The sequence below is a fragment of the Silene latifolia genome, chromosome 7 (genome assembly GCF_048544455.1).
Source record: "Silene latifolia isolate original U9 population chromosome 7, ASM4854445v1, whole genome shotgun sequence".
In the NCBI taxonomy this organism is placed as follows: domain Eukaryota; kingdom Viridiplantae; phylum Streptophyta; class Magnoliopsida; order Caryophyllales; family Caryophyllaceae; genus Silene; species Silene latifolia.
In genome coordinates this window covers 108,167,564-108,239,652 of record NC_133532.1, presented here as the reverse complement: position 1 = coordinate 108,239,652, position 72,089 = coordinate 108,167,564, and the positions used below count along the sequence as shown (strand labels likewise).

At 37.2% G+C, this 72,089-nt stretch overlaps 2 protein-coding genes across 3 annotated transcripts; one reads left to right on the top strand and one right to left on the bottom strand.

Annotated features, from left to right (window-relative positions):
• Positions 1-24,849: 24,849 nt before the first annotated feature.
• Positions 24,850-28,609, top strand: LOC141592500 (protein trichome birefringence-like 16). 2 transcript variants are annotated; one of them, XM_074413203.1, is made up of 4 exons: positions 24,850-24,967; positions 25,814-26,032; positions 26,699-26,894; positions 27,305-28,609. In XM_074413203.1, exons 2-4 carry the CDS (start codon positions 25,882-25,884, stop codon positions 28,155-28,157), a joined length of 1,200 nt encoding a protein of 399 aa, XP_074269304.1. In that variant the 5' UTR covers positions 24,850-24,967; positions 25,814-25,881; the 3' UTR covers positions 28,158-28,609. The 2 variants fall into 2 exon arrangements, with proteins under 2 accessions (XP_074269304.1, XP_074269305.1); XM_074413204.1 differs by lacking the exon at positions 24,850-24,967 and adding an exon at positions 25,181-25,261.
• Positions 28,610-29,020: 411 nt separating this feature from the next.
• LOC141592501 (uncharacterized) lies at positions 29,021-32,011 on the bottom strand. The gene is made up of 3 exons (XM_074413205.1): positions 31,790-32,011; positions 30,268-30,389; positions 29,021-29,585 (listed from the first exon to the last, which is right to left on the bottom strand). The coding sequence occupies exons 1-3, from the start codon at positions 31,911-31,913 to the stop codon at positions 29,265-29,267; spliced, it is 567 nt and encodes a 188-aa protein (XP_074269306.1). The 5' UTR covers positions 31,914-32,011; the 3' UTR covers positions 29,021-29,264.
• Between the last annotated feature and the right edge of the window lie 40,078 nt (positions 32,012-72,089).

The window sequence follows — 72,089 nt, the reverse complement described above, 5'->3', positions numbered from 1 at the left end:
GCACTTGGAGTATGGGGGTGTTACAATTATATTAATAAGTTATTGTATTAGACCTATTATTATTATTATTATTATCATATTTTTTTAGTTATTATTATTAATATATTATATTATTATTAATAATGTAATCATTATTATTATTATTATATTACTATTTTATTTTTATATATCTTATTAGATTATTATTATTAGATTATATTAATATATTATTATTATTAATGAATAATATTATTATAATATTTATTACTCCCTCCGTTCCGGTGAATTGTTATCTATTTCCATTTTGAGGTGTATCATTCATTTGTTATCTATTTCCTTTTTGGGTAAATAGTGAGCAAGTGGCTAGTGTAAGCAAGTGGGCAATAATTCCTTTATTTTATTGGTTTGTTTCACATGCATTGGTCTTTGTGTAAAAAGCAATAGATAACAATTCACTGAGACAGATGAAGTATTATTGTTATTAGAATATCTATTATTATTATTAGTGGTGGTGGTGGTGGTAGTAGTAGTAGTAGTAGTAGTAGTAGTAGTAGTAGTAGTAGTAGTAGTAGTAGTAGTATAATCTTTTTATTATTATTTCAGTTCAGTTCATCTCAATTAAATTCAGTTCAGTTCAGCTCAGCTTCATTAAGTTCAGTTCAGTTCAGTTCAGACAATTTCAGTTCAAAAGAACAAGGTCTTAGACTTATAGTCATTTGTTATCTAAGTTGTTGTACGGCGCGCTTCGCCTATTAAAATTAGTATCGCCTATTAAAATTAGTATCGCCTATTAAAGTTGTCAGTACCCCAAGATAGTGTGACTCGCCTATTAAAATTATTAGTATCGTACTATTGTTTGTTGTACCGTCAGAGTTGGCTATTATCTTCGCTTAATTAGTATCGCACTCGCCTATATCGACATAGCTAATTATGATTGTTCCATAGAAATTTTTGCTGTGAAAGTACATTACACAATTGCTTCCGGTACTGCGGCATTTCACTTGATTATTGTTTTATAAAAATAGTCTCTCACTACATCAGTTCACCAAAAATAGAACTAACTAGATTTCGTGCCCGTGCGTTGCACTGGTTCTAATTTGTTTTTCCTCTAATTTTCTGGTCCTTTTCATATTCTTTTAAATGATACCTAAAAGTTGTGTTTCACTTACTTAAATAAGGTACTTTGTACCGTTTATTTTAGTCCTAACTTTAATTATATTTTTAATCAAATAACTAACCCATTTGCGTAATTGTACATAAATTTAAATTCGTCTTTGTATGCGTAGTTTGAGTAATCTATCGCGTTACGTTGTGACACATTATCATTATATAAATAGACCCTTTTTTATTAAGCGCTTAAACGAATCCGGTTGACACGTGTTTTTATATGTGAGTAATTCTTGTGTAAGAGGTTGTATGCCTATTCCAATCTTGTTGCAATCTAATTATACGGAAAAGTCCAGATGTGATACTTGTTCACAATCCCATATAATTGCATCATACCTAAAATAAATTATGTTTATCTTAGTCATTTCATTTTCATTTCACCTACCACCCCCATAACTTACCATCGTCACCCACTCACCCTCATGCCGAACCGCGCACCACCAGCCATTTACCCCAATCGAACACCACAACTATCACATCAACCACCACCAATCGCTTCCCCAACCTCAGATCTGTTTATTACCCATATGATATTTACTCGTTTCCGATTTCTATTGATTCCGCATCTATCTTAATCCTACATTATGACTCATTATCATGGGCGATTGAATTTTACTTGTCATTTGCGGTCTTTTTATTTCATTTAATTCTTGGAATGGCATGCAAAATCCCAAATCTTTAATCTTCAATTCATCTGATGAGGTTGTTGTATAGAGTCTCTGCTGGATTCATTGCTTAATAACTACATCAACAACTATTAAATGGTGATGAGTTGAAATTGATGGAATATACTATTGTTCCTGATTCAGTGGTTTCGGATTACCCCCCAAAGGTCCGTGTTTTCCCTTTTCGTTTAACAGTCAATAGTATTTTTTTTTTTAATTTTAAATTAGCATATGACAGGATGAATACCGTTTCAAGGCAACACTCCCACTGTTTTAGACTTAATTTCTATTATCTTATACTCTTTTTCATATTTATTATTTTTTATTATGCTTTTATTTAATAGTTTTGTAGTAGATGTCAGGCACAGGTGGGATGTTCAGTGAACGTAACCCTAATCCCCACAGACAGAAAACTTATATGATTAAAAATGGGGGCTTGGTGATTAATGTTGAATCCGATAATACATTGGTGATTATTTAAGCCATGAAGCGATCCTCACCTACTGCCTAATTGTTTTGCAGGTTTGTGCATCCCATGGAGGGATACCTAAGGGGTCAGTCGAACGTTTTTATATTACCATGAGGTATGTTATCTGTCTTTGATGACGTCATTGTTGTGTATTCACCTGGAAATTATAATTTCTGCAAGCCCAGTCCTTGAATTGAATCTAAATTGGGGTAATCTTCAACCTGTTGATGTAAGATTATGGGATGTTCTAAAATTGAAGAACTTTTCTCATGTACTGAAAGTACTTGTCGAATTAGATTTTATTGCAAAAGTTGCAGATGCAGGGATTCGAAATTTACTCGGGAGATTTGATGTAGCAGGCCCGTCTTCTCAACCGGAAGCTGATACCATTTTTCTAGCCCCAGAGTATGATCCCTACTTTTACAAACAAAAACTATATTACCACAATGTCGCAAAGGCTCTTGTCTACGGTATAGGACTATAGGAGGTCAGATGTCAACACAGTGCGGTTGCTTCCAGAATAACAAATTGCCTCACATATTCTCATATGTGGCAGCAACATAATAAATATATCAAGAGTCTGACATATAATCACGAACTTCACACGGTTCGTCAGTCTCGATTAAAATAAAGAGAGACCGTCGTCTAAATTGAATTACTTGACCTTGTAGGGTGAAGGAGTTCAGACAGTTTTCTGAAAGAAGTGACGTGTACAGTTTCGGAGTTTTTCTGCTGGAGTTGGTTTGTGGTCAGGAGGCAACAGAATCATATTCACCAGAGTCCGACCAAAATTTGGTTGAATGGGTAAGAATCTAAATCTCTGCTGGTATTTATTCTTTATTACTCTATATGAAATGTATGTAATATCTAATGATAATACATCAATTATTGGCAAAGTAAATGAAAGTAACAACTAATAATATGTAGCTATGCCACATACATCACACTGTAGCTAGAAATTTAAATTATAACAACTAATATTATGTTTTGAATCCTATAAGCTATTAAGTAGTAGTTTAGAACTATTTAGTCTTCCTTGAGATCTATCAAGTCCACCTCCTCGTGTCTTGTCTTTTTGTTGCATGACATGTTGCTCGATTCCTCATCATCTGATCCGTCCACAATCACTACTACAATTATTCTCAAGGAGGACGGTTCAAAACCGTCCTTAACTGTTAATCCAACCGTCCTAAATTCACCCGTCCTCGTTGCCTAAGAGGACGGTTAACTCTAAGTCAAACCGTCTTGTTTGGTGGTTAAAAGCAGGACGGTTGTCTTGTTGAACCGTCTTCTTTTTAATTTCTAAGAAGACGGTTGCTAATCTGAACCGTCTTGTTTTTGATATATGGCTCGCACAATTTTTGTGCCAACTTTATGACGCTTTATCAAGGAACCGTCTTCTACACATTTTTGCGCCAATTTTTGAAATCATATTCGCACCAATTTTTCAAATCAAATTCACGCAAATTTTTCAAATCATTTTACGCCAATTTACGAATATACCCTGCACAATATTGGCACATATCCATTCGCTTTCACACAACCAGATTTTTGAAAAGAAAATTATTTCATTATTCATACCGTATACGACAATAGTCGTATAGCTTAAATATTATATCTGGCTACATTTCCAAAAATCCAGCAAATATTCTTACAATTATACTCTAAAACCCAACCAATCAAAACCCAAAAAGTTTGAAGCTCCAAATAAACACAAGCACTAAAACAAGTTTCTCCATCCACAAACCATCATATAAACTATCCGATCAGCCTAATTACTTTAGACGTTGCCATCAAATACTTCCGCCTTAAAATTCAATGCATATTTAGCCCAAATTTCCCGCACCTCATCAGTTTGCTCAACCGAGTATGTCTTCGGAGCTCTAATCATGAACTGCATACAAAGTAACCAAAATAACACAATTACAATTATTTACTTACCAACATGTTTAGTTTATGTAAAATGAAGTAAATATTAAAACAAAATAAACAAATGAAAAGACGTACATTTGGAATAATATTAATATATCGTCCTCTGATAATCTCCAACATATATCGGCAGACATAATATCCACATAAGACGGTCCCAAAAGGCTGTGTAGGACACTAAAATCAAAATCACGTCAACTCCACAACGTATATAGAATAATCCCACAGCATTAAAACATAAACTATATAATCATGTCAACTACAACGTAATGAAATCATACTTCATATTACTGGTTTTAGCTTATTTAGGCTTAATTATAGTAAAAACCAATGAGTCACACACTATTATCACATAGACCGGCTTGTGTGGGCTGAAAATTGTAGTAAATAATACGGCAAAAGGACTTATACACTACTATCATACCTGACTTAAATTTTTTTGGCATAAATCTAGATGATCACAAGTTACCAAAGAAAACTAACAATGGTACAAGAACAAGACAATTCAGTTGGACCAACAAATGAACAAAAGAACTTTCTTTTTCTCTTATTAATGAGAATACTGACCTCGTCTTACATACAAAAAAATAAAACAGTCAAAAAAGAGATAAAAGCACTATTAGTTGAAGGTACCTTTATTATTTTCCATTCAAGTTGTTTTTCCTGGTGACACCCGAAAAGTGGATCCATAGAGTTTAGCTTCAGTAATTGCCCCCGTGTTAAATATACGTAATAGACTTAGCTTAATTATATTTATTCTACTAAAACAAATGTAGATTTATGAAATAATTGCAATTTCTTAAATCGTATACATGCTGAGCTTACATATTAATTGTATCCTTCAAAAATTTACGAGGCTCTAGAGTTCTAGCTGGATCACACCAATATACTACACTATCTTTCGGATTAATGGCAGCCAACATCCAATGATTACTACCATTTATAAAATAAAACAATCAACATCGCGTATTAATAAATAGCATTGAATAATATAATTAACAGTAGTATGAAGAAAAAGTACATACCCTTCAAAATACGGAGCAAAAACAAGCTTTCGACCACTTTCACAACCCGTACATGTCATAGCCTTAACAATATAGTCTGACCGATTATCTTCATTTTCAAAACTAGCGAACTTGGACAATAATGTGGGGCACAAGAATCCATATGAATTTGTACATTGCATACTCTGTATGCAGTTGATTAAATACCTACCACCAAAAAAGGTAATTGGTCGACTCGGCGTATATTAATGGTTATATGGTTTAAAAATGCAAAGATAGAAGCGATATTTGCTAGAAAACTATCTCGCTTTACACACTTATGCACACAGTTTTATATACTAGTGGATACAAGCATATTTACGGAAGGACATTAATTACAAATTATATGCAACATGCAGCTAAAGAATAAAGTAAATAAGGCAAGGATGATTGTTGCGCTTGTGGGATGACCGGCTGGCTGGGATGCTTTGGCTATGGGCCTCTCGTAAAATATAGAGCTTAGTTGTGTACTCTATGTAACTATTAAAGCGTACTAACTAATTTCAAAAAAAAATTAAGAAAATTGTATAAAACATTTTCGAAGATTAAAAATCAAACCTGATGAATACAACAATGTGAGAGGCACTTATCTCTTCTTCGTCACACCAATGAATAAGGTCTTCATAGGTAAGCATGCATTTCTGTTCTTGGTGTAGTATATGCTCTTCTATATCCACGTTGATCATCGTTGCACTTGTCTTTAACACACGAGCCTCAATCATTAACTTCTTTAATGACATGGTTCTCCATTTTTGCCTGAACTCGGGACTAACTTTTACGCCAAGAAATAAGGCTGATGTTGGGTCTAAAGGCTTAGACCTTGGTTGTGTAGAATTGGTTGATTTGGGTGTCTCATCATCTCTTGTATTTTTCTGCATGGTTATCAAAAACATTATTATTAAGAAGGATGAAAAGAAAAATCAATAGGAATGTTCCACGATTGTTTGACACGGAGAGCTGAAGACAAAGGAGATTAATGCAATTCTACAGGATTTTTAAGGTAGAGGTTTATGCGTACATGCCTCTCTATTAGGAGAGGCAATTGAAATTACCTCATTAGGACTATGAATATTACTTTCTGGCCATTGAACAAATGAGCCCTTAACATCATTTAATATCTCCATGTGGCCAGCGGGTACCGGCAACAAAGCGTTTTCGGATCCACCATAGACTTCCTTGATTGTGACTTTTTTAAAACCATTACCTAGGGAGGCACCGTGAATGGAAACAAACTCCCCATTACGTGACATGTACACCAATCCTGAAGCCACCATTTTTATCGGTTTTCCTGGCAATGATAATACACAATTTTTCCAAGCCTACACAATTCAAATTAATCATAATTACTTAAATGTTCTACATTCATACTGAAATCTAAATGTAGCATTCCCAATAGCATATAAAATAAATTTGAATTATACGACTTATAATTACAGTGTAGTTCTAAGATGCATATTCAGTGTAAAGTAATGGTTATGTTCAATAAGCAGTATCCATGTTCTTCAACGTATTCAAAGTATCAATGATCTCACATTCATACTCTATAGTATTCAAAGCCTTTTTTAAAAATGCACCATATAAATATATGATTGACAATCTGTAAAACAATGTGAGAAATTATCCATTGTTATGTTCAGATCTATCATCTAAGATACCATGGATATGTTGAAACTAAACCAAAGATTACTGGAGGTTAAATTGCAAAGTATCAGATTGGGAAACATTGTCAATGCAAATAAGAAAGTACTACAAATTAGTAAGGTTAATATATTTATGCTAGCCTGTGAAATTGAACAGAGTGACATGAAGAGCTTCCATTGAAGAAGGTTAGAGATGCCATTGTTGAGGTATGAAAGCTTAAGGAAGAAGAAACAGGAGAACTATATTGTGTAGGAGAAAATATGATATAAGGGAGAGAATATAATTTGACTACCTCTAGTGTTGAGATAGAAAACTTCGGAATGCTGGCCACTGGAGTACGGAAAACCTCATCAGATAGTGGCTCCTCACTAGATCGCCCAACTAATTTCTCCTTATCAGATGGCTCGTCATCGGGCGACTCCTCTCCAGACTCCTCTCTAGTAGCTGTTCCAGCTTCTTACTCCTCTCTAGCTTCTGATTGAGATCCCTCCATAGATGCAGAGTTTCCTTGTGTATTCTTAATCATCGCGTCCATGAAACGAGCTAATACTTCTTCACTTGGTCGCTCACCCGTTTGCCAGAACTTCAACATCATCATTTGAGTTTCCTTCAATTGCTCTTCCAAAGTACTTATCTACACATGGAAAAAATTGAATAAGAAATCAGTTTCTTATTGAACACTTTGTTAACTCTTGACTAAAGCCAATGTTCAGTTATAAATTACCCGCTCCTTCAACTCTGTTGGTGTTGGGTTTTTGGGAGCTTTCCCAAAATATTCTTTTATGCCTATGCCATTAGGAACTCCTCGAACACGACCAGGATGTTCGGCCTTGCCAAGCGCCTTAGCGAGTATATCATCGCGTCCCTTGGGAATAAATACACCTGCCTTCACGTCTTTTTTTATTGCTTCCTACACACACATATAAAATAAAATAGTTGTGTACAAAATTAGCTACACATATATTAGTTTCAACGTACATTATTTCAAATGTCATACTAACTTACAATTTTTTTTTCCACTTCCTTAACATAATCGGTCATATCTCCATTCTCAGACTTGTGAGCCCTTAGCCAAATTAAATATCGATCAACTTTTTCCACTGGGCATCCCTTCGCGACAAAATCTGCTTTCTAAAAAAGGCATTTAACTTAAGTTGGCTAAATATTCCATAAGTATGAATGCATAAAGTTAAACAATTAAAAGTTAACTTACGACTTTCTTTTCAACTTCCCGATATCCTCCTCGAGAACCATGGTATTGTGCTTGCCTTTGAGCCGCATTCTTCTTATTTTTCTCACTAATGGCCTGTTTTTCATCCCAAAATATCATTTTACATTGTAGAATGATTAATTTGTAGCCACAAAAACAGTAACTCTTATGAGAATACAATGTTAGTGTGTTGAAATTTGCCTGTGACCATTCTCAAGGTGTTATAAACTATATCGTGCAGTGGCATCAAAATAGTTTAGAATTTATAAAGGTCTGCCTTTCCTAAAATACCAAATAGTAGTTGCTTGCTTTGCAACATTCAGAAACTTGATCGCCTCAAATTGGTTTCATCATAGAGGTAGGCTGTGCTAGTGGCGGACTTAAATATCCTGTTTTCGGAGTATTAATTTTATGCGCTCAATGACTAGGCAACATGTATAAATGAGTTTATTCTTCCAGTGTTCAGACTAAGCAATATATCTATCCTCTTACCGCACCATAGACGGAAGTTTTGAGTCATTGGCGTAATGTTTTCGGTGTTGACTTGTACAGAAACTGATAGCTGTGTGTTTATAACAGGTGGTGAGTGATCCGAGCTTGACGAAATCTGGGGTTTACTGGAGCTGGAACAATAATTCTAAGTCGTTCGAGAACCAGTTGTCTAAAGAAGCCAGAAAATTGTGGGATGTTAGTGAAATCTGGGGTTTACTGGAGCTATTGAAGCAGTGTTCTCAGTAGACCGATAGTGTTGCGGGTATTGTCTTGCTTAACCAGAGATGTGAAAATATTACAGTACAAAAGTAATGGAAACAAGAGAATATTCTCATTTGTTTTCCAATTACTGTGGTTGAGTGAATAATATCAAAGAATCGGAATTAAAATTTACAAGCACTGGTATGAATGAACTCTCATAAGAGCTGGAAGTATTCATTGTATTCTAGTGAAAGTGGATGCGGCTTCAGATGGCATCCCAACCCATTGTTACCTTTTGTTCGGATAAATAATGGTGAATTTCAGAAATTTACCTTTTGCGCTAATGTTCCTATTAGGAGATTGTATTGAGGTAAAATATATCCCAAAATAATGGTGAATTTCAGAAATTACCTTAAATGCATCAGTAGTATGGGAGGCCACAAATGAATTCCATTCATCCGGTTTTATCTGCTTCCACAAGCTCGGCGGTGTCCACCGGATAACTCCTGTCTCCTCATCGTATAACCACTCACAGACTAACTTACTCTTCCACTTTCTCCATAACTCTCCTGCCTTACTAAGACACCATTCTTCACGTTCCTTACTAACTGTGAATGCCCCCTACATGGTCAAAGTAAAACAAAAATAGATATTGATAAAAACTAACCCTTTGTATAAGAAAACATAAATGATTTTAAAAACCAAGTAATTTTCTACATACTGTGATAACTTCTAACATATCTTTTCTTGTCGGCTGATCCACATCATCCCATTTTTCAACCGTGCAGCTAATGTGTCCCCGAACAGTAATTCCAATCCAACTACTGAACTTCGCAGCCCAAACTACAGTCGGCAGATTCAGCTCACTATCCCATTCTAACTTTATTGGGTCCTCATCTCTAAGAGCTTTTGATGCTAACTTTAAGACCGATCGTCCTCTCTGGGAACGCTTTTCTCTCTTAGTCGTACCATCACCAGATTGCCCGGATCTGTTTTTTCTGTTACTTCTTTTTCTCTTTTGTGGTGTCATCGCTAAACCTGCACATAAATGTATTGAATTAGTATTTTTAATTCACAAAGTCACCACCACTCTTTACAACCTAGACAGTTGGCATAAGAGTAAACTTGTAGCAAAGAAGCAAAGGAACCAAAGAGCTAATGCAGGAGCAAAGGAATAAAAGAACAAATGCAGAACTGACTTAACCATATGGAAAAGGAAGCCCTCAGTTGACAAAAAAACAAATGTTGTCTCTCTGCATGCGAAATGCTTCTCTTATAAATTAAATTACTTTATTAATATACCGTACATTTAATGAAAAAAAAAGTTACAAAATAAATTACTTGAATAAAATAATGAAATAAAAAAGTAAAAATATAAATTTGACCATGTTTACTCAAACATCAGCATCACGGGGACGTTTTTTTGAATTGGTTTCACTCTCAATCCATATGCCCTCATTGTGATCATCACGCGCATATAAACTTGAAGGGTTAACAATATCAACGTCGTCGAACCGTGATAACTGATGGTCAAAGCCCTCAAATACAACATCTTCATCACAAGTATCCAGTGCACGCCTACCCCGTACAGATAAAACAACGGACCAATTTTTGTCCACCGGATCTGTTACATAGAACACTTGTTTTGCTTGAGTGGCTAATATGAAAGGGTCTTCCTTATGACCGACTTTACCGAGATTAACCAACGTGAATCCTAATTCATCCTTGCGAACGCCATTATTACTTTCAATCCACTTGCAACCAAATATAGGAATTTCGAATTCTCTGTAATTCAACTCCCAAATCTCCTCAATAACTCCATAGTAATTCATTTTACCCAAAATAGGATTTTTATCTTTCGAACTAGCAAAGTACATTGCTTCTGCTTCTACACAAACCCCACTATTTTGCATTGTGCTCATGTCATCTTGCTTACGAGTGTAAAACGTACAACCATTAATGGCATAACCATGTGTTCTTCGATGTATGGTTGTACCTCATCCTCGTTGTGAAGGACATATGTGTGTGCAATATGCCACTTCTCTGTTGTCATATCTTGACAAACATGACCTCTAAGCCCTTTTCCCGTCATCCACTCACTATGTCGACTCTTAGGAACCCCAAGTAATTCTCGCATCGGATAAGTGAGTATAACAAAAAGAAAGTGCTTCGTCAATAATTGCACGCTCAAAGAATACACCCTTGAGCCGATATCTATTAGAAGTGTAGGACTTGTACACTTTCATCAATCTTTCAAATGGATATTGATACCTCAAATAAACTGGCCCAAGATATCTAATCTCTCTAACCAAGTGTACAGTTAGATGAACCATGATCGTGAAAAAAGAAGGAGGAAAATACATTTCAAATTGACAAAGAGAAGAAACAATTAGTTTTTGCAAGGAGTCCAACTCTGAGGGATCAATTACTTTGTTGCATATGGCATTGAAGAAAAAGCAGAACCTACTTATAGCAAATCGAACCTTTTTAGGTAAAATGGAACGAATAGCTACAGGTAGTAATTGTTGCATCAATGCATGACAGTCATGAGATTTTAAACCAGTAAGCTTGAGATCTCGCATTGATACAAGGTTGCTTATATTTGAAGAATATTCCTCTGGCACTTTAACACCATGCAAGCACTGACAAAACTCCATTTTCTCCTTTTTTGAAAGCGTATGAGAAGCGTGGGAGGCAAATAAGAACGTGTACCCTTTTCTTGTGGTGCTAGCTCAGGCCTAATTTTCATATCCATCATATCTTTCCTAGCCGCCTTGTTGTCTTTTGACTTATTTGGAACATTGAGAAGAGTGTTGATGATATTATCACATACATTCTTCTCAATATGCATAACATCTAAGCAGTGTCTTATAGAGAGGTCACGCCAATAAGGAAGTTGTTCAAAAAGAGGACTCATCTTCTTATAACCACGAGACGCCAATTTGGAACCTTTCTTCCCATATGTAATCTGAATATCTTTTACCTTTTCATATACTTCATTCCCCGTTAATATCTTAGGAGGTGGACGATGTTCGGGTTTTCCATTGAACGCTTTTTGTTGCCTACGATAAGAATGATCCTCTTCTAAAAACCTACGATATCCTAAGTAGGCTGCTTCGAGAAAATGTCAAATAGCAAGAATCTACATCTTCACCACACAAAGGGCACGCCTCCTTCCCATGTACCGTATGCCCGCAGAGATTGCCATATGCAGGAAAGTCAGATATAGTGCACAATAACATTGCTTTTAAATTGAATACGCTATTCTGATAGGCGTCAAAAACTTCTATCCCTTTATCCCATAATAATTTCAAATCATCAAGAAAAGGAGCCAAATAAACATCTATATCGTTACCAGGTTCTTTAGGCCCAGAAATCAACAAGGACAACATCAAGTATTTGCGTTTCATGCATAAAAATGGAGGTAAGTTGTAAATAGTTAAAAATCTTGGCCAAGTACTATCGACTACTCAAATTTCCATAAGGATTCATCCGTCGGTTGATAATGCAAGACGGAGATTTCTGTTCTTTGCCAAACTCCGGTACTTGAATCAATGTACTTCCACTCTAACCCATCAATGGGTGTCTCAACTTCCCATCATTAGCTTTGGCAGTTTTATGCCATGTCAATAGCTTCGCATCTTCCTTATTCGCAAAAAGGCGTATCAACCTTGGAATTATTGGAAAGTACCACAAAACTTTTGCTGGGATCCCCTCCTTCTTTTTATACCGCCACTCTTTACAAAACCGGACGGTGCGTGCATGTCTCATATTCTTTGCGATACAATATACAATCGTTAGGACATGCATGAATCTTTTCATATTTCATACCAATTCCTCGAAGTATCTTCTTTGCCTCATAGGTGCGATTGGGAAGCACATTATCTTCGGGAAGCATGTCTTTCACCAATTCTAGGAGGTCATTAAAACTCTTGTCGCTCCACCCATTTTTGGCTTTCAAATTATATAGCTTAACAATTGACGCCAATTTTGTGTATTTCTTGCAACTCTTATACAACGGCATCTCAGTATCTTTTAACTTATCTAATACAATACTTATGTCCTCCAAATCATTTTCATTAAGGTCTTCATCATCATCTATAATTTCTTCATCAACATTTATAGACGAGTTCTGTTCTTCCTCATTGTCTCCAAAAAAATCTCCCCATATATTTTCAGAGTTATCATCAGACTCATCAATCGACTCCGAATTCATACCCAAATCCGGATCTTCCAGTGAATTAGAATCCTTTTCAATTAGATTGAAACATGTTTCTTTCTCCATCTCACTAAATTGGAGATTTATACCTTCTCCAATTCCTCCTTTTATGATTCTAGATTCTCCGTGAAAAGTCAAGCGTCTATATTTTGGATTAAAATTTCTCTTTTGTAAATGAATTTTTACATCTGACAAGCTCATATAACTCATATTAAGACACATATCACAAGGGCACGCCATACTAGATGTGTTTGTCACATTCTCTCTAACAAAGGAATAAAATTCAGCTAGCCCGGCATCATATTCTGGGTCACCTCTTTTCGCATCAAACATCCAAGTACGAGCCATAATTATCTATATAATCATATAGATAAAGTCAGATGTGTAAAGACTAACTGATTCTCTACTTCACAGAATCAGTGATACGAACACAGGGACATGGAAACATGAAATCAGATTACTGAATGAGTTAAGTCGTTGTAGGCTGTTATGTTATATAGTTTGTATCTTATCTCTTTATAATTTACTTTATAGAGTTCATCACTTTCCCTAATAAAATTCTTCTTACTTTTTAACAATATTGTTTTTTCTAATGTTATTTTCTATTACTCATTACTATTTTAATAAAATTCTTCTTACATTTTAAGGCTATTATGTCAGCACTTGCTACACCTAACAACCTGAAAGAAAACAATGACAGGAAGAAGCTCAATTGTTTCATTGTAGACCTAGACTACAGTGTGCTTAATCCAAGCCGTAATGGATTCTACACCTAATGCTCAGCACCATTTCCACGAACCCGCCTCTTGGTGACTCCAGCCCATGGATAGGTTCAAGCCTTATGTAGGAATTTCCTATGGAAAGTGGGAGAACGCAATACGAGATGAAACACATCAGAAAATTCCTCGTTTTTTCAGAAATCTATTTGGGTTTATTAACATATGGTGACCACAAACTGAGTAGACGAAGAACTGATGGATACAAAGTCTGAAGTAGGCGAAGAACTGACAGGTGTGGAGTCCGAACTAGATGAGGAAGGTCTTATTATCGAGGTGCCGTATTAGAGAGAGTGATGAAAAGGATGATCAAATGCAATTAGAGGAAAAGAAAGATTGAGCTATTTGTGTTGATGATTTATTTGAGAAGCAACACCATACTTTTTCAAATGTACATGGGACACATGTGAATCAAACAAGGGTTGTAATTGGGCATAAAACTTGATGTCATGGGAAAGCAAACTACTCGCTATATCAAATGGCGAGATGTTAATGGGCACAGAATCAGAGAACCGACGCAGAATGTTAATGCAATTACTACAGTAACTTCACGCGATTTGAAAGAGCGAGAAGTTCCTGAAAATTAGAAAAAAACAACTACTCGTTGTTTGAGATGGCGGGAAGTTACAGAATCTGTAAAAAAAATAAAGTGGTGACGTTGAACCCATTCCGTGTAAATAGTTTGGAATGAGCCCCATTTTTGTATATATTTTGGTTTACAACTTCATTTAAGAAAAAAATTCTATTCCTAAACACTCATTTACCCTTTGGCTCATCAATCATAAAAGACTTCTGACTTTGGACAGACTAATCAAGATGGGCATCACTACTCAAAAGACCTGCTATATTTGTGGTACTCAAGATAAAAATCATCAACATATTTTTCAGAATTGCTGTTATACTCAAACTTGATATGCGCTTCTTTGTGACTAGCTTCAGGTTCAAATTAGGGGACAAATCACTCCTGAAAATCACTCCTGAAAAGCTACTTAGGGGACCATGACTGGTGTAGCACGAGAGGTCTGATTTAGTTAGCAAGAACAAAGGTTATATTAGTTGCAATGTAAAAATGTGTGTGTGGTTCTGGTTTCGTTTTGATGAAACAGAATGAAAGAGTCTGTGTACTGGTGATGAGGCCTTTTGGCATGGTTTTTATAATGTTACTAACATATCCACCAAAAAAGGGTGGGCTATTCTTGTTGTGTCAAAGCAAAGATCGACCGAAGCGACTAATGCTATACAGGATTGTACAAAGGACCAATCAGAAGTTGCAGAAAGTCTCAAGATTTTGAGCTTCACAGAGGAGCAAATTACAGTTAAGCACAAGCAGATTGAGGGGGTAAATAAACGAACTATTAGGAAATAATGGAGCAGCAAAATTGATTTCATTGTTGAATTGATTTATGCAAATAAACGAACTATCGGGAAATAATTATCAGCAAATAAACGAATTGATTTAAGCAAACAAACTAATTGATTTAAGCAATCAAACGAAATCAATTTTGCTGCAAACAAACGAATTGATTTAAGCAAACAGCAAAGAAACGACAAGCGGTAATCGGCAAATAAACAAATAATCAGCAAATAAACAAATTATCAATTGATTTCAGCAAAACGAATTGATTTCATTGTTCAATTTTGGTATTTACGAAACCAATTTGTACTAAATAAACCATTTATCAGGTAACAGATGAAAAATATGACAATTGACACACCTCAGTAATGAGATGAACGACAAAGTGTGATTGGCGGTGAGATGTTGGCGATTAAAGCGATGATCGATGATGAAGGACGGACGAACAACAAAGCGGTGATAAGGTAGCGTTAGGGCGATGATGATGAAGACGGACGATGATTGAGGTTTATGGTTTATTAGGGTATAAAGCTGTGTTTGAATGAGGATTGAGTAACTTAGTGGGGAAGTTGGATAATCACGACTAAAAAGTAAGAAGACGGAGGAAGAAGACGGTCAAGTTAATGACCCGTCTTGTATTTTATTAAGAAGACGGTTTTATTGACCAACCGTCCTTGTTATTTTTACAACGATGACGGATGTTCCAATTAACCGTCCTAAGTATGTATTCATAAATGGCGCCAAAATTAATGGTCGATATAAGACGGTTCCGTCTCCAACCGTACTCTAAAGGGCGTCCTCTTTGAGAGTAATTGTAGTAGTGAATATGCACTTGTCTTGGACGTTTTGGTTCAGTATGCTCTCTGTTGACAGTCTGTATTTGTGGGAGTTGTTAATATCTACGCTTTGTTAAACTGTACCCATGAAACATTTAGTAATATTTACCGCATTGAAGCACTTCTCTGAGATGTTAATAACGTTGAAGCTTTTTCTTCTTTTAAGACCATGGTTGTAATCGGCAACCTTTATTTTAAAACAGAATTCTTTTCCAACGAAGGTGTTGTATAGCAGATCCGGAATGTGGTTGTAGTCTTCATCATCCTCATCCTCAACTGTTTGGGAATCAAATAAGGTAAGTGCATCTTGTCCGATAAGTCTTTTAGCCTCTTTGTCAAATATGACGAAAGATGTAGTAGATTTAGCATCCTGCACTTTTAACTCGATACGATACCTAACAGAAAGAAGAGTCAGAAAATTAGATAACATTGTTGATAGTGTCACTATTACATCTATTAAAAATCAGAGTATTGTCTGAAAAACTAATACCTTATTGTCTGAGTTTCACTTGACTTTTTGCAAGTGTCACACCAAAGGCCAGATGCCTTGTGACGTGGCTTACTGGTGCACCCAAAACATGATTGGTAATTCCAGGGTTTTTCTCTCGGGATACCTTTTACTTTAGCGGTGCAATAACATATGAGATCCCGGGTGTCCAAAAAAGGTTAATAAAGGGCTTAGTGAACCAAAGGAGAAGAAAAAAAAAGGACAGTTAATAACTTTATACCTTCTTGTACTCAGTTTCTGCATACTCTAAGAGGCTTGATATATCTTTTTGGATGATTTCATCTCTAACTGACTTGTGTTTGAACTCGTCATTCTTCTCAATATAAATTGTACTCAGTGTGTTCACTTCAGGGAAGTCCAGATTGAGGTATAGACTACTTGTTGACGAAGTTGCTAGACTATTGTATCCTGAAAATTTTTTAAATCAAATGAATTTGGTGATATGGTCTGAAATTCAGTAAAAAGCATGGTAGTGAATAAATTACATACTTACCATTATAGTTCTTTACCGTGAGAGATGTGACGACGGCTATGGTAGGTAAATTAGAACCAGTCAGTTTTTCCTTTTGTAGATGATAGTCGGCGAGACACTGATCCCATAATGTAATTCTTACTTTATCACCCCTGTATAAGAATTAAAGGAGATTATAAAGTTTTGGAGGGAGGGAGAAAAGTAAAGCATATAGATTATAATCTAAAGGTCGGGTACATACACTTCATTTTCAATCACTATTGCAAAATAATTGCTTCCGGGTTTCTCGTCGACAACCACTCCGTATAGATTTGTAAATTACGGAGTAAAGTTAGAAAGGTAGATATTAATTACGGACCATTAATTAAGGTAAGTTTAAATACCAGTAAGTATGTAGTGATTATCACGCCGCTGATCTAGGCCGTCATGGAAAGAAGTCGAATCTATGAATAGGTATAGTACTAACTTCTAATGTCATGGCCTTGGCAAAAGTAGAGTAAAAGAACTTCAGCATAATCTTGTTGTCGCTTACAACACGATACTTAGTCCTGTTTGCGACAACCTCAAAGTTCTTGAGGATATGGATTTTTCCATCACAAATTTTTGGTTGGAAGCGTTTCCAAAAATAACCTGGGATGGTTGCCTGCACGTATCCTCCCTGTAAACATATAGTTGGAAGTCAGTTGGTTGACACAGGTGGAAAACATAAGGTATATGGACATAGGAGATAGAATATAGAATAGTTCGTTACCTCTTCATCTATGAGGACCATAGAAACATAAAGAAGGTCAGCTTTGTTATTTGGATTATGAACTTTGCACAATCTTGTGACACGAACCTTGATTTTAAAATCGTTACTGCCGGAGTCTTCGTTGTCAGGAGGTGTGGGTCTTAGTTCATTGATCATCGAATAAGATCTGTTGCAGAGAAAAATTCAAGTTAATATAATAGAAATTAACGTAATAGTAATTGGATGCAGGTACTGAAACGGTACTAAAGCTACACATGGAGAACACACCTTGGTGTCATGGTTGCTTAAAGAGTTTGCAAGCTATTTTTTTTCACAGGTTTTTCAACGTTGATATTAGGTTATTTATATAGTAACTTTACAAATCTATCTGTTCCTATAGGATTAGGAATATATGAGATAAAAGATAAGAGTCCACAAATTGTGTTCTACTCCAACATGAATTGGAACTAACGTGCAGGGGGGGTGGCATTGAAGATCGTGTGAGAGGATGAAGACAACAGGCTGTAAACCAATTTTTAATGTAGTATTTGATTTATGGTAGACTGGGGAAAGTATTTTATATATTTTTGTATATTCCGTATTCCGCAAGAGAAGATATTTTTCCATATATTTGTGAACATAGGGATAAGATAATATTTTGTAATCAGATTTTTTAATGTAGTAATCAACTTAAGATAATATTTGGGACTTTTTTAATAGTGTTTGTTTTATGGTAGAATGTGGAAAAAGATAGTTGAAGACAAAAAGCTGCACAAAAAGCTGTTATATCCAACGTGATTTTTTTAGATTAATATAATGATTATTTTAATTCGAGTGTACGTGATTTTTTTAGATTAATATAATGATTATTTTAAATCGAGTGTTTTATAAAACGTGGAGTCTCTAAAATTGCCTGAAAAAGCATCTTTTATATATATACTAGATTTAATGCCCGTGCGATGCACGGGCCTATTTGTAATGCTCTGTCGTGTATAATGTGGTAATCAAAAAGTGTTTTCATGGTCGCAACTATATACTACTCTGCTTGTGTCGTGTTCTACCACCTATGAGATTAATATTTTGATCAACTAATTGTAAATCTGATCTATTGTTTTATTATGTTTTAGGTTTTCACTTAAGAATCTTGGTAGGTTAACAACACTTCCTCAATTAAAGTCTTCCATATTAGTTTGAGATGGTTGTATATTAACTAAAGTGGCATCTCACTATGTTGCAATTACGGGCTATGCAATAAAAAACATTCTATTTTTAAGTGAATTTTACCAAGAGGTGAATAATTTGGAATTTAGGTAAACTGCCTTTAATTAGAGGATAAACTTATACTCTTTAAATTCTCACTTATGCTTGGAGAAGATGCTTTGTTACCAAATTATTGTCTAAAATATAATTTTTATAATGAGCACACTTATTTAGTCATTTATGTATTTTTGTCCAAAGTTACACTCATAAGTAATCAACGATTATTCTAAAAATGTGGCCTTAACATTCATGGTAATATAATTTTATAATTTAACAATGAATGTTTGATACTCCGTACTAAACATCTAATTTGAAAATAAAAATGTGATATTTGCATTTCAAATTTTCATTATTCTTAAATCTTTATTTTTAAGATACTTTAACATGAGTCCTTATGGCACATATTAAAATTACCGACATTCAGATTTCGTTGAGCCTAATAGTAGTTTTTGAGGTTTAGGAGTATCTCACATCGCTTGAAAGAGTTTCGGAAAACTTGAGAACGAACACTCGGTGAAAACGGTAAGAACGACCCTCCTCCCTTGGATTAAAATGAGATGTACGGTTGATATAAAACTCTCAATTAAACCCATTAATTAAATCCATGAACCCTGCTTTCTTCGTTTTACTGAAACAGTAGGCCTCATGAGAGACCGTCTCCCACTAAATTAGTGGGAGATATAATAGAAAAAAAAAAGATATTTAGTAGATCCCTCACCCCATCATGTGAAATGTCTCTCAATAACGCTATTGAGAGACCGTCTCTCCGAAGCTTTTGTTTTTACTGAAATTCATAAACAACAATTTTCTTGTCAAATACGAAGTAGAATTGTAGGGAGAGATAAAAACCAAATCATCCTAGCTTCTAGGGCTCTTAGCTGTCATATGACTAATCAAATTGTAGTAATCAATTGTTTCACCAAAAAAAAATGTAGTAATCAATTGTAACACATTGTAATTTTTTTACTTAATTTTTAAAAATTGGAGATCATAATTAAAGTGAAATTCATATATTTTCTTTATTGCATCATCATTAATATTTCGATTAATGTTAGGTACTTTGTAAAAATTAGAGTCTTTCACATGGCTTGAAAACGTTTTACAGAAAAAAGCTCAAACATGTCCATATATGGTAATATATGGTAATAATAAATCTGTGACCTACTCACCTAGATTTATAATTCATCCATTGACCATTGTGCTCCATATTCATTTGAAGCATAATTAACTCTTTTATCTTGCCGGCCTTGTTCATTTTATGATAACAAAGTCTCTAAATTCTCATGTCGCTTCCGCCTTTCTTAACGTCAAATGTGTATATGATAGATAATCTTCAACGTATTCTTTCTAGACCAATAGAACAATCGTCGACATCTAAGATGAAAAATTGAAACATATAAAACGTATAGTGTTGTAATGGTATTAGGACTGTCTTCACATAATCTCAAGTTTTAATGATTAGAGATCAATTCGTTATGTTATTAGCTTAAATAAACTGTAATACCGTGGAATTTAGAAAATTGGCTTCTATGCATTTTCACAAATATATGGCTCTTAGTCCGATTCGTATAATTAATATTATCTTATACCGGAGTATCAATTAGAGTAGTTTATAAAAGTTGGGTTCTCTAATACTGTTCCAAAGTCATTTAGGTTATTAATGCTAATAATATGATTGAATAACGCATCTAGCTATTAGCGGGGTATAAGGGCATTAACAATAGATGAACCTCTAAGAGGTTTGTTCTCATGTCACATAAGCTAATTTACAAACTCATTTATCTACAAATCTCCCACCAACAACAAATAAATATCTTCAAGGTATATATCATGGTCCACTATATTTTTTCTCCTCTCACATTCTCTCTCCACAAACCTGGTTACTAATTTGTAACCTCTCTCATCCATGAACCTCAACACTCATAACCAACAATAGAAGGTTTGTTGACAAACCTCTAAAATGATGGACATGTCATCCTACAAACCTCTTGATGAACCTCTATTGCTAATGCCCTAATAAAGTAACTCTTTTTAGTTGAGAAACCTAATTTCTATTCAGATTAATTATCTTATCTTAGTAGATATATATGTGCCTACGGTGTATGAGTATGACTCACATTACGTAAAACTGTTGGGTGGTTTGCTATAACTCAGCTAGTCTCCTTAAAACGAAGTTACGACAGTATCCGTTTTTATAATAAAACAGATCAATTATCATTCCACATGAATATATAAGACAATTTTTTTGGTTTTCCGATTCCGCTTTTGTCTTATCCCTCCTACAATGACATGTTTAACCGTCTTAATTGAGAATTTGACGCTATAAATATGGTTGATAGATACACATATGAAATTCCGTTCTAATCTTTATCATGGATAACAAATAAAAAGACATTTATCTCTCATGTAAACTCTAATGTAGATTTTATATTTGCATACTCAACACTCAACGGTTCTTCTTCCTTTAAGAAATTGATTTTGAGCATCCCTATAGGGCTATAGGCTATAGATCATCATAATGATCAAAGCAGAGCTGCAAATCAAATAGACATGTTTCGTAAACTTTTTTGAGTAAAAGAAATTTAAAAGGAGGCAAGTACATAACTACTACTCCGTAATCTATATCTATAAACTAATAATAATGTATATGAAATAAAATAAGCGTGCATTTGAGTCAACTACGACTACTACAAAAGCAACAATGAAAAAGAATGATACAAACATATACGGAATAGTAATTATAAGCTATTTTTACCATCATGGAAGTGTGTGTTTACAAGACTTAAACTTCATATTTTAGTCCATCTTAACATTAAACCGGTCAAATATAACGTCACCTAATATTGTACCTGAAATTTTAAACCAAATAAACTATGATAGAGCGTAATAACTAATAACCAAACACATTATTAGCATAGCAATTAATTAAGCGTAATATATTATGCACGTCAATATCGTTAACAAAGAGTAAATTTAGCGTATTGGAAAAGGAAACCATGAAAAAAAAAAGCTATGATAGAATTAAGAAGGAAAGTAGGAAACCAGAAAAAAATCTATGAGAGAAATTTGATGAGATTGATATTCGATTTCATTGGACGTTGTATATAGTCCTCTTTATAGGTAAAAAATTAATATAATATTGTTATTATATGAATCTACATCTATCTATCTATCTATCTATATTAATAAAGGAAGCTACTTTCAAGCGTTTATAGACAGTCCAATTTTTGCTAATGATGGAGTATGATAAAAATTAGGATTCTTGGATTTGTCGACATAGAATTATCTTCGGATTCTAATGAACGAACCTCCATCTGTCTTGCTGCAATTACCATGTTATTGTCAACGGATGAACGTTTAAATGATGGCTATTGAATGCTTACCTTTTCCAACAGTATCGTCAGAAGATTTGTTCCGCGGCGAATTGAAAAACCGTGTTAATACACTCAACTACATATTCAACCTGAAATTTTTACCAAATTACACTATCAGTATATTTGTATGGCCGTATATAAGCAAACACACGATTAACATAACAGTATACACATTAATACCATAAACGAAATAAATACGTAAATACGTAATTATAGAGAACAAAAAAATAAGAAAAAGAACCAAAAACATGCAGACTAATCATAGGTTTTGATAAACGTAAGGAATTATATATACACACTAATAACACGAAGGTAATTGCGTTTGATTAGCGGTGTTATATATTCTCACAAAATTTTAGTTTGTGAACAACTCAAATACATATTTGTATTTGAGTTGATATGGAACGTAATGTATAAGAAGATAGTGTTTTAAATTGTATAATCTATCTTAATTGAAATTAAAATAATCTTAGGTAGTTCACGAAAGTTGGAGACTCTATAATCGCTCGAAAAAAGCTTCCTTTATTAATATAGATAGATATATATATATATATTGATATATTGATTATCCGGATATGCTTTAAATTTCTTAGGGGGTGTTTGGTTCACCCAATATAGGTATGAGGTATGAGGTTGAAATGAACCAAACCATATGTTTGTTTGATGAAAATGAAGGTTTCATACTAATACATCAAACTAATGAGGTATGGGTTTCTCATATCCTGGGAGGGGGATGGGTATGAAATTGATACCCACGGTATCAAATTAAAAATAACAAAAAATGATAAAAATAATTATGTCATATTGAACAAAAATCTTTTCATATATTTATTTGATTAAATTTTATCTACATGATTTAATAATATTAAAAATTATTATTAAAAATATTGTATTTTGAAGTTTTTGTTTTTGCTTTGATTGATTTCTAATCTCATACCACATAAAAACAAACATAAGGTATGGGATATCAAGTTCCAACCCGATACCAATCAGATATGATTCTAAACCATACCCACCAGGGGCGGAGCCAGAATTGAAAATTTGGGGTAGCGAAAGTAGCGTGAAGCCGTGAACACAATAACAACATAGAATTTTTTTATAAACAATTTGTTTTTTTATTGTCAATCAGAACTACACTTTCAATTTGAAAATACGAAAAAAAATGTTTTCGCGATAATTGACGTGGTTGTTGTTGACGGGAATGATGTTGCCTCAAATCCTAGGTAGTTAAGACATTTCATCAAGCATTTGTTTTGCGATAACAATTCATATGACCATCAAACGTAACTAATAAAAAATACTAAAACTTGGGAGAGATGGTCTTTCAATAAATTATTGAAAGACCAGTCTTCCATACCCTTTTATTTGTATTTCGTGACCCTTTTGTTGTTGATCGTGACATATTAATTTCGTACCTATTTACATAATAAATGTACCTATTTTATCTTAAACCGTGATTTGTACCTATTTTATTATCTTTTATACCACTTTTTCTTAAAATTGTAAAATGGTTTCTCAACAAATTAAAGCTTATTGAGAGTCTGTCTCTAAGGAGACATACTCTTTTTTTTTTTAGGGAAATAGAGTTGGGAATTAAAGAATAGGATATTATGAGGGATATTATTTAGGTTAAAAGATATTTTGGGTACCATATATATACAAGCAATATACAACTCAACAGGTGAAAAAATTGCTTAGTGTAGGAGTTGAATCCGCATCTTCTCCGATATGTACTTGTACTTTACCACTAGACCATGTACATTCTGATGCTACCCTAAAAACTTATTATTTATTTATCCTTTGACAAATATCAGCGATATATGGAGTAGCAAAATTTCATCTTCTTAGTCAAATTTTCGGGATTTGGGGTAGCGGTTGCTACCCCATGCTACTATGGTAGCTACGCCTCTGATACCCACGAGCAAACCAAACGCGCCCTAAAGAAGCAGTAGAGCCACGATCTACTACTCCGAATCACCGTCATCTCTATTAGGGGGTGTTTGGTTCACTTGAAAAGGGTATGAGGTATGGGTTTAGAATGAGCTAAACTCATACCATGTGTTTGGTTGGCAAATGTAAGGGTTTCATACCCATACCTCAAACCCATGAGGTATGGGTTTCTGATACCCAAGGAGGGGGGTGGGTATGAGTTTGATACCCATGGGAATGAAATTAAAATAAGCAAAAATGTGAAACAAAAATTATGGCATTATGTAAATCATATCTCCTATACACTTATTTGATAAAATTTTTATTTTCATAATTTTATATAGATTTAAAATATTTTATTTTACTGATTTTAACTTTTAATTTAACTCCAAACCCATACCGCTCGGAATTAAAACAAACGCATGGTATGGGGAATCAAGTTCCAACCTCATACCACCCAGGTATGATTCCTGATTCCAAACCCATACCCATGCACGAACCAAACGCCCCCTTAGTACGCGAATTGAAAAAATTTGGAAGCGTCAAGTGTGTGGGGTACTACTTACTAGCATGTCGTCAATGAAAACACGTAGAAACGTACAAGCGTCGTACACAATTTATTATTCCGAATCACCGTCATCCCTAATTGTTCCCGCGCATTAATCCCTGCTCTTTCTTCTTCCTCCCAATTTTAACCGATTCTCCCATACCAGGTAACATTTCCGTCTTCCATCTTTCTCTTTTCCTATCGTTTCCATCACATTTCTTACCATCTTCATAAATCCCTAACTTTTCCACTTTTTTTTTTTTTTTGTTTTCGTTTTATTCGATTCATTCTTCTATTTTTGTTCTTATAATTTCTTTTATCGAAATGGAGAACAATCGAAAGAATGAGCTCTTGCATGATGTATATGTGGTAATGTCCACTATTTTCCGGGTTAGTCTTGTGTAGGACGGTTTTACACTAATATAGTTGTAAAATGGATCCAAACACAACCCTTTAGCAGGTAAAAGTGGTTACTAAATTATCTCGTTTTATGATAAATTTGTGCAAAACCTCCTTACGCAAGTATTTGTGCTATTTTCAAAGTATAAATATGGGAGATTCGGTCATTTTTTGTTAAATGTTGCAGAATTAATACAATTTTTTTTATTAAGTTGAACTCGTCGTACTGATCCCGAGTCATTGTTAAGCATGTCCAACATTTGAAGATCTGAATGTTTGATTAAATGGCAAAGCATGATGATTCAGGATATATATTTTTTTTTTTTTTTTTTTTTGATAATATTATTTTGAGCATCGGCTAGATATGTTCACCAAACGCATTTAGAGTGATTAATTCATAGATACTCTCTTCGTCCCAATCAAACCTTCATATTTATTTTTAAATAAGCATAAATAAATGGCTGTGACGGAGGGAGCAATAAGCAATGATGATTGGGAAACATCTGCTGTTTGACTTGTACAAATGTAAAGCATTGTTGAGTATGTCCTCAACCTCTGCGTTTCACTGATAAAAAGTTTAAATGTAATTGTTTGACTAAATTTTGGTTTTCAGGCAGTGATTTCGGGGAAATTGATGGTTTGGTATCGATCTTGAGTGTAAATTAGGGGGAAGACGAGAGGATGAATGGGGGTGTTTTGGTGCTAAGCGGCACAAAGCTGTCTTTCATTCTTATTACTTTGGTGTGCACTACAATTGTCATTTGGGGATGGGCTAAAAGTCCCTTCACTGTTTCATTAATTCACCAGAAGCAACTCTTCAAAATGTCATCAGGTTTGCTTCGCAGACTCATAGCTTTACCGATTAAAGATTTGTATTTATGGATTCTGATTTCTGACTGATAATGTGATTTCAGTTATAACTTAGAAGGTTTTTCTCATTTCATGTCTTTTCACATTCTCCTCTTTACACTTTTTTGCGTATCTTTGCTTCACTAATGTGCATCAGTTAAACTTGCATACGCTTTCTATAAATGAGACACTATATATGTCAAATGAGTCTTTGATTTGGAGGCTCCCCAAAGAAGCGTGACGGGAGCGATAGCACAGGTACCTTTTGATGTGCTTTACTGTGGGAATGAAGTTCCACTGTTCGGCAGTTAGCAGCAGCGTTGAGTTCTGCAACTGTTATATACTTATATGATACACTAGGAGCTTTTTTGATAGCATGTTAGGAAGGACGGGGAGGAAGGGAGTAATGTGAAGTTCCCCCATGGTATCTCATTCCATTCCAATTCATTCCAACAATTTTGAACCAAACGTCCCCTTAATCTTAATATCTTTTTTCCCCCACAGGGAGGCCGGGTTACACCTAAGATAAGATAACTGCTGCAGAAAGATTTCGTTGGATTTTTCCCCTTTCGTTTCCTCGACAAAGATGCTGTTTAGCATTTAGTAAGATGATTAACTAGTTCCTCATCTCCTTTTGCTCGTATTCCAGGCTGCAATTATGCAGTAGGGAAATGGCTTGCAGATGATCACCGGCCTTTCTATTCTGGAGCTCGCTGCACGCAATGGCTTTCAGAACCGTGGGCATGCAGAGTATCAGACCGTACTGATTTTTCATATGAAAAGTTTCGATGGGTGCCAAATGAATGTGAAATGGATGAATTTAGCGGATCCAAGTTCTTAAGATGGTACTTCTGTTCCCCATAGTTTGATTATTTTATAATATTTTGTTAGCTTGAAACTCTGTAAGTTGTAGGTTGAATCAGTTCTAGTTTATGGTCCATGATGCTTTTGTTAGGTTGTGGAAGACATGAATTTGATCATAGGAATTTCTTTGTACTCTTAAAAATCGAGGATCTATTGATTTTCATCACCCACCATTCCACATCCCCTTCCCTTCCCTCCCTTTCCCTTCCCTCTTTCCCCTTCCCCTTCCTTTCCCCCCATTGTTGGTATCCAAACAAGGCCTAAGTGTCAGTTGTCAGCATGGTACACTAGGCAATATAAAGAGCCAAAGTAACATAGTTTAACGTGATATATCTACGAGTCCTATGTTTCTCATGTCTTATTCTGAAGCTATTCTAAAACTTTATTACAGGATGCGGGGTAAAACTATAGCTTTCTTTGGAGATTCGCTCGGGCGACAACAATTCCAATCTTTAATGTGCATGCTCAGTGGCGGTAAAGAGAGACGTGACGTGATTGATGTGGGATGGGAGTATGGTCTTGTTATAAAACCGGGCGCTAGGCGTCCTGATGGTTGGGCTTATCGCTTCACCCGGACCAACACAACAATCCTCTTTTATTGGTCAGCATGCCTGTGTGACCTACAACAACTTAACCAATCTGACCCCAATTCTGAAATCGCTATGCACCTTGATCGTCCTCCATCGTTTCTTCAACATTTCCTTGATAAATTTGATGTTCTAGTTCTTAACACCGGCCACCACTGGAATCCAGAAAAATTTGAGAAAAATCACTGGGTCATGCATGTGAGAGGGATGCCCACTCCAGACAAGAATATCTTAGAGGCAAAAAATCTAGCAATCCTCAGTACTGTCAACTGGGTAAATTCTGAACTCCCTAAGCATCCGAACCTAAAAGCCTTTTATCGGTCCCTTTCACCTAGTAATTTCTTTAACGGAAAATGGAATAGTGGTGGGACTTGCGATAATTTAAAACCATTGTCTAGGGGGAGAGAAGCTGTAAAAGAGGAGAGTGTTGATGAAGATGCTGCTGTGGTGGTAAAAGGTACAAATTTGACCTTTCTGGATATCACTGCTCTTTCTGAACTTAGAGATGAAGCTCATATAGCAAATTCCTCCATTAGACCATCACCTGTAACCGAAGATTGCTTGCATTGGTGTTTGCCAGGGATTCCTGATACTTGGAATGAAATTCTTTTTGCTCATTTGTCAGCATTTAGAAAGAAACCGCAGGGACAACAATGAAAAAAAAAAAAAAAAAAGACTTTACGTGCAAGTTCTAACTTCCAGATCATGCTTCCGCTTCATGATCCGGCCCGGATAAGTCGGTGAGAACTGAGAAGTATCCATGTATAATCTAACTTTCGGGTTGAGGCTCAGTGATGCATCACAGTACCTCCTGCTAGTCTTGGTCGTTTTTATTGTTCTTTGTAAGTTCACATGTTCGGGGTTGAGGCTGATTTTTTCTCTCCCTTTGTTGAATTATCAGTGTGCATTTTAGGGTGAACCATTACGCGATAGAAATGTAAAGATTTCTAAAGAAGAAACTCGATTTCTGGAGCAGAGGAGTATCGAGTGCAGCTAACTGATCTTGTTCTTGTATTAGTAGAGTCAAGATACACTTTCACTATGGTACATTCTTCTGTATTGATTATTCCGATCTCAAGAGTCTGGGTGGCTGTTTTTGGCATTCCTTTCTACCCCATTTTTGTCGAACATTTTACTTAGCAATTGTCCAATGGCTGTTATATATCAGTACTGCTTTTACGTTTAGATCAAACTATTGCTTACAGGAAAACTGCTCGTTGAGAGACTAGTGACGAGAAGAGGATTGATCAAATTGATTCACAAGCAGTAAACTTAGGATCGGTACTTATATTGGTATTGCAGTTTAGTTAAGAAGCATACATTGAATAGCTAATATATCAAAAATAATTTTACAAGAACTATAAGATTTAAAACGGCGGTGATTCTCGACAATGTCACACCTTCCTCGGTTATTACCCTTTTGTTTAACCAATCCTGCCAGTGTAATGATCCCTACGACAATCTGGATTGTTTCCGTTATACACCAACAATTCAGAATGCAATTCCTACATTTATCCACGCGTGAAAAAAGATAACATAGCATTGATAGCAGTAATTCTGAAGTTCATGAAAAAGCTGGCATTTTGAAGCATACCAAATAAAAGTTTCTAATAATACACCATCCTCAAAACATCTCGTCTCTGTCAAAAAAAAAAAAAAAAAAAAAAAAAAAAAAAAAACCTCTTGTAGAGTAGTAAACACAACTATTTTGAAGTTTTGAAGCTGCAAATAAATGAAACCATGAAAGTGAAACATGCAGGAACCTCAGGAATCATAGGTAAGTAGAGAGATAAGCGACTCATATTTGGGAAAGAGTGAAATAAGGTGGCTTTGCTTTGCCAACTCAAAGTCTTCAAATTGGAAGGCGGGCGCACAAGTACAGCCCACAAGAGAATAGTTGCTCTCACTGTCCCTCGTAGAAGCTTTAGTTGCATTGCCATCTGGGGATACCTCAATATCCTTGGTCGGGAATGAACCGAACCAAACATTGGGGGGTACTGTGTACTGTGGTTGTTGGTCTCCCATCAAATCTGGACCAAGGCACGTTAATTTCACGCTTCCATCTTTCTCATTTAGCTCCAGGATCTGAAAATAGAATGGTATGCATGAGTGTGTATCCCAGTCCACAGATAATAATCATGCCACATCACGGTGATGGATTAGCATCATGATTCCAGAACTAGTAGGACAACAACATTACCTCGTTACCTCGACGCCTCTTCCAAACAGTGGGGCAAGGAAGGGTCAGGTGTACACAACCTTACCCTTTGAGACAACACAAAGAGCTTGTTTACATATGACCCATGATTAGAGAACTACTAGATCGAACATTCGAATTACAATAAGACTTGCCGCGTTTCTAATGTCAAAATTTGCAGTCTCTAGAATGTGCACTTGTCACCAATGAAGGAGAAGGTTAAAAAAACTCTGAAATCATCATCATATACACGAGGAAGTACACAATAAACTCCTTCCAGCTAACTTCTTCTAGGTAAGTACGGAGTAACACTATGGTATGTGATAAGATATAAAACCAAATTACGGCCGAAAAGTAACACTTAGGGGTTGGGCAAGACCATTACTTAGCATCACCCATATAGCAATGGTCTAGAATAAGTGCACTTGCGTTATTTTTAGGAATCAACCCTAGAGTATACTAGGTAGAGTAAGGTTAAAGGGCAGGTCCTAAAGAACAAGAGAATTCATATAACAAGCAAGCAGAATTTCAGTTAAAGCTCTCCAACACTTATAAATTGCGAGAAATTACCGTGATTGGCTCTCCCAAATAGAAATGCCAGGTTTCTGCACAAGGAATCCGGTGAATCGTTGACACACATCCTGATGGCAACAGGAAATAAATTGCAGTACTGATTGGTCGATCGACCTTGACTGCAAATACGCCACATCAAAGGTATATCAGCAAAATGAGTGTAAGAAAAAAGTTTTAACTCAAAAGCCAGTGAAAAATTCAATATTCATTTGGTTACAGTCACAGTATTCTAAAGTGTGAACTCTCGGGCCAAACGGATAACGGAAGCTTTCAAGCTCACATGTTCAAGAAAGCTGGGAAGAGATTAAAGGTCTAGTCTCTTTGAAACTCCTTCGAAACTTGGAACATCAATGTCTCTTTGCAACAGAAAAGAACACTAGCTCTGAAAAATTTAAGCTCTTCTTTATGCGATAACAAGAGATTTTCACTTTCTAAAATCATACAACAACCAAAAACCATGTCAATCGTAATTATATGCCAGGTAATTTGATCATCCAAGGTAATCTGTAATTGTTTACCGAGGCAAAAAGCAACATATATAGTATATACTCTCAAGCATGTGGTAACAGTATGTCTATTACTCATAATCGCCACAATAATTTGATATGGGAGCATTAAGACAATGCCGATAAAGGCAGGAATTAATCCGACATATGGGATCCTAACTTCATAGTTCATGCAATGCTGGACATATTGTTGGCGACTGGCATCCAACCCTGACATCCCTCAGACTAAAACCAGAACTTCCAAAACTGATATTGGAATGAACAGGCAAAAACCAACAACCAAACTATTTCTCAAATACACCAATTAACCAGGACTATCCCACTACACTTACAAATCTTCGAGAATTGTCACAAGAAATGAATCCTTACAACATTCAGGTACAAACTAGTTAAAACCAAATGCCCAAGTCATGATAGTAAATTGTATTAGTACAGACCTTCCTTATGTATGAGACATAACTCATCGAACGATAGGTCGCAGAATTAATTAAACTATCTCATCTCAAGTACAGGCCTTTTCTCTCAGCTTACACACCAAAAAACTACTCTATTCCCTAATTAGCCATAGAGAAATGAAAGGTGTCTAAAGCATAATATCAAACCAAACACATGAAAAAGATATAACCACATCATTTAAAAAAGCTAAAAACCTAAGAATAAAAAGATATCAACATAAAACTTAAAATGGGTCACAAATTCTCATTTATGAAGGAAAAAAGTCCCCATTTTAATGTAACCATTATCGGGTAAATAAGAATTTGTGGACGATCGCAATTTGTGATCCGTCACAAGAGAGACCAACTGAAAATGGGTGATCAAAGTAACTTTTTCCATTTCAAGTGGAGCCAAACACTAGTTTTGTATGATGATGGAATAAAGCAAAACGACTCCCTAAATTGGCCGCTTTTCTTTTTATCATAAATTTGCAAGGCACTGGGTAATCAAAGATAACATAATTAAGATGAATCAGATGATTAAAATGTAAAGACAAGTTAGAAAGTTGAAGACTTTACAGTGAGGAGGTAAGTGTGCAGTGGAAAGGGAAACAGAATGATCCCTGAAAGTTTCAGAGTAAAAACCACCTTCCACGTGTGGTTGTAGATTCAGTTTCTTGGCTATCTCTGTTGCTCCCATCATTTTTTTTGTTTCTTTGATCTAACAAAGACTTGGAATTTGGAATGCTGAATCACACAATATTTGTCGATATCTTCAGATATATTCAACATCAATGTCAATGTCTTCTTTAATCTTTTATTGACGAACTAAAGTTACTTTGTTCAAGTAAATCTCTACCTCTCATTATTGACCCCATGATGCACGGATACCCCTCTTAACTAGTGTACCCGTATTTGATATCGTGTTTGATTTTCTTCATTTATTGGATATATAAGTATATAACCGATACGTTTTCATGGTAGTTGGACACGTATCAGACATGTGTGTCTACAGTATTTGGACACATTATAATTTGAACACGCCTTAAAACGAAATCAAGATAAACTTAAGGTGAAGTGGGTATGTGGTTTTATGATATTTTTTTTTCGACAAAAGTAAACCATATATTGAAAGAAAGAAAGAAACATAAAAGGTCCAGAGCAAAGAAATACAACATGAAACTAACCAGTAGCTAAACTAACTGACCAATTACGCCGAGATCGAAGGAGAGTACGAATTCCACGCAGGGAATTACGCACATCAATTGGGACTGGCTTTTGAGAAGCCAGAATTGAACATAGTTTTTGTGAGGAAACGATAAAAGCGGTATCAGCAAAGGAAGACGCTTGACTTATCATAAACTGGTGCAAAGCATACGAGGTCGCCGCGAATAGAGAGGATGCACGCAAGTGGAAGAACTTAGGCAAGCAAGAGTCAGAGACAACGGAAGCCACATATCCATTCTGAACAGGACTCCTGCAAATGAATAGCTCATAAGAGAACGTAGCATTCAAATTTGGTGGAGACAAACGTACTGGAAATTCGCCATGGTTGAAAGTGCATGGTAGAGAGAAGCTAAACTTAAGTGGGACCGGTGCAAGGTCTCTGCCAGCCGAAGTATGCGTATAGGCGAAAGTACAGCATTCTCAAAAACAATGGAGTTTCGGGTGAGCCAAATGGATCGCAAGACACAAAAGAAATACAAAAGACCATCAAACCCCGGGGATGAAACACGATAAAGATACAGCAGGTGATCAGCAAGCCATTTAATAAAAGAGACATTTGAGTTAGCCATAGATCGAATCCCAAGCAACGAAGCCCTCCAGACATGTCTTTGAATCACATCGCAGGAACGGAATAAATGCTCAGGGGTCTCCATACCCGATTGACAGAAAGGGCAGGAAGTATCAAGGCTAAAACCTCTATGGGCGAGAACAGTCTTCGTTGGGATGATGAGATGGGCAAGGCGCCAAATAAAAAGGGGAAATTTGTTTGAGAACGGGACGAGCCAAATCAATTTCCAAGGGAAGACACATCGCTGCGGTGGTTGCGGTGATAGTCTAGGTAAAAGGTACTTGTAGCCCGACTGAATAGTATAGGCGCCATCCTCAGTGTATTTCCAATACAGAAAGTCATCAATTTCAAGAAGGGGCGGTTCCATGGCCAGAATGGCCTTAGCAGTTGAAGTGTCAAAGATACGAAAGATAAAAGATGTTCGCCATAAGCCATTCGCGTCAATCAAATCTGAGATTGCAATAGATTGACAGTTCTGATCTTGCCGAACACCTGGTTTATGACCTTGTACCCATTGACTAGTGAGAAGATTAATTAAAGTGCCATTACCAGCTTTCCATGCCATAGCTTCAGAGCAAGTTGCAACAACTTTACAAAGACCTTGCCAGACAAAAGAGGGTTGTGAGATCTTGGACTTCTGAGATGGAATAGGGAGATCCTTCCGATATCTGGGTGCGAGATATTTAGCAAGAATACCACTAGGTCTATGATGGATGCGCCAAAAGTTCTTCAAGAGGTAAGCCTGACTCAGAACGGTCACGGATTTGATACCAAGACCACCCGTATCCTGTGGAGTATGTAAGTGTGGCTGAGAGAGCCAGTGAATTGATCGTTGAGAAGAGCTCTTACTCCACCAGAAGGCCGCAATTAAAGAGTCAAGTTTTTAGAGACTCGAAAGAGGTAGAGGAACAAGCGCAAGAATATGGACCAACGAACCAATCAAAATAGAGTTAATGATAACCAACTTGCTAGGCTGAGATAAATGAAGAGATGCCCATGACGAAATACGTGTAGTAATCTTGTCCAAAAGATCATGAAAAGCATTCTTCTTACATTTAGGAAGGTCCACCGGAACACCCAAGTAAGTACCAAAGGAATCAGCAGCTTTCATACGCAAAATGGATGTCATGTGGGATTTGAAATCAGCTGGCGAATTTGGACTAAATTTAATAAAAGACTTTTGAAGATTAATCATCCGACCGAGGCGACTTCAAAATCATGGAAAATATCCCGAATGGAGTCAAAGGAAGCGGCGTCGCCTTTAAAGCAAATAAAAGCATCGTCAGCATAAAACAGATGTGATAAAGGCGGAGCATACCGAGAAATCTTGAGGCCAACTATTTGATGTCTGGACTCAACTGCCTGAAGTTGCCGAGAGAGAATTTCCATACACATGATAAATAAATAAGGTGAGAGAGGATCTCCTTGTCGTAATCCACAAGAAGGATGAAAAGAAACGGAAGGTTCGCCATTAATCATGATACTATATGTCACAGTGGAGATGCACTCCCAAATGAGATTACGCCAAGAGATTGGAAACCCAAAAAGATCCAAAGCTGACATAAGAAAATTCCATGATACACGATCAAAGGCTTTATGCATGTCAAGCTTGATGACAGAGTAATGTGATTTGTTCCTTTCTTAGTCTTGTTAATATAGTGCATTATCTCATGAGCAATAAGGCAGCCATCAGACATGAGACGATCAGGAACAAACGCTTGCTGGGATTCAGAAATAAGAGAAGGAATTACCAGCTTGAGACGATTAGCCATACACTTGGAAGCCAAACGGTATACGACGTTGCATAGGCTAATCGGTCTATACTGCGAGACACATTCAGGTTTATCAGTTTTCGGTATTAGAACAATGAGAGTATTGTTCCATTCCTTAAGCATGACACCTGAATTAAGAAACCGAAGAATTGCCGAGGTCACTAAATGGCCTATCGGGGCCAAAAGTGTGGAAAAAAGAGGTGTAATACCATCAGGACCCGGGGATTTCGATGCATCCATACCACGGAGAGCAATCAGAACTTCAGTTTCCCTGAAAGGCTCTTGCAATAAAGAGCATTCAAAGGATCCTAGCCTAGGAAAAGTTAAACCATCAAAACAGGATTTCAAGGATTCCACATGAGAGGCAGGAGCCAATGCGGTATTAGAGGTAAGTAAATGCTTGAAGTAAGTAACAATCTCCTCAGTAATATCGTCAGGGGACTCCAACCATACGTTATCAGTAGTACGAAGGGCCAGGATACGATGTTTGGTTGATCGCTGTTTAACTCGATTATAAAGGAAGCGTGTAGGAAACCCATCCAAAATCTCACTTTTGACCTTTGAGCGTTGAACCCAGTATTGTCTTTGATCTCGAAGCAGTTGTAAGCGAGAGGATCGAAGATGTAAAAAAGCTGATGCCGAAATCTCATCAACTATATGAGTAGCAGAGACAGTCAAATCAGCTTCTATTTCCGACCAATTGACCCCTTGAGAGATACGATGATTGATAACCCAGTGCAGAATTTCACGCCGAGCTATGGCAAGTTTACGGGACACCACAAACATCGCAGATCCAAAGAAAGGAGTTTCCCAAGCTTTTAAAACTAGGCCACGGACTTCAGGATAGGATAAGCACCAATTGTCAATACGATACGGGCGTTTATGTGATTTAGAAATCGGGCCTAAAGAAAGAAGAATAGGGGCATGATCCGAGACAAGAATAGGAAGATGCAAAACTGAAGCAGACGGAAAGAGAGTAAACCAATCCTGAGTGGCATAAGCACGGTCAAGACGTTCCATAATAAAATTACCATCAAACTGACTATTCATCCAAGTAAACCGGGGGCCAAAAAAAGGAACATCCATAAGACAATTCTGAATTTTCCAAGCCGTAAAATCACTTTGACCCCTAATGAATTCCGAACCTCCAAACTTATCAGCAAACAATTCAATTTGATTAAAGTCACCTATGAGGAGCAAAGGAGAAAAGTTCACAACCTGGGAAGAGATACGATCCCATAAACATCGACGAGATTCAAACCGAGCTTCACCATATATAAATATTACATATATTACATTATTTGTACAAGGTGTCATAGGGATTATTAATTTACATAATATAAAGTGAGGTTCTATATATAAAGTAGTTAGTTGTAGAGAGCTATCCCATCGCAAAAGGAGGCCGCCACTACGTCCAACTGAATCAACGCCACAACAATTAGGCAGGCCCAGATGAGATGTCTTAATTGAAGCCAAGGAAAAAGAAGTCATGGTTTCTTGAAGAAACAAAATAGACGGATGATATTTGTGGACGCTTCGATATATAAAAGGAATTGTAGGATCATCCGTCGATCCCAGCCCCCTACAATTCCAACAAAAGATCTTCATGGAGAAACGGGTGGCGAATTACGGTCCGCCACCAGACCTAAAACTGGAACTACTGCATCATCTCTGGACACAGAAAAAGGAACAAAAGTTAGACAAGATCCATCCATAAAAAACAAAGGATCACCCTGATCCAAACGTGCTTTCTTTGACACAGGACCATCAGGAGCCGAAAAAAAAGAAGAGAAAGGCCTCTTCAACCGTGAGACCAAAGAGCACGAACTCAGCCAACCAGGCGGCCGATAAAGAAAAGGCTCAGATGAAACGTTTCCCAACAATAAGGCAGTGGGTGTTGGTTCATAAACCGTGTTAACAGCCAAATCCATAACACTCGTTTTACGAGAAAGTTTAAAACGAGTACGGCTGTAAAAATTAAAACCAACCCCTACCTTACGTTTAAAAACAAACTTCACCGTCCGTCCAAAAGAGTCCAAAGCATTATGGTGAGGGCTAACGGTACCAGCAGGGGAACGAAAAAGACAACTGACATCAACGGAACGAGGAGGAGTCGAAGGTTCAGCGAGACCAAGTTCGAGAGTAGCATCAACCTCGTCCTCAGGGACACTCATACGAAACGACGGGGAAATCTCCCTAGCACGAGGAGGTGCACCACCATGAGATGGTCCACCAACCTCAAACGAGGAAAGTCCCCCCCGTGAATGCCCAGCAACAGGAAAAGAAGAACACCCAGGTGAAAAAGGACCAGGCAAAACAGAGCCTCTAATCAGCGGGAAATTCTCAAGCAATACTTCCCGAGACTCGTCCTCATGGACACAAGCATCAGGAGGAAAAGTATAGTCCATAGCATCGTCATCATCATCCGATGACGATGATGAGAAGGAAAACACGGGGGAACTACCACCCGAATCCACAAGAACAGGGTCCGAGGAAGAAAGTGTATGAACATCCGAGTTTAAATAGTGAAGACGAGGAGGAAGCCCAAAAATCTCAGGGGTATAAAAAGACGACCCAGGAGGGCCATGTAACACCTGCAGACCACGAGCAGCAAGCTCATTCAGACGGGTTCGAATACCACGAGAACCATGGACTGTACCCGAGGGGCAAAACGAAACACGATGGCCCAAAAGACCACAAGTTTTGCAGAATCTGAAAACTCCTTCGTAGGAGAATCCGACCCACAGGTGCTCACTATCATTAAGAGCAAGATAGCAACCAGGAATGAGAGGTTTGGACAGGTCCACCCAAACTTTCACTCGAACGAAATTTCTAGGTGGAAGCAGAGAGGGATACGACTCCTCTTCACAAATATCTCCCACATGGGAGAGAAGATACGCGGCAACAGAGGTGTTAAGGAGCTGAAGAGGGAGATGATGAACACGAATCCATAAAAGAACAACATGAAAGAGCAAGTTGTCCGGAACTGTTGTAGGTGAAACCGGCCTAAACACGAACAAACTGCCTTCAATGTTAACAGTCTGTCGCAGGCGAAAATAGGCGAGGTCAACAGCAGAGGAGAACTCGAAGATATAATATGGCTTCATAGCACGAATAGTAACAGAACCTTGAAGTTTCCAGTGCTCGGAAATCCGATCATAAAGGCGAAAAACATCCAAGAAACGTTGATCAAGTATTTTAGCAAGAAGAGCTTTCGAGAAATCGACACCAGTAAAGTCCGCATAAAGATATAAGGGTAATTTAATACCTACACCAGATCGACAGAGATTCGGCATAGATGAGGAGGTCATGTTTGTAAGAAAGGTATAGAAAACAGGGGAAGCTAAAAAAAACAGGGTAAGGAAAAAAGGAAGTAGAAGGTGGCGAGACGATGAAGATGGCGTTTTAAAGGGAGGGAAGGGAGACAAAGGAAGGTGAGCTGTCAAAAACAAGAGGCTGCATGCATTACAACTCAGCAAAGAAGGGAAAAATTAGGCGAGTTTGGGCGGTGGATAGGGGGAGGCGGTAGTGGAGGGTTAGGCAGGGGGAAATTAGGTTAGCAATATGAAGGTTTTAGGGTACTCTTTTTAGAGGAACTCTCTATTTTGAGAGAAAACTTTCTTACCTAATCTAAAAAGATGTATTTGTGGTTTTATGATGGAATTGCGGGGAAGCGAGATAATTTTTTTTTGGTAAACAGAAACGGGGATACCCCAAAACTTTTTTTTTTTTTTTTTTGGTGAAGGGTAATTATATTAATAAAGAATAAGCTCCAACAATTACATATGCGTCCTATAGGATATAAACAACTTAGTACAAAAAAACTCAATTACTCTAATTTCCTACGCTATCTATCCAGACTTGATCACTCTGTTTCAAAATATGATGATTCCTCTTTCTCCATCGTTGCTTGATGCTATTGACAAGTTTAGGAACAAGAAACTCAGGCCTGACAATCTGACCATGAAGTCTTGCTATATTCCTAGCATGCCAAATCTCATAAGTGAGGCTAACAAAGCAAGCACACACAAACTTACGTTGCAATTTACTCCTTCCTCTACCAGAAGCATACCAATGATCAAAGAACTGCGGAGGAAAGCTGATTCTCAGTCTCTGATGCACTTGGTACCGAAGTCACAATTATAGAAAAGATGCCTATGAGTTTCAGGGGCAGCTGCACATAGAAAGCAAGTGTCATCCTGTCTAAAAACTCATTCTAATGATCCTTTCACGAGTTAAGAGCCTCTGAAGTCTGCTTGCCCAATAGATAAAGGAAGTTCTAGGCAAATTCAGGCTATTCCAACACGCATACCTCCACTGAACTTTAGGACTTGGTGGCATTAACCATTTATAATCTCCAGCAACAGTATAAGGTTGGGAACTGTTAAGCCAAAGATTATCAGTATAAGCATTCTTAAAAATAGCATTAATTTGACTGCTCTTCTTCCAAGACCAGCTGCAGTCCTGAGGTGCAACATAGTCTTGCCAGCTCTGGTCTTTCATATAAACATGATTAACCCAACGCGCCCATAAGTGATCTTTTTTTGTAGCAAGCCACCAAGTATACTTTCCTAACAATGCTTTATTCCACAATTTAGAGTTCTTTATCACAAGCCCCTCCTCTTCTTTGGGTTTGCAGCAAGTAGCCTAATGCATATTAGGAGCCCTAGAGTAAGAATGTTTTCCCTCCCAAAGAAAAGTCCTACAAAGAGAATCAATCCTTTTCATTACTCCATTAGGGATGAGGAAGATTGTTGCCCAATATGAGTGCAAGGAGGTGAGGACAACATTCACAAGGACCAATCTCCCAGCATAAGAGAGATGTCTGGTCCCCCAAGCACGAATTCTTGCCATGATTTTATCAGTATGCTTGGCACAATCATTTTTTGTCAACTTTTTAGAAGAAATGGGGATACCAAGGTATTTGAATGGAAGAGTACCTCTTTTGAAACCAGATATCTGAATGATATTGTCAATGACATGCCCAGTCACACCATTAAAGTAAATATCAGTTTTGTCATTGTTGAGGCAAAGTCCAGATGAAGTTGAGAAAGTGGCAAAACCCCTCAACATCCACATAATTGCAGCTTCAGTTCCTTTACAAAAAAGAAGGAGGTCATCTGCAAAAAGCAAGTGGTTGAGCTTGATATGTCCACACATGGGGTGATATCTAAAATCATCTTGATTAGCAACCACACCCAGAATTCTTGAGAGATACTTCATACATAGGGTAAAGATTAGGGGAGAGAGGGGATCCCCTTGTCTTAACCCTCTTTTGCCTTTAAAGAATCCAAAAGAACTTCCATTAATAGCAAGGGAATAAGAAGGTGTAGTTATGCATACCATCACAAGCTTGATAAAGTTCTGAGGAAATTTCATTGATGTGAGCATTTGTTCCACAAAGCCCCATTCTACAGTATCATATGCTTTCCTGAGGTCTATCTTAATGAGGCATCTGGGAGAGGTTGCCTTCCTATTATATAACCTCACCAGATCTTGGCAAATGAGCACATTATCCACAATATTTCTTCCTTTGATGAAGGCTCCTTGACTACTACTAATGATGTCAGGAAGCACTTCACTTAACCTATTGCATAGAATTTTGGCAATGCTTTTGTAGAGGATGTTACAACAGGCAATGGGTCGATATTCAAGCACAGAGACAGGATGTTTGACCTTAGGAATGAGTGTAATAGTAGTGGTATTGATTTGTTTAAGAAGTTTACCAGTAGAGAAGAAGTCCATAACTGCACTGATAACATCCTCACCCACCACCTCCCAGGCTTCCTTGTAGAATTGGCTTGAAAATCCATCAGGCCCAGGGGATTTTGTGGCTGGGATGGAAAAGATACTGCTTTTAATTTCCTCCCTCGACACAGGCTTAAGTAAGATCTGCTGCTGCTGTGCATTAATAAGATTACCAGTTCTGACAGTAGGAAAGTGCACAGGTGCTGTACTCTTACAAGTACCCAAAAGTGTCTCATAATAATCCAGGAAAGCTTGTTCAACATCCTTGAAATTGGAGTGAAGGAGGCCATCTTTATCCTTAATTTGAAGAACTTTGTTTTGCATCTGTCTGGTATTGATTTGGGAGTGAAAGAACTGGGTGTTTTCATCACCTTCCTGCAGCCAATTGATTTTAGCTTTTTGACTCAAGAAGCTATGATAAGCTTTACTAAGATGCCTATAATCAACAGATGCTTCCTGTTCTTCAGCAAGTATGACCAGGTTAGTAGGATCAAGGTTCATCCTCTCTTGTAAGTTATCAAGTCTGAGTTTAGCAATTCCAACAGCTTTGCGTATATCAGAATATCCATGTCTGTTTAACTCTCTCAATGGCTTCTTAAGAGCTTGCAGTTTTTTAACAACCTTGAACATTGCAGTACCAGCAATGGGAGCCTTCCATTTCTCTTGGATCAGAGCTTTAAAGTTAGGGTCCTGCCCCCACATACAAAAATATATGAAATGATGTTTTCTTTGAGGAACAACCCTCCTATAGCACAGGCAGGGATTGTGATCATACAATCCTTCAGGTAGAAAATAAGCATAGCATTCAGGGTACAATTGCATCCAGTCAGCATTTACCATGAATCTATCAAGACGGGAGAAAACCCTGGAATTAGGTTCATGCTTGTTGTTCCACGTAAAGAAAGTTCCCTGTCCTTTAATATCTACCACTTCACAATAATCCACACATTCCCTAAAGTCAGAGATCTCACTCCATAAGACAGGTCTTCCTTCTCTTTCATTAAAGTTAAGCAGGCTGTTGAAGTCTCCACGTATACTCCAGGCTCCATTATAATTGTCCTTGATATCCTTCAAACACTACAAAAAAAACGTTTCGATGCGACGGACACATTGCGACGGAATATTAATCTGTAGCAAATTTAAACCTGCGACGGAACCTGCGACGGATCTCATACTGTGCGACGGACTTGCGACGGATTTTCCGTTGCAGCCTATTTTCCCAGACCGCCAAGTTTTCTGACATGGCGGGAAGGTCTGCGACGGAATTTCCGTCGCTATATTAAAATAATAATAAATTCTGCGACGGAAATTCCGTCGCTGCATTAAAATAATATTTTTCCTGCGACGGAATTTCCGTCGCAGACATTTTTTAGTGTCCACCTGTACACCTCTTAACACGCTGGAAAAAAAATATTATTTTATTCCTGCGACGGAAATTCCGTCGCAGGATTTATTATTATTTTATTTTTGCGACGGAAAGTCCGTCGCAGGCTTTCTTTATACGGGCAGCAGCGGAATCCTTCTCCTTCATTATCACTCTTCAATTATTTACCCCAAAATTCCCAAAAACCCGTCTCCCTCAATCCCACCACCACCACTCCCACCACCACCACCCTACTCCCCAAATCACTCCTCCTATTTCTCCTTTCTCCTTTCCCTTTTACCCTTTCTTCTTCTTTCCCCTTTCTTCTCCTTTCCCCTCTCCCTTTTTTTTCTGCCGCCGCCTGCTTCCTGCCGCCGCCGCTCCCTCCCCTTGTCTCCTTCTCTTAATTAATATAAGGTTTGTTTAATTTATCTTACTTTGCCAATTTCTTACTTTGTTGCTATTATTTAATATTTTATTTTGTTGCTATTATTTGATTTCTAACAATGTTGAAGAATTTAGTAATAGTAATGCAGGAAACCAAGGACATGAAAATGAGAATGAAGAAATACCAGCAGGTCATCAACAAGAACAACAAAATATGCCAGTTGACAAAATTCCTCTCGATTCTCTTGATCAAGATGGCGTTTGGTAAGTATGTTATTTTTTCGTAATTAATTATTTTTATAACGATTTATATATATATATATATATATATATATATATATATATATTTATTTATTTATTTATTTATTTATTTATTTATTTATTATATTGTCATTCTTTTTTTCAGGTTCAGTGATGAAAAAGTTGTGAACTTGATATCGAATACTATTGGATGCAACTATAAAGAACATGCTCCTAATTGAAAATCGTCGTCATCTACTCAAAAGAAGGATTGGTGGAATTGGTTTGAGGTATTAGCAATTGTCATTTAATTTAATATTAGGTATTTTATTCATTTATTTTATATTTATTTACAATGAAGTTTATTTTCTAACTTTATTGTTTATTGAAAAGTGGCGTGTTAGTTACGATCCCCGCGACAAGGCAAGGGTTAAGAAGGCTTGGGAAGATGCCATGAAGACCCGTTTACGGCAAATGATTTATCGAGCTTATCATAAGGAAGAGCATGAAAAGCCGGATTGGATTAGTGTTGAGTTGCACCGTCAATTGAAGAATAGACCACTTGAAGATCCTAGTTTCGCGGGAAGATCGGAGCAGAATTCGGTCAACCTTAGGTCGGGAAGTGACGAGAAAGGGAAGGCGTTAGGTACTCACCTAATGGGTCGAAAAAACACATTGCAATATATGGACTCAATGGTAATTTCTTCACTTCCTTTTTTAATTTATTACCTTTTTTTCTTTAACTTTATTTAAAGTTAGTAATTATATTTAACAAGTATCAAAATTGTAGATTGATAAAGATGGGAAAGGAGATATTCCGTCCGCTTTGCAGTTGTTGAAGAAGACAAAGAAGCATAGCACAAAAGGATGGTTATCCAAAAAAACTGGTCAACTCTTCGTAAGTTACTATAATTATTTAATTTTTAACTCATTTTTTCAATCATGATTATTTAGTAGATGGTATCTAATCTTTCGTTTTTTTATTGATATAGTGTAAAATCATCTCAAAGAAAACTGAGCTTCAGAGTCAAGGGGTCAAGAACATCGATGATAATGAGATTTATATTGAAGAACATGGAGGATTTGATAAGAAAGGTAGAGTACTTGGCGCGGGAAATGCAGCACCACAAATTTGGGAGCACCACCGCCGCTCGACTAGTAACCTCTTTTCTACTCCTCATACTCCGGGTTTTGTTGGTAGAGTCGCAAAAGAGAATGCCCGACTTAAGCAAGTCAAGGCCGAACAATCTCAAAGGATTGCGACAATAGAGGAGTTCTTGAGCCAGCAAGGTTTTACCACTCAAACTTGTAACCCCGGAGGTGTATCTCAAGCTAGAAATGACTTTGATGATGATGGTGGCGACAATGCTAGACCTACTCCTACTCCCGTGTATTGATTTGTAGTTGTTAGTTGATTAGTAGTTATCACTCCTACCCCGTAGTTTATGGACTTATTTAGCTTTCTTTGTTGAACAATTATTGTATTAAACGGTTGTAAACCTTTTATTTTAAGTTAATGCGAAGACGTTGTTTGGAAAATCTCGTCTTGAACGAGTTGTGAATTTGTCAATTCTTTGGATTTTTTCGTATGTTTGTAGGAAACCGGGAGTATATGTAATTGCTTTCAAAGTAATGGGGGAGCTGGAAAAGCGGCGTAAACCCCCGGTTAATTTCGTCTCTGCGACGGAATTTGCGGACGGATTTTCCGTCGCAAATGTTGACTTTCTGGTTGACTTTGGGGACACGTGGCCTTTATGAACAGAGTCTGCGGACGGATTTTCCGTCGCAAATATTGACTTTACGGTTGACTAATGTGCCTACGTGGCGGTATGAGCGATGAAAGAAATCGCGCAGAACTTCCGTCGCAAATATTGACTTTCTGGTTGTTTTATCAATCAATTATAGGGCAAATGTTGACTTTCTGGTTGACTTTGGGGACACGTGGCCTTTATGAACAGTAGTCTGCGACGGATTTTCCGTCGCAAATATTGACTTTCTGGTTGACTAATGTGCCTACGTGGCGAGTGAATGGCAATGAAGCTGCGACGGAATTTCCGTCGCAAATATTGACTTTCTGGTTGACTATTGTGTCTACGTGGCCTCCCATGAACAGTGAACTGCGACGGAATTTCCGTCGCAATTTCATCTTTTGCGACGGGTTACTGCGACGCTTTGATCCGTCGCAGATTTTCCTGTGCAACGGAATTCCCGTCGCAAAACTAAATTTTGCGACGGAATAAATCCGTCGTAATTCCGTCGCAAGTTCTGTATTTGCGACGGGATTGGCATATTTGCGACGGAGTTTTCCGTCGCTATGGAACCTTTTCTTTCTAGTGAAATCCCTCCATAATTCCCTCCTATCAATTTCATCATTGTGACCATACATTGCAGTGAATAAAAAACAATCACCAGAAGATGTTTCCTCCACTCTGACAGTAATTTGTTGAGAAGATATGTGAAAAAGGTTAACTGTGAAAATTGTATTGATACAAATGATCCAGACTCTCCCTCCTTGGTGATGACTGTAATTATGAATCCCGCTCCATTGTTGACCCAAAATAGCAAGAACACCATCATAGTCATTACCCTTTATTTTATGCTCCACTAAACCATACAGCCCTACTTTATTTTGATGTAAAAAAACGCTTGATATCTAATTGTTTATGAAGCTTATTCATACCCCTCACGTTCCAGCTACCAATATTATCCATTTTGATGATTATCTGGTGGTTCTCCCTGTCCTCCAGTCAGCTTTTTAGTAGGACTAGTGAGCACAGCAGCATAGGAAGGACCATGAGGTGCTAAAGAGCCACCCGTGTTGTGTTCCTGCCTCACAATTTTGGTGACAGCACTAACAGGAGTACGAACTGGTGGTGGCTCCTTAGTAGTCACAGGTGCAGTAGCAGCAGTCCCCTCAGTGGCCACAGCAACAGGTTTAGCCACTGGCCTCCATACTTGTGTGGTTTTAGGATTAGCTTTAGAGTTCTTCAGAGGAGCAGGGTTAGTGGGTTTAGGCTTCCTACAGGCTCCATTACTATGTCCTATGCCATTACAGACATCACAAGTAACAGGCTTCCATTCATATTTCATTCCTACACTGACCTCCACCCTTTTTTCATCCACAAAGTATATTCTCTCAGGGAACTCCTGACCAACCTCCACTTCAACCATTATCCTTGCATATCCTATCCTTGTTTTGTTCATTGTGGCTTCATCACAACGCATAAATTTCCCAACTAAATAAGCAATTTTCTCTAGACAAGATATTCCCCAGAACTTCAGTCCAAGCCCACAAAAACGAACCCAGATAGGCACTTTCTTCACCTTCTCTTTTGCCATACTGCCATTTTCAGTCCAAGGTTTGACAACAAGGGGTTTGTTGTCAAACATTGGAAACCCTTGTTGCAGTACTAAAGATTGGCATTCCATGGTAGGGAATCGTACTACGAACGCTCCATTTGGCAAAAAAGAGATCTTATCAAACTTATATTTGCCCTATAATTGATTGATAAAACCATTAACTAACTCCCAGGGAGGGTTTCCCCCTAACACATAACAAATAACTGCACTTTTCCAATATTCAATCTCTGGCGTAACATCTTCATTAGTGAGATGCAATAAATTCTTCCTAGGAGATGTAACAGGGGATAAAGTAGGAGACTTTGATTTACCTCGCACTTCTGTCCATCCTTCAGTTGTATCCTCCTCAGGTTCAGAATCCGTGACTGCATCCTCAACAATGGCCTCCAAATTCAGTACTGGGATTCCAACAATCTCACTATTATTCCTAGTTGATTTAGCATCGGCAGATTGTGGTCCGTCACCCATAGTCGTATCCGGTTCAGAATTATCCATATCAAGGTTATGATTTTTACAGCTGCTAAAAGAAAGACGAATTTTTGCTCGTGGTTTGATTGTTTTTTGCTTTTTCTGGGATTTTTTCGGGACGTTCTTCCTTGCCATCGTGCAATTTAGAACCTGGTAAACCCTAGAGAGAAGGATAAAACGAATAAGCAAGGCCACGAAATGAGAGGTTGAAGGAGATTGATTAAAAGACTAGGTTTAAACTCGTGAAATTCACGGGCTACTCTAATATATGGTTAAAAAGTTGAATGATTTCAAAATATATGAATGAAACACAATAAATTATATTATATATGTGTCTGTTTTAGTATTAAAATTTTAGATTTAGATTAATTGAATAAATAATTAATTATATATATAAAAGAATAATGTAAAACCGCTGAGGTGACACAATCTTCTTTGAGAATTAAGGTAATGCAACCCTCACATTCAACCTCACAAAATCAGTTTTGTTTGAGTCAATCACGGTTTTGCAATATGGCCACATCAAAAAAAAAAAATCAAAGTCCAATTAAATCTGACGTTGAATTGCCCTAACCCTTTGTCATTCTCTATGCTACTTGAGAATGACAATGAACAATTACCCTATAAACAAATTCAATTTCCAAAACAAGCGTGCCTCACACAATAACTCTCACCTGCTAACACAGTAACCCATGCTTCATTCATCTCCTCAAAATAATAACCCTATAAACAACCTCCTGTAAATACTTTCCTCTGCATTATCGTCACCGAGGTGATAATCTTTACCTCTCTTTTACTGAAAAACCACGAATTATAGTTCTATGCCAGGTGATATCTTTACCTCTTTCTTTACTTTCTGCCATTTGAATGATTTTTGTTTTTGAATTTTTTATTTTTTTGAAATTCGTTGATTTCATCCTCATATTTTTCAAGGTTTCGATTATCTGTATTATTAAGTTTAGATTGTTGAGAAATGATTTAGTTACTTTCAGTTTACCTAATTGCGAATATTGACAATTTTGTAGCGGTTAATTGATTAGTGGTTGCAATCACGACAAATTTCAGGGATGAAGATGGAGATTGGTCGGTCAAGAGATGTAAATGTTTTGACTATGAAGTGTCGAAGAGCTCCAATAGATTAGAAAACTACATGCTCCATTTATCATCTGTGTAAGACGATCTGATTTCTTTTACTACAGCTTTACTTAACTTATCCCTGCTACTACTTTTTTTGGATAACTTTTGTTACTGCTCTTTTATTTGGATTCTTATCGATTCTGTATATATGTATGTTATTGTCTCGCGTTGTAGATTCTCGAGTATAAATTTTTTGACGACCTTATAATGCGACTTGATTTTATTTTGCTTTTATAAGTTGAGACAATCGGATACTAGCTGTTATATAAATCTACATTACGAGTAATATTTTCTGCTAATTTTATCCTCCCTTTATTCATTTTTTTAGTTAATCATGCAACTTTGAACATACAAAAGGCGTAATATTTTCTGATTTCATGGGTTTTACGGGACAAAGTTACAATATCTAAAGTTTAAAACTACCGTATTCTAAGACAATATAAGCATGACAACATTTATAGTGTATTAATCCACCTTTCATCTTCTTTCCCTTGGCATTTGCTACACCATTAAATTACTATCCATCAACTAATTTAGGTGTCTTCATGTGTGTAAGATATAAATTGCCCTACTTGAGTTTTTGTGTCATCAACTAATTTATATTAGTATGGTTTCCTGACATGATAATTTGTTTTTCTGAAGTATAGTAAGGTTTCCTATTTTTGCAGGCAAGGGAAGCTCGAAAGAAAGCATTAGAGGAGATGAGTGCAGAAACAAAACCGACATTTGAGAACATTAAATTTTTCAAAATCTATCATGTGCCTACACCTAATGCCCCTGATGTATCACAAGTGTAGGTACAGTAGATTGCCCATTTTCTTTCAATAGTAGAACAATGTATAGCTTATGATGTGTGTTCTTTGATGCTTAATAGTTACTCCCTTTGTCTCAGTCATTTGTTTTACTTTTTTTTTTGTAAGGGATATACGAGTAAATTTTACCGATTTACTATTATAGTTTATTACAGTTACTGGGATGATAAACTTATTCTGTATAAATAACACGTCTAAGGTTCGAAGATTAAATAGTGATTCATTACGAATACGTTAATTGGTGGAATTTAAGCAATACACAAGGTTCAATGAAGGCACCCACAAACCCCACTAAGAATCTGATTCATTCTCTCTTCTTCCTGAGAGTTGGTCAGGCATACTACCAACTCTATGCTTTTGGAGTAGCTATAAGTTGTACAACAGTTTTGATTGAGTATTTATTCAAATATAGGGACCTTTATCTTCCTTTCCTTTTAAGAAAAAATTGTGAGGGTGACTTTGAAGTTGAACTATTGTCATGCTATGAAATAGTTTCTATAAGTTGTTTAGTTTGATATTGTTCTTGGAACAAGTCATTGGTGCCACATTGCAGGAATACATGATCTGTGAGGTGTGAACATGCTTACTCAGACTCTAGGATGTGGCCTCCTTGATGAAAACATGATGAAGAGCATAGAACCTAAAAACGCCGATGGGATCAGGTTATGACAGACAAATGTTCAAATGATCAAATATTAAAGGTTATTGCAATTGGATTTTGTGATGATATTTGTTGCTTTATGCGCAGATTGCAACAACTTCTACTGAGATTATCTCCTGAATAGAGGCTTAATACCATGTCTCATAGTCATATACTCCTGCAGACTGTCGTCAAAAGGTTCTCCCAAATGAACGTATTAATAGGAATATTTATAATAGTTGGGCATCAACCATCACCTTAAGGTTTTGGTTGAATTGGTTCATCTATCGTGGTATCAGAGCCAGTGTGACCGAAGGTCACGGGTTCAAATCCTGGCAACCTCAAAACTCGGGGGAACCGGTGCACAACTAACCACTCTTCAAGCCCAACGGGCATTTGAGTGATGAAGCGTAATAGGAATATTTATAATAGTTGGGCATCAACCATCACCTTAAGGCTTTGGTTGAGTTGGTTCATCTATCACGTATAAAGTGCTAAAGCTTCATAGTTTAAGAGCTCATGGGCCTTTATGATGCGTCTTTGTGTGTGTATTGCTGTGAGAATATTTTTCCATCTATTTTTGTTTATGGACAGCAGGAATTTGCAGCGTATTTTATTTTAATACAGATTTATTTTGCATAGGTTTAACCCCATACAATATTCTTTTTTTCCACCGTATGCAATATTTGTAAATTTTCCTGAGGTTAATTGTTAGTTCCACAATAGGTTTAAGTGGATCTAATGTATGCCCATAATAACCAGAATAAAAGGGGGGTTTAAGTAAATTCAAATGAAGTAATTGAAGATGAGGACAAATCAAATTTACATGAAGTAAACTTTAATAAATTCCTCGACACTCCCATATGTCCAGGTCTCTTGAGTCAAGAGATAAGGTTGAAGGTTGGTGTTATATTTGATGCTCCTAAAACCATTAATTTATAGTGTGGATGGTTTAGTTGCTATTTAGGCTCACTGCTCTATATGCTCCAAGTTATTCGCTCAGATATAAACGAGCAAAGTACTCTCCTATAGCATGGATCCGATATTCGATCAAATCAACTTTTTAACTATCCGAATTTTGATATATGAATATATCGGATGAAATATACGTGATCCAAACCGTATTACCAAGCTCTTTAAAACTCGAATAAAAATTTATGGAGAATCATCAAGTTAAAGTGAAAGTATAGTAAGACCCAATAATATTTAATAAAATCTGATATTCCATTTGGTTTGGACTTCTTATCTAAAACCTGACAAAAAAATATGACGCCCTGTGTTGTTTCAAAAAAAAAAGTTTCATCTTAATGCAATTGATTTGATCAATATTGTAGATTCAAACCAACCTTAAGATCCTCATTAAAACTCACTATAGAGAAGCAACAACGGTGCATTTATTCTCAAATATAGATGTATATAGACGTACTAATTTATATATTTATATTTTATAATAATTAGATAAACCGTGAGTCCATGATACATTTGATTTACAAATTTAGCAAATAAATCTAATTTTCAAAAATTTAAAACAACCCCGTGAATTTTCACGGGTGTTACACTAGTTATCATATAAAAATATACTAAAACGCTTTTAAACATGTAGGTATTTTATCGGGATTTCGTGTTTTTTAGCCAATAGGTAAGCATCAAATATGGGGGGAATTGTGCGCCGTACACATGTATTTTTGCGGTTCTATTATATACCCCTAATTTCGCAAATTATCTCTTGTAAACCCCCCCCCCTTTTTTTTAACATAAAAATATATAACTATGCGATGTGACTATGTGGGTATGGATATATATTGAATATTTCATATTCATGGTTAGTGAGAAATGAGTCTGAATTGACTTCATACCCCATTCATATTTACTTGCTTCCCCGTCAATAATTAAACTAATTTATGATATTGTTACAACAATTTATAGATTGTTTATACATGTTTTTTGAAAATCGGTTAAGACTTAAGTTATACAATGTGGTGTGGGGTTGTTACCAATGCTTAGTAATGTAGATTAGACCTGCCAAATTCGAATCGGGCCCAAAACCCTGACCTGACTCAAACCGGTTTTTCAGGATCAAGACCTGAAAATTTCGACCTGGCAATCTGTTCGACCCGTTATTTGAGGGTTAAAGCCCGATTCGTTAGATCAAAGATAAATAAAAGTATTATTATTTTATTGTACTCCCTCATATTCATAATAACTCTCTCCTTTCAAAAGGGCACGCAAATTAAGGGGGGGGGGGGGTTATTTTATTGTAAAGTATTATGGTGGTGTAAGTAATTAGAGAGAGGAAAGGTATTATTGTGGAGTAAGCTGATTAAAATAAGTATTGTTGTGGGGTAAGATGATTAAAATAAGATAAAATATGAGTATTGTGAGGTATTTTTGTGGGACGAGGTGATTAAAACAAGAATAAAACTTTACTAAATAAGAAAATGGGAGAGTTATATGAATAGATGAAAAATGAAAGGGGGAGAGTTATTATGAATAGGAGGGAGTATTAAATACTCCCTCTCATCCAGACCAAAGGTTACAGTTGCTTTATCACACTTGTCGAGGTACGTTTTGTAACGTGCATATCTTTAGTTACACATTATTAAAAATTATAAAAATTTTATATTCTTATAGCATTCATGACGATAAATCAAACAAGATATCACATGACTATATTTTATCTTATAGATTAAGAATAATATCAAAGATTACCTACGACCATGAATAGTGCCAAAAAGCAACTGTAACATTTGGTCTGGAGGGAAGGGAGTAAGTATTATAGCAAGTATAACTTTTACAATAGTCATTAAAAAAGCTTTGTTTCTATAATTATCCTATTTGTGATAATTATGTCAATATACTTATTGTATGTTGAATATAATTAATGTAAGCATTTAATATAATAAAAATATCTTTTACGTTTTAAAAAAAATATTTTTTTTTGATTAAAAAAATCGTAAAAAAGGCGTTAGAAACTATTTTTCATGGTACCCTCGAATGGTCAATATTATAACGAAAATTTTTCATGGTACCCTCGAATTTAAAAGAGACTTAAAATTAGGGGTATTATGTGTAATCTATCAAAGTTCAATGTTACCATGAGAAATTTTCAATATTATAATGATATAGCTAGTTAAATTTTCATTTAAAAGAGAGAGATATCCGTACCAATAAAACAATAAAGGGGGTATTATTTTTTAATTGTTATTTTATTGTCACGCCATCAAACTTAACGTCTATTTAACAGCCTTTACATTAGGGATACCTGGGCAAAAAAATGGAACCTCAAGGGTACCATAGGCATATGATAAATTTGACAAAATTAAGGGGTACCACGAGAAATTTTCGTATCTCAATTATGATAAAAAAAAATCGAAGAAAAACAACGTACAAATATATTGGTCGGACTCACTTGGAGGTTTAGTTTTCGGTACTTGTCATTAGGAGCACCTAGACCAAAACAATATTTATAACTTCACAAACAATTCTACTATTAGTAAAGAGGCAAGTAAAGGTCGGATCCCAAGGGACGGGTATTGAAGTGAGATTTTCAATTGCAAGTAGCGGTGTCTAGGGGTGTCACAATTTGGGGTTGGAATAGAAGATCACTAAACTAAATAGCAATGAAAGTAAACAAGCAAGATGATTAAAATGGGGTGTAAACAATTGATAAAAGACACTAGGGTGCCATGGGGTCATAGGGGATTCATGGGAATTGATCATACAAATATATTCTCAAATTATAAGCAAGCAATTATTGTTGTGATGGATCGAGTTGGTTTATATCTTACAATCCTATGAAAGTTTGGCTCCCGGAGCCGAATCGATTAGATTGTACAACACCTACAAGTCGACTTAATCTTCCCTACTCAACTATATGCATGGTCTAATGAGACTCGAGTTGGTTTATGTCTTACAAGTCTCATTGAAAAGATAAGTGATGAGTAAAAAATGCAAGGATTCATAGGCTCGCATTTCATCAAACATAACATGTGCATAAGTTGAGATCACAACAAGCAAGCACATAAACTATGAAAACATATTAAATTAAGCATGAATCATCCCCCATGTTGGTTTCCCCTAATTACCCATTAACCCTAGTTAAGAAAACTACTCACTCATTATCATGTTGAACATGCTAGCAAGGTTGTCAATCATACCAACAAAGTAAAACATGATGAATAAATGAAGATGATTAACAATAATTAAAAAGGGATTAAGAGAATTATACCTACTAATGATTCCAATAATAAAGCAAAGCATAATAGAAGTACTTGATGATTGATTGGAAGGTTGTCAATCTCCCAATAATAACCCAAATAATCTTCAATTACCAAAAATGAAAGATGAACAAAAGAGAGATTAAGGAAATGAGATTTGTATTAAGACTTGATTAAAAGTTAATTACAAGATTAAAGAAAGATTAGAATGATATAAACTACACTAAAGATTGATAAGAAGAACATGATTATCTAATTAGACTAATGAGGTATTTATAGTGGGGATTAGGTACACAAATTAGGGTTTACTAAGGGCTTAAATGACGATTAAGTCCTTGAGGAATCGCTCCTCTCAGAAAAATATGCGAGTCTCCTTTTTGCCGGTCTTTCCGAGATATGCGCATCCTTCATAGAACAAGAAGAAAACGGAATAGCTGTAACACAATCCGAGCGTCCAAGGCACGGGACGAGCGGATTCTCTGGCTGTTGGACGAGCGGATTCATAGGCTGGACTGGCGGATTGTGGCGTTTTTGGACAAGCGTCCCTCTGACAAAGACGCTCGGATTCCTGGTCTTGGACGGCCGTCCAAAGGGCAACCGCTCGGATTCTGAATCAGCTTCTTCCTTTCTTCTTTTCTTCCTTCTTCTTCCTACAATCCTCGGGGATTTTGTCGGAGATGCAAGGATCTTTTCTCATCATTGCCCAACTACTATAATATGTACAAAGGCCTTCTAGTCTTGTCTTCTCTTTGATGTTTGGTCATTGAATTCAATCAATTTAGCTCTATTTTGCCATGAAAATGCAAGGTTTGCACTCCTTTCCTACCAAGGGAACAAAACCTCAAAGAATATGCAAAACAAAGGACTAAAGACAATAAATGACCTAAATATATACTAAAAAGCATGGGAATAAGGCTAATTCGGGGAATAAATATGCTTAAATAATGGTCACATCAAATATCCCCAAACCGAACCTTTGCTCGTCCCGAGTAAAGAGGTGACAAAGACTAGGACCGTTATTTAAACTAACCTAATAGCATAGCCGTTATGAGACAATTAGCGGGTCTCACTCCGCCCCTTCAACTCACAACAAGACAACCATGAGGTAGGATGCCTTCTTGCAAGGCAATGTGGGTCTTGCCAAAATGGCGACACATCCAAGCAATAAAGCACATAAAATCAAGTAATGGATGCATCTACAAAAGAATAGCCACTTTCCTCATCTAAGTGGCGGAAATTATCTACAAGGGAAGCAATTCAAGGGTACACACTCCTTCATAGATGCAATTTCTTCAAACTACTAAGCCTAGAAGGATACCAATAAATCACCTCTAAATTGTGTCAAGCTAGGGTACCTTTGTCCTCAATCGTTAAATACTTTTGTCAAGAGTAGACTCCCTATGGTGTTAGAAATACTGGAGGATCGCGGAATTCCCCTTCTTGCCTAGACAAGAAGAAGGGTCGTCCCCTCTCTACCATGCACAAAAATGGATACGATGGAAAAAGGGATTGATAGTATTTGAGTTTCATTTGGGAGTTTGCTTTTGTTGTTTGTTTTTTCCCCCAATTTCTTGTGGCATATAACATTTGAGAACACTTTCTTTTGCCATTTCTTTTGATTTTTGGCATTTCAATACTTGATAATTTTTCAACTTTTTGCATTTCTTTTTGAACATTTTCAAAGTCACTCCATTTGTAGCGAGGGTGCCTTATATTTGAAGCATAGGAGTTTTCATTTTTGTTACTCCTTTTTTCTTTTGATGCATTTTGCAAACTTTCTTGACTTTTCTTTTCATTTCTTGAACTCAAATTTTTGAACAATTTTTGTGCCCATTCCCTTTGATGACAAAAATATGGTAGAACATGGATGAATGATGGTTGCATGGTTTCAAGGGTCACCTTGGAATAAACGGTAGCCAAGGAGTTATCACACCACATGGTACTCTTGACTAGGCCTTAATCCATGGGTCAAACGATACTAGCATGACAGATCCTAGGGTGTTTTACAAGTATTCTAACAAGCAAAATCTTGAGAAGAAAAAGCATCTACTAGGGCCTATATACACTTGTCAAGCTTCCCAAGTAGACGGTTTCACAAAATTTTTCTAACATGCAACTACATGCCATGATGCAACTAACATACATACATCCTAATGCATATGCTTCTACCAACTAATATGCCAAATAATCTAAATGCAATCCAAAATTCACATTGTTTATACCGCATCAATCAAAATAAAGCCACATAGTCATTAACATAAAGAGGAAAAAGGAGATTGGAAAGATCATACCATATGGTCTTCAATATCCTCATGTCTCGGATGTGGCGTAATCGATCAATGTGAATAAGGATAGACAAACATAATTTATACAAACAATATATACAAGACTACACGACAAAGGAAATGAACTTGTTTTTGGATTTTCAATTTTTCAATTTTTTTGATTTTTTCGAAATTTTTGATTTTTTTTGGATTTTTGAATAAAAGTCAAGTTAGAATTTCCCATCCCCACACTAATATGAGCATTGTCCTCAATGGCCAATATGATAGGAAATTATGCAAGTATGATGCATGATTTCTAAACTAAATGCAAGCTATACTAGGCTACACTACATGATGCATGGGTTTTTGTCGGAGAGCGTAATTTAGATTACCTCCCTGTTGCGTATCCATGTACTTCCCCAAACCAAGATAGACATTATTTCTAATGTCTTAAATTTCGGGGTAGTTCATACACACGAAATGCAATGCATGAAACTATATATTGTCATTTTGGATTTTTCAAGTGGGAACAATAAAAAGAACACCTTAATGGGGCCAAGGTGTTAGTCCTCCATGTTGCTAGGACTCTCCAAACAAAACAAAGATAAATATTGTACAAGTTAAAAAAACATTAAATTCTTTCATGAAAATTGAAAATAAAGAGAGGGGATAAGGAAACTTCACTTAAACTTGAGATGGGTGCCTCATGCCCGCTCCATCTAGCTATGAAGAGATCTTCTAGAGATCGCCATCATCCCCTTCTAGGTCACTATCCCATATTTCCTTGGATGCATCACTTATATTAGGGTCCATGAACTCATCTTCATCGCTATTAAGCTCCACCGTATCCCCACCGCAAGATTTGTCGCTCCCTTCATCTTGTTGCCCATTTGCCCCTTCATTTGCTCTTTCCGAATTTGGGAAGAGTATATCCATTTGTGCCCAAGAGGGAAATGTTCCCTCCTCACTAATCTTCCCTCGTTGAATCATATCGTGGAATTGAGAGTAAAGTGCATAATAGTTGTCCACGGTAGCTTCATATTGTCGAAAATGCAAGTCTTGGAGAATTCCCGTTACAAAGTGTTGGGTTCCTTTGATTGATGATAACATGCCCATTTGATGTGTGCTTTCTTAGTTTACCTTTTCAGGATTTATGATTAAATCAAGCTTGGATTAAGAAGTGTTAAGTTGTTGATCATCCCATTGTATTGAGTCTTAAGTGTCATCTAATGTACAAGTGAGAAAGTAAAGTATCTTAGAGTAATAGAAACAGTCAAGACGACTGTTACTTTCACAAGTAACAGCTGCCTGGATTGTTGCCTCAATTCGTAACACTTGAAATCTTTTTATCTTTCGAAAGCCTTTTACGTGTCTCTTATTTTTGAAAGATAAACTTCAGATTTTTATAAGGATTTGGCCTTCAATAAAAAGTGGTTTGAATAATTATCAATTTCAAAATGTTTCCTCTTTGTGCAAATTTGACCCTTTGGTCTTTTAGAAAACAAGAAATGCTTTTTGCCATATTTGTGTAAACTTGTCATCATGTGACTTGTTTTTCCCTCTTTGTTTTCTGAATTTGCATGAGCTTTTATGGATAATTTTCAAACACTCTTTCTCTCTTTTTGCCTTTGCATAAGAACCTTCTTTGGTGCAAGTATTGGGTGGTTGTTGAGACTCATCACATGTGAGGTCTTTGACCCTTCAAAACCCTAGCAACTCCCTTACCCATCTTCTCTATAAAAGGCGTGTCATTTCCTCACAAAAATCTCAAGACTTTTGCTGAAATTTATTTCAAGTTTGCAAACTGTTTTTCAAAGCTTAAAACCGTGTTTCCTTTGCAAAACTTTTAAGAGTCTTCAAGTTGTTACAATCTTGACTACTGTTACTTTAACATACTAAACTCTCTCTCACTTATGATTGTTGATCTTGTAAAAGTTGTCCACCTCAATTCTTTGTTAAGAATAAGATAGTGGAAGCTTGATCCTTAAAACATTCTTAGTGTGTGTGTAGAGTTAGGACGGAGTAGTCTTCAACTCTTTGGCAACCGGAGTAGGTTGCGAGTTGGCTTGTCATAAGAACGGAGTAGTTCTTGGACTCGCATTACAACCGGAGTAGGTTGGTGTTTTTTTTTTTATTGTACGGGTCTTTTAGTTGTCGGAGTAGATTACTAAAAGAAATCAATAAAAAGTAGATTGGACGTAGGCACTTGAGTTTCTTGCCGAACCAATTCAAAAATCTCGTGTTTAATCTTCTTTACTTTATTCCGCTGCAATTTATGTTGTTTGTTTTGCTTTGCTTAAACTTTCGAAGTAACAGTTCATCATACTGTCACATTTGGTCTGCAGTCTGTACTCCATAAACTGAGACAAATAGCCACAGTCAGAACGATTGTTACTTTCATACTTCAGCAAACATTCATTCTAATACTCGTTTAATCTTGCAATATTATTCGAAGTATTCTCTCATCTCTTTTGTTCTTATAACTCACTTTAAATCAATAAAGTTGAATTTAAAATTTTTAAATAGTACCTAATTCACCCCCTCCTCCTCTTAGGTACTTGAATCCATAAACTCTTCAATTGGTATCAGAGCCTCGTGCTCTTGATCGAGGCTAATCGCCTTAGAGTTTGATTCGTGGGTAATGGATTCCGAGAAACACTCCAAGATCCCGGTCTTTACCGGTTCGAATTTTGGATGGTGGAAACTCAAAATGGAACATTACATCAAAAGTATCGATTATCAATGTTGGAACATCATCCAAAATGGACCTCTTGTCATTGAGGAAACCGATATGCTAACCGGTTTCACCAAAACCAAAGAGGAAAGAAATTACATTGAAAATGATTTCAAACTTGCCGAAAAGAACTCCAAAGCAATGTCGATTCTTCAACGTTGTGTTGGTGAGGGGGAAGTTAGTCGAATCTCTGGATGTCCTACGGCAAAATCTATTTGGGACTCTCTTGTACTTGCTTATGAGGGGACTTCCCAAGTTAGAAAACACCGTATTGACCTTCTCATGCAACAATATGAGATGTTTAGAATGTCAACGGACGAATCCATAAATAGCTTTTCTTCACGTTTTTCTTGTATTATTAATGAGCTAAAAAGTCTAGGAAGGGATTTCGAGTTCGAGGACATCATTCGGAAAATCCTTCGTAGTCTAACCTCTAAGTGGCAAACCAAAGTTATCGCTATAGAGGAAGCCAAAGATTTGTCAACCCTATCTCCTCATGAACTAATGGGATCACTAATGGCTCACGAGTTCAATCTCGATAAGCATTCTAGTGAGTCTTCAAAGGGAAGGAGTCTCGCTCTCACGTCCTCTCCAAGCGATGGAGAAGACGAGGAGGAAGACGAGTTTGCTATGTTCTCAAGGAATCTAGTTGGGTTGGTCAATGATCAAGAAAATAGAAAGTTCAATAATAATTACTCGAAAAAACGTTTTCCTAGGAAACGACCTAGTTCCACCGTGGAATGCTTTAAGTGTGGTGATAAAACTCACCAAGTTAAAGAATGTCCCAAGTGGGATGAAATCGAATTAAAGGAAAAACGAGATAAAGTTAAAAGGGACTACAAACATAGAGTCATGACCGTAATTTGGGGAATGTCCGACTCCGAGGAAGATGAGGAACTCATCGAGGAGCAACTAGAGTCTAAAATGTGTCTTACAAGTCATCTCAAGGACAAAGTCTCAAAAAATTCAAAAAATGAACATCTTAGATGTCTCATGGCTCACCTCGATGACTCCGACTTGGACTCCGACAATGAGGTAAAGCATCTAAAAGCCAAGGTTAGATCTTACTTCAAAGAAAAGGTATGTAAGCTTCTTGACAAATTCTTTGATAAGTGTCGTTCACAAAATGATAAGCTTGATATCATGCAAGACGAAATTGAAGAAATTGCTCAAGAAAACTTTAACCTTAAAAATGAACTGAAAGCAACAGGCAGTGTCACTGTCACCTCTGAGGCTTATGATGAAGTAAAACGAGTCAACAAATTGAACAAACAATTGACTAAAGAACTTGAGTGTCTTAAGATGATTCCCACGGATGTCTCTGACCTTAAAAATGTCAACACCACCTTGGTGATGCAAGTTTCCTTACTAACAAAGGAACGTGATGACCTTTTGAAGGACAAAGGTACTCTCAAAGACGAATTGGATGACCTAGTGGTTGAGATAATTGACTTAAGAAAAACAATATCTGAGACTGTTGCTTCAAACAAAGATCTAGCTAAGTCAAATGAACATGTCAAACATTTTGTCAATGAAAATGAGTGTCTTAAAATTAAATTATGTGATCACAAGAAAGAAATAGGAGTTCCTCATGAAAAGCTTGCCTTTTTCAAAAAGAGTATGCCCGAATGTAGCACTTCTAAGTCTAAGGCTCACAAAAGATCTGAAGAATTCGTTGATCTAAACAAACGTCTTGATAAAATGACATCTAAGTATGAGGATTCTAAAGAAATAATTTGATACCTTGTGTCGAAACTCAATGCTCACACTCATGACTTCATAGTGGAAAAAAGATTGTCTATAGAAGTTGAAAAGAATGATGAACTCTTAAAAGAAAAATCTGTTTTCAAAGACGTCATTAATGACCTAGTTGATGAGGTAGAAGAACCTAAAGTAACAGTGTCTCAGACTGTCACCTCTGACAGTAACAATGAAGTTTCGAATGAACTTGTCACTAACTTATCCAAGGAGAATGAATGTCTTAAGGTTAACATAGATGCCTACAAAAGGGAGATTAGAATGCTTCACGAAAAATTTGTCAAATTTCAACATGAATCTCCCGAATGTAGTTCATCTAGATCTAAAATCGTTCACCTAGATAAATGCATCTCGAGTCTTAAGCTTAATGTTCAACAAAAATCTGAAACTTTCATGAAACTTAAATCCGAGTATGACATAATGAAAAGGGAGCTTGAAAGCTCTAAAGAAAGAAACAAGTATCTCACTTTCAAAGTCGAGGAACTAAACAAGGAACTTGTTGAGGCTAAGAATGTTTCAAAGAATTGTGAAGGTGGACAAAATGTTTTAAACTTTCCAACAAATCAGCCCAAAAGATGTGATAAGGTTGTCGGTCTAGGTTTTAAATGGAACAGTCAGTCCGACTGTTACATCCAGAAGCCTAAACCCGATTTTGGGAGAAGGAAATATGTTGGTTTTCCCGAATACATTATTTGCAACTATTGTGGTAAGAATGGTCATGTCTTTAATGCTTGCAAGAAAAGACATAATGACATTAACAAGAACATTAAAGTTGTAAAGCAAATGTGGATTAGGAAAGACATTGTGAGATATGTTGATCATAAAAGGGGACCCAAGTTTGTTTGGGTTCCTAAACTCAAAGTCTAATCTTGTGTAGGGCTTAGTGAGAGGCGGCCGCAATTGGTACTTGGATAGTGGATGCTCTCGTCACATGATGAGTGATAGAAGCCAATTCCTCTCACTCAAAGCTTATGATGGTGGCACGGTAACGTTTGGTGACAACAAAAAGGTGAAGTAATAGGCATTGGAAAGGTTGGTAAGTCATCGTTACTTTGTGTCGACAACGTGCGGCTTGTCAAAGGTTTGAAGCATAATCTACTTAGTATTTCTCAACTTCGTGATAAGGGTAATATTATTGAATTTAGTGCTAATTTGTGTCGTATTGTTGATACTACAACCCATGAGTTGATTCTTGAAGGTAGACGTGTCAAAGATGTTTACTTAACCAATTTGAACATGTTATCCGGTCATACTATGTCTTGCATAAGTGTAATGAAAAATGACTCTTGGTCGTGGCACAAATAATTTGGACATGTTAGTGCTAAAACTCTTAATACCCTTAGAAGACTTGACTTAGTTGAAGGTTTTCCTAACATGAAGTTTGAATTTGATAAGTTATGTGATGAATATGCTAGATACAAACATGTTAGAAGCTCCTTTAGATCCAAAAAAGTGTACATGTCATATTTGATGAATCTACCATTCTTGGATAGGTACAAAATAAGGATGAAGATGATGAGGATGAATTTTAGATTGGTCTTGTGAGAAAAGACTTTGTATTTGCGGATGAGGAAGCTCCAAACAATGACGCCCTACAACAGACAAACGGACTGTTACCATTCAAAGGAAAGCTGCAACTTAGGGGGAACACGTGGTACACCTGCTGCTGTTTCCTCTCTGGATGCAACAGACCCAACGACTGTTGTCTCCACCTCCAAAATCGAATTAACTCAAAACAGTGCGGATGAAGACCACTCTAAGCAAATGGAAACAGTCACTGAGACTGATGCTGCTGAGGGGGAACAAGAAACCATTGTTCCAAAGAAGTGGAAACATCAAAGCTCTCATCCACTCTCTAATCTCACAAGTGATCTCAACTCGGGAATTCGAACAAGATCATCCCTCAACAATCTCGCTCATCTCAATGAATTTTGTGCCCACAATGCCTTCCTTTCTCAAATTGAACCTTCAAATGTAACAGTCGCACTGACTGATGGAGACTGGCTGCTTGCTATGCAAGAAGAACTCAATCAATTCAAAAGAAACGAGGTATGGCACTTAGTCCCTAGACCACCTAATCGTACCGTCATTGGTACTAGGTGGGTCTTTCGCAATAAGTTTGATGACTCGGGAGAAATTGTAAGGAACAAGGCTAGGGTAGTGGTGCAAGGTTATAACCAACAAGAGGGTATTGACTACGATGAAACCTATGCACCGGTAGCTAGACTTGAGGCCATACGATTACTTATAGCTTTTGCGGCTCACAAAGGCATTAAACTCTTCCAAATGGATGTTAAAACCGCTATCTTAAATAGATATTTGGAAGAAGATGTCTTTGTAGAGCAACCACCGGGTTTTGAGGACAATGATTTGCCTAACCATGTTTTCAAATTAGACAAAGCTCTTTATGGTTTAAAACAAGCACCTAGGTGTTGGTATGATAGATTGTCTAAATTTCTTATTAAAAATGGTTTTAAAAGAGGCTCCGTTGACAAAACATTGTTCTTAAAGCAACAGTCCAGTGAACTGTTGGTTGTACAAGTATATGTTGATGACATTATATTTGGTGCAACAAATGAGCTCCTTTACTTATATTTTTCGGAACTAATGAAATTGGAGTTTGAAATGAGCATGATGGGTGAGCTAGGATTCTTCCTTGGGCTCCAAATTAAGCAAACAAAGGATGGAATCATGATCCATCAACAAAATTACATTAAGGAAATGCTTAAGAAATTTGGGATGACTAATGGTAAGTGTCATGATACACCCATGGTAGCCGGGTCCAAATTGGACAAAGATGAACTCGGTAAGAATGTTAGCGATAAGGTGTATAGAGGTATGATAGGGTCACTTCTCTACTTGACCGCAAGTCGTCCCGACATTCTCTTTAGTGTTTGTTTATGTGCTAGGTTCCAAGCAAATCCGAAAGAATCCCACTTCAAAGCCGTTAAACGAATTCTTCGGTATTTGATTGGAACACAAAATCTTTACTTATCGTATCCCTTACATTGTCCTTTTGATCTCATAGGCTTTTCGGATGCGGACTATGCGGGGTGCACGGTTGATAGAAAGAGCACCTCCGGAATTGCAACATTCCTGGGTCCTTGTTTGATCTCTTGGGGCTCAAAGAAACAAAACACGGTAGTTTCAACGGCCGAAAGTGAATACGTTAGTGCCGCACATTGTTGTTCTCAATTACTTTGGATAAGACAACAACTCTTGGATTTTGGTATTATTTTTGACTCCGTTCCCATAATGTGTGATAATACGAGTGCAATAAATATTTCCAAAAATCCTATTCAACACTCTAAAACCAAACATATTGATATTCGTCACCATTTTATTCGTGATCATGTGGAGAAAAGACATGTTAAACTTATCTTTTGCAAAACCGAAAATCAAATTGCCGATATTTTCACTAAGCCACTTGCAAGAGAAAATTTTGAGAAATTTAGACTAGAAATTGGGTTAATTAATTGCTTGTAATTTTTAGTGTGAGTTTTACAAATTTCCTTAATTGATTAAATTAAAATGGACATATGTTATTAAGTGTTCTAAGTGCATTCATATCATTTTTAGACCAAAAATTGACACCGTATTCGTGAGTCGGTAATCACTCAACCTCATATCTAAATTTACGTTTATAATATGTTACCTTGCGTTTTATTTCGAGTGATCAAAATTAATTGGTTGGGCCAACTACCTCACCTCCCTCATTTATTGGGCCATTTACTTCCTCAACCCACCATCTATCCTTAACCTACCGTCCAAACTCCATAACCTAAATCCTTCACCTCCTAACCTCCTAAACTTCCCTCATCTCACATACCCTTTAAACCCCCTTTACCTACCATGGTTAAAACATCGTTTAACATCCCTATACCCATCAAACCCGTGAAAATGACCTCACCATATGTCACATCTGACCCACCAACGACATCTCAAACCATGCCTTCTCAAAAAATCTCCCATGCCTTTCCTCCACAAAACACAGCCACGACTCCTTCACCATCACCTAACCCAGAACCACCAAACCCTCATCCAACACCTCTCTCCACTGTTCCACTAACCTCGGTCCCATCCGACGACATCCCCATCTCCACCATGGTCGGGCGTCGTACTCGAGGAGGTCGGAAAAAGAGTGCTACTGTCCCAAGCTCCTCTTCCGAGACTGTGACAGTGAATGTCGATGAAATTGAAGAAACTCCAATTGATTTGAATGAGGATCCGACTAAGTCTACTGAGTCAGATCCGGCTCCGGCAAAGAAAGGTAACAAAAGAAAGGATAAAGCCTCTTCATCCCAATTACCCCCTATCTCTGAAAGTGTCGAGCAAAGTGACATTGAAACCCCCACAATCAATCCCCCTGTTGAAACACCCAGTGAACCACCCTTGAAAAAATCAAAACCATCAAAGAAAAAATTAGTGTATCTTTCACCTTCTGATTCGGTATCCCTAATTTCTAAATGGGATGTGGTTCATGTTTGGGAACAACTTGAAAGTTTGGATCTTCCCACCTCCATCTACAAAAATTGTGAGCGGTTGATGAACCCCAAAGCCATCCATTCTCCTCGGGTATACAAACAGTCTTGGTTCGAGTCTCCCGCCTTTCACACTGTCCTTGATATGATTTTGGCTCAAGGTTGGGAAAAGTTGTTGGAATTGCGTGAACCGGTATTTGTAAGTGAAGTGATTCAATTCTTTGCATCCGTCCGAGTGGATAAATCGGGTGATTTCCTCACGGCTAAGGTGAATGGTAAGCCCCTTAAACTGACTCAATCTGATTTTGTGACCGCCCTTAATATCCCAACCGGAGGTTATGTTAATCTCCCCTCTGAAACCTGGGTTGCCTTACCTTACGCCTCACCCCTAGGTGTCGCTCAAGTTGTGTGTCCTAAAACCGTCACTTGTGGTTCAGTTATCAACACCCAAATACCCCCTCCTCTTCGAATTGTCTTTAACATGCTTTTTCGTTCCATTTACCCTTCGGGTGATCGGGGCAAATTATCCATAGCCCAACAATACCTAATTTATCACATCGCAACTCATAAAAAGGTGAATTTGATTGGGTTAATGTTTAAGCGATTTCATCTCATTTCGACCAAACTCCGTAAACCCTCCTCTAGCATGCTACACTTACCCTATGGAATGTGGTTGTCAATCGTGCTCAAGGCACATGGGGTATTAGTGAGTTCTAGTTTGGGTTCCTTAGACATATGTGACATCATGAGTGATGGTAAAATGGGGAAAATGCTTATCAAAGTGGATAATGATGAACTGATTTCTGTGAAAATTAAGACGGATCCAGAGGGTGGGTCCTCTAGTCAAGTTGGTACGGGTAATTGGCGGGAAGTTCTTCAAGCTGTGGCTGATTTGAGTGCTTTGATTAAGCACGATGCTAGTCAAAAGGACATGGCCATCTCGGCTCTTGCCTCCACCGTGGACCTCATTCGTGGTGAAGTGGACATTATCTCCACTCTTGTCTCAATAAAGGAACATGGTGATGATGCCCATGTTAATCAATTGGATGAAGATCCCTTGGGTAGTGACTCGGATGGTGACCAAGCTTCCTCTCCTTAGCCTATCCTATCCATTTCAACCTTGTGCCCTTATCCATGACTCTTTATTTTGTCCCACCATGTTGAGCCCTTCTAAGACTCTTTTTCTTTCACTCGTTGTTTTTATGCTTGGTGGTGTATGTTAAACTCTATTTAGCCATGGTGAACTATGGTGAACTATGGTTAACTTATGTTAAACCGTATGTTTGTGTTGACTTTGTTATCTTGTCACGGTTATATGTGTCTTTTTGTATTTTCTTATGGTTATTTGCACTCTAATGCCGTTGACATCCCTATCCTTTTTTATGATGTCAAGAGGGGGAAAAGGTAAACTCATGCTCTTAATCTCTTTGCATATTGATTAACTAATGTCTAGGCCTAACCTTCTTAGCTTTTACTCTTGTTTTGGGGCAATGTGAAATTATCATGGTTAGTTTGATTCTAGTTCTTGCTTTATATAAGGTAATATAGTCCCTTCTCTCATATGATCTTGCTTGATTAAAATCTTGAATTAAGGTGTTTACATTGCTTATACATTCGTTTAGGGCTTGTCATCATCAAAGGGGGAATTTGTTGGGTTCCTTTGATTGATGATAACATGCCCATTTGATGTGTGCTTTCTTAGTTTACCTTTTCAGGATTTATGATTAAATCAAGCTTGGATTAAGAAGTGTTAAGTTGTTGATCATCCCATTGTATTGAGTCTTAAGTGTCATCTAATGTACAAGTGAGAAAGTAAAGTATCTTAGAGTAATAGAAACAGTCAAGACGACTGTTACTTTCACAAGTAACAGCTGCCTGGATTGTTGCCTCAATTCGTAACACTTGAAGTCTTTTTATCTTTCGAAAGCCTTTTACGTGTCTCTTATTTTTGAAAGATAAATTTCAGATTTTATAAGGATTTGGCCTTCAATAAAAAGTGGTTTGAATAATTATCAATTTCAAAATGTTTCCTCTTTGTGCAAATTTGACCCTTTGGTCTTTTAGAAAACAAGAAATGCTTTTTGCCATATTTGTGTAAACTTGTCATCATGTGACTTGTTTTTCCCTCTTTGTTTTCTGAATTTGCATGAGCTTTTATGGATAATTTTCAAACACTCTTTCTCTCTTTTTGCCTTTGCATAAGAACCTTCTTTGGTGCAAGTATTGGGTGGTTGTTGAGACTCATCACATGTGAGGTCTTTGACCCTTCAAAACCCTAGCAACTCCCTTACCCATCTTCTCTATAAAAGGCGTGTCATTTCCTCATAAAAATCTCAAGACTTTTTCTGAAATTTATTTCAAGTTTGCAAACTGTTTTTCAAAGCTTAAAACCGTGTTTCCTTTGCAAAACTTTTAAGAGTCTTCAAGTTGTTACAATCTTGACTCTTTGTTACTTTAACATACTAAACTCTCTCTCACTTATGATTGTTGATCTTGTAAAAGTTGTCCACCTCAATTCTTTGTTAAGAATAAGATAGTGGAAGCTTGATCCTTAAAACATTCTTAGTGTGTGTGTAGAGTTAGGACGGAGTAGTCTTCAACTCTTTGGCAACCGGAGTAGGTTGCGAGTTGGCTTGTCATAAGAACGGAGTAGTTCTTGGACTCGCATTACAACCGGAGTAGGTTGGTGTTTTTTTTATTGTACGGGTCTTTTAGTTGTCGGAGTAGATTACTAAAAGAAATCAATAAAAAGTAGATTGGACGTAGGCACTTGAGTTTCTTGCCGAACCAATTCAAAAATCTCGTGTTTAATCTTCTTTACTTTATTCCGCTGCAATTTATGTTGTTTGTTTTGCTTTGCTTAAACTTTCGAAGTATTAGTTCATCATACTGTCACATTTGGTCTGCAGTCTGTACTCCATAAACTGAGACAAATAGCCACAGTTAGAACGATTGTTACTTTCATACTTCAGCAAACATTCATTCTAATACTCGTTTAATCTTGCAATATTATTCGAAGTATTCTCTCATCTCTTTTGTTCTTATAACTCACTTTAAATCAATAAAGTTGAAGTTAAAATTTTTAAATAGTACCTAATTCACCCATTCCCCCTCTTAGGTACTTGAATCCATAAACTCTTCACAAAGTCATCACGGGGGAGGATGAAGGGGTTAGGGTGGTTATTTGGTTGATATGGAAAAGAGTAGGGAGGTATTTTGATTTTCTCATCTTGTGGTTGTTGCTCTTGTTGTTGTTTGGGATTTTGTGGTGGTGGTGCTTGCCTTGCTTGGGTTGGGTTTGCGGGGATGAGGTAGGATGGGATCGGTGATAGAGGACCCCTTCTTGGCGAGATTCTAGGTAAACCGGTCATTGGTAGGTAGATTGGATCACTCCCCTTTGTTATCCACTTGATCCTTTTATCAACCCCCTCAAGGGTTATCCAATGATTATGCACAAGAAGGAGGTCTTCATTTATCCTTGTATTCCCGGAAAGAGGAGTGTACTCATTGTTCTCATTAAATTTTGGATTGAAATGCTTTGCAATCTTTGTAATGAGCCCTCCATTAACGATGTGTTTCATCCCATCATCATCTCCGTTTCTAAACTTAGCCCACTTCTCAAGTAGCACAAGAGGCGCATTAAAATGGTACCCACCCCTTCCTTGGATATCGAGATAAGACTCCATGAACACAAGATCGAGTTCGTTCACAATTGCCGGGTCTCGGCGAGCAAGGAGGGTGCCGGAAAGGAACCGGTAAGTGAGTCTCAAAATAGGGTTTTGAATGTGGAAAGCTAGACACTCCTTGATGTACATGAAATCTCGGCCAGTCATGGCTCTCCATAGGGGTGCAACACTATATTTCTTCGGTTTTGATGTCCGGGTAGGCGAGACATCAAGACCAAGCACATTAACAAATTCCACTAGAGTCATCATTCTTGAAACACTTTCCAACCTAAATTCTATGAAAATCGTTCTATTCAAGGTTGTGATTTTTAAGAAGCTTAAAAATTCAAGAACAAGGGTTCGGTAGGTTTGCTCGTGCATGCGAAATAGGGTAGAGAGACCAAACAACTCAAAAAGGGCTTCCATTTGATGGTAAATCCCAAGCTTCCTTAAAGTTCTATGGCATAAAGACTTAGTAGGGAGAATGTTTTTACGAAGAAGTCGGTGAAAAACGAGCCTTTGCACATCATTTACGAATTCAACATTAGAGAAGTCATCAAGCTTGGTAAGATCCACAATTTCTTCATGCTCCCTCCTTAGAGTGTTGATGTGAGAAGTAGAAGAGGTTTCTCTTACTCTTGGTCTTCTTCTATCCCTAAATGAAGATCCCTTTGGTCCCATTCTTTGATTGTGGAGTTGGAATTTTTGATTTGTTGAAGTATGGAGATGCTCCTTGTGGATTGAATCTTGTCTTTGAAATCCTAGAAATTGGGGGTTTTTATTTTTGTGGAATGAAAGAGTGTTTGGGATATGCTTTGGAGTCATAAGAAAGTGGTTTTTTATAATACAAGTGGAAGGAAGGGTGATGTGTCACAAATTGTGTGGTGGGGAAAATTAAAATTGTAAAAATCGGGAGTGAAGGCCGCAGGGAGACGAGCGGATTCGGGCCTGGGACGCTCAGATTTCCTTGATTTGGGACGAGCGGATTCCTGGAAAGACGCTCGGATTCTCTTACAGCGGATTTTTCCAAAAATTAAAGCAGCCAAGACGAGCGGATCGAGCTTAGGACGAGCGTCTTTTCTGAAGTAGGACGAGCGTCTTTTCTTAAAGACGAGCGGATTCTGTTACATGAACTTTTCTTAAAGTGTTGCAGCAAAAAGACGAGCGGATTCTTCTTCAGACGCTCGGATTCCTGCTGGACGAGCGAATTCTCAATAAGACGGGCGTCTTTGTACAAACCGAGCGAATTTCCTCCTTAGACGCTTGGATTCCTTGCTGCGGATTCCCTTTGATTTCCTTGACTCCGATAAAAAGCTTCCCCACACTTGAAAACTAGTTCATTTCTTCATCAAAAATCATTAGTGACCCTCCCTCACTTACTCTCATGGAAAGAATTTATGTTTATGATAAAAGAAATGCTACAAAATTATAAATACAAGTTAAAGGGGTTAGTATATTTAGAAGTGGTGGTTTAGGGAGGACTCCACCAAACTCTCCCTTTGATGATTCCTTCAAGGATGAGGAGGCCCGAGGTAGGTGACCTCGACCTCTCCAATAAATGCTCCCTCATAATATGGCTTTAATCTTTGACCATTGACCTTGAATTTGCTTCCATCTTCCGCCTTGATTTCAAAATCCCCATACTTTCCAACCTCGGTGATCACATAGGGACCCATCCATCTAGAGTTCAACTTCCCGGGAAAGAGTCGATATCGGGAATTGAATAGAAGGACTTTATCCCCTTTGTGCAAGGCTTTTTGCTTGATCCTCTTGTCATGGAGCAACCTTATCCTTTCCTTGTGGATCTTGGCATTCTCATAAGATTGTAGTCGGAATTCTTCCAACTCTTGAATTTGTATCATCCTCTTTTGACCACTTAATTTGAGATCAAGGTTAAGGGCTCGTATTGCCCAAAAAGCTTAGTACTCTAATTCGATTGGCAAGTGGCCGTCCTATAAGCTCAAAGAGCGTCATCAAGCTTTGTGCTCCAATCTTTTCGGGTCTTGTTTACAACTTTCTCAAGAATTTGCTTGATCTCTCTATTAGAAACTTCAACTTGACCGCTTGTTTGAGGATGATATCCTAAGCCAGTTCTATGTTGAACACCATACTTGGTCAAAAGGGACGCAAGTTTTTTTTCATGAAAATGCGTTCCTCCATCACTTATGATTGTTCTAGGGACTCCAAATCTTGGGAAGATTATTTTCTTGAAGAGCTTGGTGACCGTCTTTGCATCATCGTTTGGGGTGGCGATTGCCTCCACCCACTTTGAGACATAGTCTACGGCCACAAGGATATACTTATTCCCATTGGATGTCACAAACGACCCTTGGTAGTCGATCCCCCCAAACGTCAAAGATCTCCACCTCTAGTATGCCCCTTTGTGGCATTTCATTCCTCCAAGAGATATTCTCCGTCCTTTGACAAGCATCACAATGAATGATAAATTCCCTTATATCTTGAAACATCGTAGGCCAATAGAAGCCTGATTGAAGAATTTTTGCAATGGTTCTCCTTGCTCCATGGTGCCCACCGTAAGGTGACGAGTGGCATCTTTCCAAGATTCCTTGGACTTCCCATTGAGGGATGCATCTCCGGTAGAGCCCATCACTACACTCTTTGTAGAGATTTGGGTCATCCTAAAAGTACCTTTTTACTTCGAATAAGAACCTCTTCCTTTGGTTGTAGTTCAAATTTGGAGGGAGTACTCTTCCAACGATATAGTTGGCATAATCGGCAAACCATGGGGTGATGTGCCTTTCAAGTTGTGTTTGAATGGCCATCAAGATATCGTCGGGAAATGAGTCATTGATCGGCGTTTCTCCTTGTTCATCATGAAACCGGATCCTTGACAAGTGATCCGCCACTACATTTTCGGCTCCTTTCTTATCTCTTATTTCCAAGTCGAATTCTTGAAGAAGTAAAATCCATCTCAACAACCTTGGTTTTGCCTCCTTCTTTATCAAGAGGTGTCGGAGAGCACGGTGATCCGAAAAGACAATCACTTTGGATCAAAGTAAGTAGGAACAGAATTTGTCTAAAGCATAGACAATGGCAAGAAGCTCTTTCTCGGTGGTATCATAGTTCACTTGGGAGGGATCAAGAGTCTTGCTTATATAGTAGATGGCATGAAGAGCTCTTCCTACCCATTGGCCAAGAACCGCTCCAACGGCGTAGTTACTAGCATCACACATAATCTCGAACGGTAGTTCCCAATTTGGGGGTTGAATGAACGGTGCCGAGATTAGTGCTTCCTTGATTCTATTAAAGGCTTCAACACACTTATCAGTGAAATGGAATTGGGCATCTTTAAGTAAGAGTTGAGTGAGGGGTTTCGTTATTTTTGAAAAATCTTTTATGAAACGGCGATAGAAACCCGCGTGACCGAGAAAACTTCTCACCCCTCTAACATTCACGGGAGGTCGGAGTTTCTCTATCACCTCAACCTTAGCTTTATCGACCTCGATGCCCTTTTCCGAGATTAAATGACCCAAAACAATTCCTTCATTGACCATGAAGTGACAATTTTCCCAATTTAAAACAAGACTAACATCTTCACATTTTTGCAATACAAAAGAAAGATTATGCAAACATGAGTCAAAGACTTTTCCATAAACGCTAAAATCATCCATAAAAACTTCCATTATGGTCTCTAGGTAATCGGAGAAGACACTCATCATGCATCTTTGGAAAGTGGCGGGGGCATTACACAAGCCAAAAGGCATCCTCCTATATGCAAAAGTACCATAAGGGCATGTGAAGGTGGTCTTATGTTGGTCATCCGGGTGTATAGGGATTTGAAAGAATCCCGAATACCCATCAAGGTAACAAAAGAACTTGTTAGAGGCTAACCTCTCAAGCATTTGGTCAATGAATGGTAGGGGGAAATGATCCTTTCTTGTTGCGGAATTCAATTTTCGATAGTCAATGCACATACGCCAACCGGTGATCTTCCTTGTGGGTATTAGCTCATTCTTTTCGTTTGTTACCACCGTGGTACCTCCTTTCTTAGGTACCACTTGAACGGGGCTAACCCAC

What these genes read in the sequence shown, in the direction of transcription:
- LOC141592500 (XM_074413203.1), top strand. Translation starts at nt 25,882, where the DNA reads ATGAATGGGGGTGTTTTGGTGCTAAGCGGCACAAAGCTGTCTTTCATT. An exon ending in ACTCTTCAAAATGTCATCAG is followed by an intron (nt 26,033 to 26,698) that starts GTTTGCTTCGCA and finishes CTCGTATTCCAG; the next exon opens with GCTGCAATTATGCAGTAGGG. An exon ending in GGATCCAAGTTCTTAAGATG is followed by an intron (nt 26,895 to 27,304) that starts GTACTTCTGTTC and finishes ACTTTATTACAG; the next exon opens with GATGCGGGGTAAAACTATAG.
- LOC141592501 (XM_074413205.1), bottom strand. Translation starts at nt 31,913, where the DNA reads ATGATGGGAGCAACAGAGATAGCCAAGAAACTGAATCTACAACCACAC. An exon ending in TGCACACTTACCTCCTCACT is followed by an intron (nt 30,390 to 31,789) that starts GTAAAGTCTTCA and finishes GCGTATTTGCAG; the next exon opens with TCAAGGTCGATCGACCAATC. An exon ending in ATTTGGGAGAGCCAATCACG is followed by an intron (nt 29,586 to 30,267) that starts GTAATTTCTCGC and finishes TTCTATTTTCAG; the next exon opens with ATCCTGGAGCTAAATGAGAA.